The sequence below is a fragment of the Triticum aestivum genome, chromosome 4D (genome assembly GCF_018294505.1).
Source record: "Triticum aestivum cultivar Chinese Spring chromosome 4D, IWGSC CS RefSeq v2.1, whole genome shotgun sequence".
NCBI classification, from domain to species: domain Eukaryota; kingdom Viridiplantae; phylum Streptophyta; class Magnoliopsida; order Poales; family Poaceae; genus Triticum; species Triticum aestivum.
In genome coordinates this window covers 450,394,114-450,465,816 of record NC_057805.1, presented here as the reverse complement: position 1 = coordinate 450,465,816, position 71,703 = coordinate 450,394,114, and the positions used below count along the sequence as shown (strand labels likewise).

Sequence of the window (71,703 nt, the reverse complement as noted above, 5' to 3'; positions counted from 1 at the left end):
GAGGGAAAGAACTTCGCACGCACCCCAGAGTTCGAACCTTAAGGGTTTTGCCGGAACCCCAGATCCGACATCTTCCCTTATTAATTATTTCATGAGTTGCATCATTGACTAATGCTATGTTTGTCAAACTCTAATAAAATTTTCTACTTATACTTTTCCTTATGTGGTGTCTTCACCTACCATAGGATTAGTATACGATCTTTTTCATTATTTCTTTCCTTTCAATTATTTCCTTTCTCTTTTTCTTTCTTCTTTCTTTTCTTTTTATTTGCAACATGAAAGTAAAGAAAGAAAAAACTCAAACTAAACTTTATTATATAACTTGCACATGATAACAAGGATAGATCACTAAGCAGACTCTCAAAGAAGAAAGGATCAAACTAAAATTTTATTCATCTAAAGCAAAAGATCGAACTAAAATAAGTAAAGGCAAAACGATAGTGGGATGATACGATACCAGGGCACCTCCCCCAAGCTTGGCAGAAGCCAAGGGGAGTGCCCATACCTGATACTCAATTCTCCTTTGGTGATGAAGAAGATGATGGTGGTGATGAAGTGATCCTGTCCTTAAGGATCGAGATATTCTCCAATCTATGGATGACGCTCCGGAGATGGATGATATGCTCTTGATGCAGAATATTTTCACGACTAAGATACTTATTTTCTATGCGAACTATTTCAATGATGCGAAAGGCTTCAATCTCAGCAGGGGTAAGATGAGCAAGGTAAGGCTTAAGGATATCTTCTTCTTCCTCCTCGGCCGGCAGTGCTTGTTCTGCTACCGAGGGTGGATCTACGGTAGCCTCCTTGCCCTTGTCTCCCTTGACGGCGTCCATAGGCTCCTCCCTTTTCACCTCGATCTTCATCAACCAAGCATCTTCTTCCATGTTGTTGGAGGAGGAGGAAGACATGATGCCTGGCTTGATAAATCTGACCGAAAACAGAAAGAAAAGAGAACAGAGGATTCCTCCGTGATACGGTGATCAACAGGTTTGGGGAGTATATATAGATTTTTTTATCTTGGGGGACAAGCAAACTATAGAAAATGGAGTCCAGAAGGTGTCCCAGGTGGGCACAACCCACCTGGCGCGCCCTGGTGTCTTGTGCCCACCATGGTACGCTTCCTGGAAGTTTCTTATTTTCCTATTTTTCTAAATATTCCAAAACTGATAAAAAATATTTTTGCGGATTTTTCGGAGTCCGTTTACTTACCGTATCACATACCTCCTTATTTTCACGATTCTGGAGTGTTCCAAAAGGACTCTTTTATGTGTTCTTCCGGTGTCAAAGTTTGGATAATATTACTTTCAACATTAATGGGCATACCTGAGATATAATGTTTTATTCATTGCCCATTGACAACCTTCGGGTTAGTACCTTCGGCATTATTTATTTTGATGGCTCCAAACCGATAAACCTCCTCGATAACATTGGGGCCTTCCCATTTTGAGAGGAGTTTTCTTGCAAAGAATCTGAAACGAGAGTTGTACAAAAGAACATATTCTCCGACTTTAAACTCACGCTTTTGGATTCTTTTGTCATGCCATCTTTTAACTTTTTCTTTGAATAATTTTTCATTTTCATAAGCTTGGGTTCTCCATTCATCTAATGAGCTAGTATCAAATAACCTCTTTTCACCGGCAAGTTTGAAATCATAATTGAGTTCTTTGATTTCCCAATATGCTTTATGTTCTAACTCAAGAGGCAAATGACAAGCCTTTCCATAAACCATTTTATAAGGAGACATACCCATAGGATTTTTATATGTTGTTCTATAAGCCCAAAGTGCATCATCTAATTTCTTAGACCAATTCTTCCTGGACCTATTGACAGTCTTATTCAAAATTAATTTTATTTCTCTATTGCTAAGTTCAACTTGACCACTAGACTGAGGATGATAAGGTGATGCAATTCTATGGTTAACATCATACTTGGCAAGCATTTTATGGAAAGCACCATGAATAAAGTGTGAACCACCATCAGTCATTAAATATCTAGGGACTCCAAACCTTGGGAAAATAACTTCCTTCAGCATTTTAATAGAGGTGTTGTGATCAGCACTACTGGTTGGAATAGCTTCTACCCATTTAGTAACATAGTCAACAGCAACCAAAATATGTGTATACCCATTAGAGGAAGGAAAAGGTCCCATGTAATCAAATCCCCAAACATCAAATGGTTCAACAACAAGTGAATAGTTCATAGGCATTTCTTGACGCTTACCGATATTACCTATTCTTTGACATTCATCACAAGATAAGATGAACTTACGGGCATCCTTGAAGAGAGTAGGCCAATAAAATCCAGACTGCAATACCTTGTGAGCAGTTCTATCTCCAGCATGATGCCCTCCATAAGCTTCGGAGTGACATTTCTGTAGGATTTGTCCCTGTTCATGCTCAGGTAAACAATCTCTAATAATACCATCTACTCCTTCTTTATAAAGATGTGGGTCATCCCAAAAGTAATGTCTTAAATCATAGAAGACTTTTTTTCTTCTGTTGGTATGTAAAGCTAGGTGGTAAACATTTAGCAACAATGTAATTAGCATAGTCAGCATACCAAGGAGTACTATGAACAACATTTATTGCGGCTAACTGCTCATCAGGAAAACTATCATCAATAGGTAGTGAGTCATCAGGCAAATTTTCAAGCCTAGATAAATTATCAGCTACTGGGTTCTCAGCTCCTTTTCTATCAATGATATGTAAATCAAATTCTTGTAACAAGAGAACCCATCGAATAAGTCTAGGTTTAGCATCTTTCTTTTCCATAAGATATTTAATAGCAGCATGATCGGTGTGAACAATTACTTTGGAATCAACAATATAAGGTCTAAATTTATCACAAGCAAACACCACTGCTAAGAATTCTTTTTCAGTAGTAGCATAATTTCGTTGAGCACTGTCTAGAGTTTTAATAGCATAATGAATAACATTTAGTTTCTTATCAAATCTTTGTCCTAGAACAGCACCAACAACATAATCACTAGCATCACACATAATTTCAAAAGGCAAGTTCCAATCAGGTGGTTGAACAATAGGTGCGGAAATTAAGGCTTTCTTGAGTGTTTCAAAGGCTTCTAAAAATCATCATCAAAAACAAAAGGAATATCCTTCTACAAAAGACTCGTAAGAGGCCTAGAAATTTTAGAAAAGTCTTTGATAAATCTCCTATAGAAACCAGCATGACCTAAGAAACTACGAATACCTCTTATATCTTTAGGACATGGCATTTTCTCAATTGCATCAACCTTAGGTTTATCCACTTCAATACCTCTTTCAAAAATTTTATGACCCAAGACAATGCCTTCATTAACCATAAAGTGGCACTTCTCCCAATTCAAGACAAGAATTGTTTGTTCACATCTCTGCAAAACTCGATCAAGATTGCTTAAACAATCATCAAAAGACTTCCCATAAACAGACAAATCGTCCATGAAAACCTCAACAATCTTTTCACAAAAGTCAGAGAATATAGCAGTCATACATTTTTGAAAGGTAGCAGGTGCATTACATAAACCAAAAGGCATACGTCTATAAGCATAAGTTCCAAAAGGACAAGTAAAAGTGATCTTTTCTTGATCAGGTTGAGAAACATGTATTTGTGAAAAAACAGAATATCCATTAAGGAAGCAAAAATGTGTGTGCTTAGATAAACTTTCAAGCATTTGATCAATAAAAGGCAGAGGGTAATGATCTTTTCTAGTTGCTTTGTTTAATTTTCTAAAATCAATTACCATTCTATAGCCTGTAACAATTCTTTATGGAATAAGTTATTATTACGGGGAACCCGCATGGCCCAACGATCTTTTATATATTTTTCCACCAGTTATACCTCCTTTCTTAGGGACACAATGAAAAGGCCTCACCCATCTACTATCAGCTATAGGACAGATTATACTTGCTTCCAGAAGTTTTAATATTTCCGTTCTTACCACTTCTTTCATCTTCGGATTTAACCGACGTTGGTGATCAACAACGGGTTTAGCATCAGGTTCCATATTAATTTTGTGCTGACATAGAGTGGGACTAATGCCCTTTAAATCATCAAGAGTATATCCAATAGCAGATCGGTGCTTCCTTAGAACTTTCAATAATCTTTCCTCTTCATGTTCTGAAAGGTTACCACTAATAATAATAGGATATATCTTCTTTTCATCAAGATAAGCATATTTCAAAGTGTCTGGCAATTGTTTTAATTCAAACACAGGATCACCTTTAGGTGGAGGAGGACCTCCCCGAGTTTCAATAGGCAAATTGTGTTTAAGTAGAGGACGTTGTTCAAAGAAAATCTTATCTATTTCATTTCTTTCATGCATATGTAAATCATTTTCATGGTCTAGCAAATATTGTTCTAATGGATCGGTAGGTGGCATAGCAATAGAAGCAAGACCAATTAATTCATCTTTACTAGGCAATTCTTTTTCATGAAGCTTTTTACTAAACTTGGAAAAATTAAACTCATGAGACTCATCACCAAAACTAACACGGACAGTTTGCTTCTCACAATCTATTCTAGCATTAACGGTTTTCAAGAAAGGTCTACCAAAGATAATGGGACAAAAGTCATCTTGTGGGGAACCAAGAACAAGAAAATCAGTAGGGTATTTTATTTTCCCACACAAGACTTGAACATCTCTAACAATCCCAATTGGTGATATAGTGTCTCTATTAGCAAGTTTAATAGTAACACCTATGTCTTCTATCTGTGCGGGTGCTATGTCATTCATAATTTCTTGATATAAGGTGTAAGGAATAGCACTCGCACTAGCACCTATGTCACATAAACCATGATAACAGTGATCTCCTATTTTAACTGAGATGACGGGCATGCCAACAACAGGTCTATGTTTATCTTTTTATCAGGTTTGGCAATTCTAGCAGCTTCTTCACAGAAGTAAATAACATGCCCATCTATATCTTCTTCCAAAAGATCTTTAACCATAGCAATACTAGGTTCTACTTTGATTTGTTCATCAGGTTTAGGTGTTCTAATATAGCTTTTGTTAACCACAGTTGAAACTTTAGCATGTTCCTTTATCCTAACAGGGAAAGGTGGTTTCTCAATATAAGCAGAAGGAACAACTGGATCGACATTATAAAGTATAGTTTCTTCTTTAACTGGTACCGGTTCTTAGTTTCTTTTTTAATAGGTGGGTGATATTTAAACCACTTCTCTTTAGGGAGATCAACATGAGTAGCAAATGATTCACAAAAGGAGGCTACTATCTCAGAGTCAAGTCCATATTTAGTGCTAAACTTTTGAAAAGCATCGGTATTCATAAAAGATTTAACACAATCATACTTAAGCTTAATACCTGACTCTTTACCTTTGTCGAGTTCCCAATCTTCAGAGTTGCGTTTAATTCTTTCCAAAAGATCCCACCAGAATTCAATAGTCTTCTTCATAAAAGAACCAACACAAGAAGTATCGAGCATGGTTTGATCATTACGAGAAAGCCGAGCATAAAAGTTTTGGATAATCATTTCTCTTGAGAGCTCATGATTGGGGCATGAGTATAACATTGACTTAACCTCCCCCAAGCTAGAGTGATACTTTCTCCTTCACGAGGCCAAAATATATATATATATAATTCCGATCACGATGAACTAGATGCATAGGATTTTTTTGTGGAACTCCAATATTAAACGATTCCAATTCCAAGATCCAATATCCAATATCATCGCATAGCCTATACCGTGCCAATGCTTTTCCCTTCAAAAGTAAAGGGAAAACCTTTTTCATAACTTCATCCCTGGGTAAGCCTGCAAGCTTAAACAATCCACAAATTTGTTCTACATATATCAAATGCATATCAGGATGTTCAGTTCCATCTCCTGCATAAGGATCAGCTAGCAGTTGTTCTATCATACCCGAAGGAATTTCATATTCAATATTTTAAGTAGGTGCAGTAGATTGAGGGGTATCTAATTGTGGTTCTGGTCAAGGTGAAGATACCCCGAACAAACCCCTCAAAGGATTGTTTTCCATAGTAACAAGTGACAGTAAATTTCAGCACACTATATAAATGTTTCCTTGCCAAAGGCGCTTCACTCCCCGGCAACGGCGCCAGAAAATAGCCTTGATGACCCACAAGTATAGGGGATCAATTGTAGCCCTTTTCGATAAGTAAGAGTGTCGAACTGAACGAGGAGCAGAAGGAAATGACAAGTGGTTTTCAACAAGGTAATGTCTGCAAGTGCTGAAATTGTAAGTAGCGGAGTAGTTTGATAGCAAGATAATTTGTAACGAGCTAGTAACGATAGTAGTAAGAAAAGTGCAGCAAGGTAGCCCAATCCTTTTGAGGCAAAGGACAGGCCAAAATGGTCTCTTATGATAAGCAAAGCGTTCTTGAGGGTACACGGGATTTTCATCTAGTCACTTTCATCATGTTGGTTTAATTCGTGTTTGGTACTTTGATAATTTGATATGTGGGCGGACCAGTGCTTAGGTGTTGTTCTTACTCGAATAAACCTCCTACTTATGATTAACCCCCCCCCCCCCCCCGGCAATCATCCGCAACTACGAGAAAAGTATTAAGAATAAATTCTAACCATAGCATTAAACTTTTGGATCCAATCGGTCCCTTACGGAATAGCGCATAAACTGGGGTTTAAGCTTCTGTCACTCTCGCAATCCATCATCTAATTGCTACACCACAATGCATTCCCTTAGGCCCAAATATGGTGAAGTGTCATGTAGTTGACGTCGTTCACATGACACCACTAAGGGAATCACGACATACATACTATCAAAATATCGAACACATATAAAGTTCACATGATTACTTGCAACATGATTTCTCCCGTGACCTCAAGAACAAAAGTAACTACTCATAAATAATAATCATGCTCAAGATCAGAGGGGTATTAAATAGCATATTGGATCTGAACATATAATCTTCCACCAAATAAACCATACAGTAATCAACTACAAGATGTAATCAACACTACTAGTCACCCACAACCACCAATCTATAGTTCCAGTAACAGTTGAACACAAGAGATGAACTAGGGTTTGAGATGAGATGGTGCTGTTGAAGATGTTGATGGAGATTGCCCTCCCCAAGATGGGATAGTTGTTGGTCATGATGATGACGATGATTTCCCCCTCCAGGAGGGAAGTTCCCCCGGCGGAATCGCTCCGCCGGAGGGCAAAAGTGCTCCTGCCCAAGTTCCACCTCGAGACGGCGGCGCTCCATCCCGAAAGTCCTCCCCTTATTTTTTCAAGGTCAAAATGACCTATATACCAGAATATGGGCACCGGAGGTGGGCCTGGGTGAGCACAACCCACCAGGGCGCGCCTGGGCTCCCTGGCGCGCCCACGTGGGTTGTGCCCACCTGGTGGGGCCCCTATAGTAGTTATTTGCTCCAATATTCCTCAAATATTCCATAAAAAATCTCTGTGAAGTTTCAGCTTGTTTGGAGTTGTGCAGAATAGGTAGCCTGACGTAGCTTTTCCAGGTCCAGATTTCCAGCTGCCGGAATTCTCCCTCTTTGTGTGTACCTTGCATATTATGAGAGAAAAGGCATTAGAATTACTCCAAAAAGCATTATTATGGATAAAAACATCAAAATTATTGTAAGAAAACATGATGCAAAATGGACGTATCAACTCCCCTAAACTTAGACCTCGCTTGTCCTCAAGCGAAAACCGAAATCGAAAAACATGTCCACATGCTTTGAGAGAGAGGCGTCGATAAAAACAAAATACGGACATAGAAGCATCATGTTCATTATTATAACAGCAACAAACTTAAACATAAGACTTTTATCATAGAACTTTTATCATGGACTTCTCATGAATAAGTGACAATTCATCACACTATTGAAGTATAAAGCAAAAACTCTATTAAAAACCAACAAACTATGTTCTCAGTGAACTTTGCAACTATAATTCATCATCTTTTCAGGAAGGGTCACGTATCAGAGCCTTTAGGCAAGTCCACATACTCAACCATCATATAGTCTTCTATGATTGCTAACACTCACCGCGTACACATGAGCAAAACGTTTCAACCGGACACATAGAAAGATAGGGGCTTATAGTTTCACCTCCCAACATATTCACCTCAAGGGTGATGTCAACAATAATAACTCATGCTATCTATATTCAACTGGACATATGTGCCTAGATCTTTCCTCACCACATGATGCTTGCCAAAGGAGAAAAATAAAAAGGAATAGAAGGAAAACTTTGACTCTTTGCGTAAAAGTAAATACATAAAAGTAAAATATAGGCCCTTCGCAGAGGGAAGCAGAGGTTGTCATGTGCTTATTTGTTTGTATGCTCAACCCCTTAGTGCAAAAGAACGTCACGTTGCATTGCCCCTTGTGATAGCGACCTTTATTATGTAGTCTATCGCTTTTATTCTTCACCATCACAAGTTCGTGCAACGCTCAATTTTCTCTTACACTAAATGATCTCACACATTTAGGGGCAATTTTTATCGCCTTATTGCACCAATGACAACTTACTTAAGGATCTTGCTCAATCCCTAGGTAGGTATGGTGGACACTTGAAAATAAGATTTGGGTTTAAGGGTTTTTGGATGCACAAGTAGTATCTCTACTTGGTGCAGAGTTTTTGGCTAGCAAAGATGGGGGGCAAGCACCACATGTTGAAGGATCTATGACAATATAACTTCTATGTGAATATGAACAAACATAAATCATTACGTTGTCTTCCTTGTCCAACGTCAACTATTTTGGCATATAATATTTTGATGGGGGCTCACAATCACAAAAGATTTCTAGGATAGTGTATTTGCATGTGAAAGTTCTCTTCCTTATACTAATTATTCGTGAATTGCTTGTATGACCAATATTGTGATTGTCAAGCCTCAAAAGATTTCACTTTCTAAACCCAATGTGAACCTACCACTAGGCATGATATAATTTCAACTTCATGATATTCAATTCATTCAACAATTTACTCATAGGATATAAGTGAAGGACAAGAGTAAATGACAAGCTACTCCAAAAAGATATAAGTGAAGATCATGAGCATACTATTTCTTTCTCTCAGATTACTTTAAGTGAAGCAAGAGAGAATTTATTCAAAAAATACTAAAGCACACCGTGCTCAAAAAGGTATAAGTGAAGCACTTGAGCAATTCCATAGAAAAGAGCTTCGTTCACGGGATGTGTGTGCCGCTTACCTAGCCTCCCTAGCAACTATTTGAGGACTCTATTTTATTTAAAAACTTTCAGATCTAAGTACTTTATTAAAACAATAAGCAAAAACAAAACAAAATGCAATTCCAAGAATAGCACACATCATGTGAAGAAGCAAAAACTTAGGCTCAACCGATACTAACTGATAATTGTTGAAGAAGAAAGGTGGGATGCCTACCGGGGCATCCCCAAGCTTAGATGCTTGAGACTTCTTGAAATATTATTTTGGGGTGCCTTGGGCATCCCCAAGCTTGAGCTTTTGTGTCTCCTTAATTCTTCTCATATCACGGTTTTCCTAAATCTCCAAAGCTTCACCCACACAAAACTCAACAAGAACTCGTGAGAGTTAGTATAAACCAATGCAAAAACCTTATCATTCTCTACTGTAGCAAATCACTAAAATTATTATTCAACATTGCATACTAAATGTCTCTGCATATTTAATACACCCATCCTCAAATAGAATCATTAAACTAGCAAACTACAGCAAACAATGCAAACATAACAGCAATCTGCCAAAACAGTACATTCTGCAAAGAATGCAAGAGTATCAATATGCGGTGTACAAAAGTAGGGGCTCTCCTTTTGACCCCTTTACTTGTGCACGGGTAGTCAGAGCTGCGCGCCACGGCCACACATAGCAGGGCAAAGGAGGGAAGCCGGAGGGAAACCGAAGCATAGGACAACCAAGGCAATGCCAAGACCGGAGACACAAAGAGCAAGGGGCGAGATGGACTCCCCCGGCAGGACCCTTGCCGGGGCGGCCTCCGCGGCCCCGGCAAGAGCCTTGTCGGGGCGACTTGCCCGACGCCAGCGGAGCAAGCCGCCCTTGAGCCCAGGGGTTCCAACACCACCAACTATCCACATTGGAAACCAAGGCTTGGGATGCGCCTCTGTGGTGGCATGCAGATCTTCGTCAAGATCATAAACACGTGAGATCAGATGAGGACCAGGAGACGGCGACCCTCGGCGGGATCCTAGCTGAGGAAATCCACAAGACCCCCGGCGAGACCCTTGCCGGGGACGACTGCAGCGCCACGACAAGACCCTTGCCGGGTCCCCGGCAAGACCCTTTCCGAGGGCATCAGCTGGGCCACTGCCAGGCCCGCGTAAGCCAAGACTCCACCACCGTCCCCAAGCAGCTGCTAGCTCAACCAGCTGGGCAGGCACATGCGTGGCGACGGGCGGCCTCTACACCAACTCAGCAAGCACCTGCGTGGTGGCATGCGACCCTTCATGACGGCTCCACCGCCGCGCCTGCCCAGCAGCCTGCCTGCCTACAAGGCGCTGCACGCATCGCTGGCCTGGGCGCATGTTGAAGCGAGGCAGAGCGGCGACGGACGGGACGGGCCTCGTTCCCGCCCCCGATAAGGCTAATGGACACCTAAGTAGCGCATTCAATGCGCTTTGTCCCATAACGCCGGGCAAAAAGCTCGCGCGCTGTACGCCTTTCCACCTCCTGTGTGCCACTGTGGCGACCCCTTTTACCCATAAAAAGAGGCCCGAGGCGACCAGTGAAAGGATTCGGATCTTTTGGGCAGATTACACCCCGTAGCTAGCTCAAGAACACAAGAACACTCAATACATCCACCAAAGCAGGACTAGGGTATTACGCATCCTCGCGGCCCGAACCTGGGTAAACGATCCGTGTGCTTCCTGTTAGACCTGCTCTTCTCACAACCCCGCGCCCGCCAACCGTAGAAGGGATTCCTGTGATCCCATAGGTGTTGATTTCCCCCGACATCTTTGGCGTGCCAGGTAGGGGCGCAGTTGTGATAATCTGGTTTAGCAGTCAGCTTAGCAGTTCCTGGTGGCCATGGCTTCTAAAGAAGAAGACAGCCAAGAGAACGGCGCCGCCGGCAAGCACGAAGGGCGCCAGTGCGGCGGCAGGAAAGCTAAGTCATGCCGAATTTTAAACAATATTTCCTTTTTATATAAGGTTATTCCCCTCAGAGATCTCGTTCTTTGTATGGAAAACCTGCACGCAATGGGGTCGTTCCGCTATTGGCAATGCCCTTACTCTGTTTCGAGTCCGCTCAACAGCTTAAGCGGCCGCGCCGAGAACGGCACAGTAGCCTTCCGCAATTGGCAACGCTCTCGATTCTGACTCGAGTCAAGCTCGACAGTTCGAGCGGCCGCGTTGAGGGCGGTAAGGTGGTTCGCCTGGCAGCAAGCATACCCGGCAGGCTACTGGGGATCCGTCCTCAAGGCACCGTGGCCTGGGTTACGTGCCGGCAAGCCTACTCGATCCACGTAGGATGGACATACAAAGGGGGATCAAATAGGGAAAGTAACATGCATAATGTCAAAAGTACTGCAGAGTTATATTACATCAATTGTTGCCGCGGTTCTAACTAAAGATAGAAATTGTCTTGGTCATGAACCTGCAGCGACGATGAGAAAACGGGGTGCCTAATCCCGGCGATGGCCCTCCACCCTCTCGATTCCGTCGGCGCAGCTGATGATGGGCTTGATACGCTCCTTGAGCGCCGCGAGGTCAGCACCCTCCGGCAAGCTCTCCAGCGCAGCGTCGAAGTCGAGGTTGGGGTTCCAGTACGCCACCTTGGTGAGGACCTTGGTCATGGCACCCCGGCAAAGCTTCCGGGACTCGTCGGCCGGAGAAGCTGCCCAGTTGGAGTGAAGATGCTCCAGGGCTCCGAGAACACCCTCGAAGTACAGGGTCAGCTTGGCGTTGGGGCTCACATTGCGCTCCGGGGTGTACCTCACATTGGGCATCCCCATGGTAGCCAGCTGCATGGTGATCTTGCCGGCGACGTCCTCGAGGCGGCCGATCCAGCGGTTCGCGCCCTCCATAAAGTCCTTGTGGTTGGCGGTCTCATTCTTCCGCATCTGCTTCTCCTCCTCCAGATTCTTGGTCAGGGTCTCCTCCCGGGCCCTGGCCTCCGAAAGTGTCCCCTCGAGGGCCTCCAGCTTCCGCTTAAGGTCTTTGATGGAGTCGTTGGCCTTGGAGAGCTGCTCAGCCTTGCCAAGGACTGCGCCCTGCGCCTCCACCAGGGCACCGTTGAGCGTGTCCTTCTCCTTGGACAACTTCAGGACCTGGTCCTTCAGCTCGTCCCGCTCCACCTCCAGCTCCTTCACCTTGCCGGCGTGAACCAAAGCCTGGGCATCGAGTGCCTCCTTGTGCCTCTGCTCCAGCTCTTGGGTCCGCTGCACGACGAGTTTCTCCACCTCTTCATCCTTGTCGCGGAGCGTTGCGGCGAGCTTCTCCTCGCGCATGGCAAGGTCCCCCTCCTGGGAGTTCAGCGCAGCCTGCTGCTGGTGCCGAGCGGCCTCCTGCTTCGCCAGTTCCCAGGCCTTCTCGATGTCGGCCTGCTTCATGACGAGCGCCAGGTCGCACTCGGCCAGCGCGTCCTGGGCGGCCCTCAGGTCCTTGTGGGCCTGGCGGAACCAAGCCTGCGCCTCGGCGATGCGCCCCTCGAGGTCCGCCTCCGCCTTGTCCACCATCGCCATCCTGGACTTGGCCTTGTCCAGGCGAGCGCGGTGAAGCGCCTGGAGCTTCCGGAAGTTGGCGCCCATGGCCTGGAGGAGCCGCTCTTCCTGGGAACCGCCGTCACCAGCGCTCGGCTAATCGACGACCTCCAGCTCGGCGGCGGCGAGCACCTCGTCATCGAACACCTCCCCCTCGACGGGCGCCCCGGTGCTCGCCGTCCCTGGGAGGTGGACGAACAGGTCTTCGCCCACCTTCAGGTACCTGCCTGAGCCAGAGGCAGCGGAGGAGGAAGGTTGGTCGTCAACCACCTCCTCCTCGACAGCGGCCTTGCCGACCTCCTCGGCAGGCCCCTTGCCGGCCTCCCCGGCAGGCCCCTTGCCGGCGTCCTCAGCGGCACCCTTGGCGGCCTCTTCGATGGCGATCTTCTCGGCATCCGCCGCGGCATCCCTAGTGACATCCTCGATAACGGTGTCTATATCCTCCGGATCCACCGAGGAAGGATCTGGATACCGAGAAGGGGATGAGGCGAAGCCAAGACCGAGATCCAGAAAGAAGAAAAAAGAGAACAGGGACAGAGGGCGAGTGACTTACCCGTGCCGGGCTGGGAAGCAGAGGTCCCCTCCCCGCCAACATTTGGCGCCGAGGCAAAGCCACCAGCGCCCGAGTTCGCCTCCTCCTTGTCCGAGTGCATGGGATCGGTGCTTGGCGCCCTTGCCGGGGACGCCCCTCGGGGCGGCGTGGTCGATGGGGGCGGCGTGTTGGGGGTAGCCCCCGGCGGCTCCTCCTGCTGCTGTTCTCCTCCTACAACCAAGGCAAGGTCAGCATCAAGAGATCGTTCCCCCAACACACGTTGACAAGGGGTGAGTGATGAACTTACGCTGGGGGCTGTGTCGGGGGCTGCTGTCCGGGCTGCTCAACACCACCAACGGTGTACCAGAAGGGCCTGCCGGGGGCTGGCCGCTCCCCGAAGCCCTGGCCCTCTTCACCCTCTGGGCCAGTGTCTCCGCATCCCTGCAGAGAAGAAGAACGGATCAAGATAAGCGGCACAGATTGAGGAAACGGAGATGACAAAAAGAAACAAGATACTTACTCATCCTCCACCTCCTCTTATGTTGCCTTCCTCTTCCTCCTCGGGCTGAGGGACCCAAAGTCGAAGACGACCTCCGTGTCGACATCTGCCGGAGGAGGGGAAGCTGATGGAGTCCGAGGGCGCTTGGACAAAGAAAAGGCAGTTGCTTTCTTCTTCGCCACCGCGGCCTTCACCAACTTCTTCGCCGCCGCAGCCCTTGTCTGGCGCGCGGACCCCTCCTGGGCTTGCCGCGGTTGCATGGCCCTGTCGGGCCGGACCGGCTCGCCGGAGGTGTCCCGCCGCAGGACTCGCCCTCTCCCCGGGGCTGGGGGATCGACAGCCTCGCCCTCCTCCCCCGACGGCTCGTCGACCACATCCTCGATGAGAGGAGCCCCGGTGCCAGCGAGGCTGGCCTCCCCAGCAGACTCCGCCCACTTGGCAAGCTCCTTTTCCTCCGCAGCCACCACGGTCTTGTCTTCCACGCCGCCGGTGCTGCCGGCCTCCTTGGCGAGCTTTGCCTCCACCGCCCTAGCGGCGATGTAGTCCAGCTCCACCTGGGTGGTGTCCTGGACAAGCCGCGGCTCATCACGGACGTACTTCTCCTCCAGGGTGTCAAAAAACTCCTGCACCCGATCCTCCGGCGGCTTGGCCCAACTTGGGACGAGGCCGTGCGTGTTGAACTCTGGCATCATGGCGATGATGTCGGTTCGGCGCGAGTTGTTGCTCAGTGGGACCACCCCCGCCGGCAACTTAAACAAGGGCCCCTTGGCGACCTTGGCGGCCTTCGCGGCGGCCTTGCCGGACCGCTCGACCTCCCCGTCGCGGTTCACGTCGAGCTGGAAGAGCCGCTGGCAGAAGTGGGCGTGCCCCATCACCGTGAGGTTGTGGTCCAAGCCGGGGCGGAGCCTCATGATGTCGGCGGCATTCCTGAAGAGCCAGGCCGGCCTCCCCTTGTTGTGCAGTGGAGCAATTCGGCGGCGGATGAAATCCGCCCCAATCAACTCAAGGGTGAGCCCGGCCTCGGTGAGGCGAAGAATCCTGGTGGTGGAGACCGTGAGCTTCTTGTCGTTGACATCGACGTCACTCCATTCGTTTCTGCAGACCGGCGGCGCCTGACGAACCTCGCAGAACGCTGGTGGATCCTCCTCCTCGATCCAGCACCACCGGCCCCGCCACTCCTCCCACCTCTCCTTCTGGGTGCCGTCCAGGTATGTCCTTTTCTCCTGGGTCCTTGGGATCCAGGCGACACAACCGGAAATGGCGCCCCCCTTTTGGATGTGAGGGAAGAAATAGTGGCGGAAGAGCGCCATGTTGGGATGCACTCCGGCGAAGCCCTCGCAGAGATGCGCAAAAAGAGCCATGCACGCCACGGCATTTGGGGTAAAATCCAGAAGGTGGAAGCCGTAGGTGTGCATGATGTCGCTGAAGAAATCAGAGAAGGGGGCAGAGACCGCAAGAAAAGTAGTCGACGAAGAACGGGTACCGATTCGGGCCGGCTTCGGCGAAGGCGGCGGGGATGACGCGCGTGGCCGGATGCCCCGCGTCTCGCTTCCCGTCTTGCACCCCCACAGGTGCTTGAAGTAGTCCCGGAGTTCGACCGCGTCGACCGTCGACGGAAAGTAGGCGTGATGCGTCCGCCGCACCACCAACTCGCTCTCCGGCGGCTCCTTCTCCCCGGCGTCCTTGGCCACCCCCTTGCCTCTGCTGTTTTGGGGCACCATGGCGGTCAGGAAAGACAAAGGCGCGGCGGCGGAGAGCGGGAGCAGGATCTTGAGAGAAAGGAAGAAGGGGGCAGCGGTTCCAAGATTGGAGAAGGCGCAGGGGGTGAATGAGCAGCGTGCCCCGCGGTTATTCCTTTTTACAGGGAAGGCGCGGGCCGCCTCTTTTCCCATTTACTGCGACGTTACGCATGCGTGCGGAGACCGCCCCATGCATGACCCCCACGTCACGCACGATCCTCCACATCGCGCGTTCAACGCAGGTCGTGGGGAAGCACAGCGGACGAACAGTTACCGCAGTAAAATCCGCCCCACCTGCCCGCGCACCGTTTTGGGCCTGGCCCAACAACGTGTCGCGCTTATGTGTGGCCCAAGCCCGGGGGCTCCTGTCGGCGTACAAAAGTAGGGGCTCTCCTTTTGACCCCTTTACTTGTGCACGGGCAGTCAGAGCCGCGCGCCACGGCCACACATAGCAAGGCAGAGGAGGGAAGCCGGAGGGTAACCGAAGCACATGACAACCAAGGCAATGCCAAGACCGAAGACACAAAGAGCAAGAGGGCGAGGTGGACTCCCATGGCAGGACCCTTGCCGGGGCGGCCTCCGCGGCCCCGGCAAGAGCCTTGCCAGGGCGACTTGCCCGACGCCAGCGGAGCAATCCGCCCTTGAGCCCACGGGTTCCAACACCACCAACTATCCACATTGGAAACCAAGGCTCGGGATGCGCCTCTGTGGTGGCATGTAGATCTTTGTCAAGATCATAAACATGTGAGATCAGATGCGGACCAGGAGACGGCGACCCTCGGCGGGATCCTAGCCGAGGAAATCCACAAGACCCCCGGCGAGACCCTTGCCGGGACAACTGCAGCGCCATGGCAAGACCCTTGCCGGGTCCCCGGCAAGACCCTTGCGGAGGGCATCAGCCGGGCCACTGCCAGGCCCGCGCCAGCCAAGACTGCACCGCCATCCCCAAGCAGCTGCTAGCTCAACCAGCTGGGTAGGCACCTGCGTGGCGACGGGCGGCCTCTACACCAACTCAGCAAGCACGTACGTGGTGGCACGCGACCCTTCATGAAGGCTCCACCGCCGCGCCAGCCCAGCAGCCTGCCTGCCTACATGGCATTGCACGCATCGCTGGCCTGGGCGCGTGTCGAAGCGAGGCAGAGCGGCGACGGACGGGACGGGCCTCGTTCCCGCCCCCGATAAGGCTAATGGACACCTAAGTAGCGCATTCAATGCGCTTTGTCCTATAACGCCGGGCGATAAGCTCGCGCGCTGTACGCCTTTCCTCCTCCTGTGTGCCACTGTGGCGACCCCTTTTGCCTATAAAAGGAGGCCCGAGGCGACCAGGGGAAGGATTCGGATCTTTTGGGCAGATTACACCCCATAGCTAGCTCAAGAACACAAGAACTCTCAATACATCCACCAAAGCAGGACTAGGGTATTACGCATCCTTGCGGCCCGAACCTGGGTAAACGGTCTGTGTGCTTCCTGTTAGACCTACTCTTCTCACAACCCCGCACCCGCCAACCATAGAAGGGATTCCAGTGATCCCATAGGTGTCGATTTCCCCCGACACAATACTTATTCAACTCCAAACATTATGTAATTTTACCACACTGTAGAAAATTTATCAGAGTTGCAAAAAGTTTCAACATTTTATCACATTTTGACTTTTCTAGGGAATTTTTGCAACATCGATAAACTTTCTGTTTTGAAACAGCAACATGTAGACTTGCTAAATAAGCATGACAAAGGCTATCAATGCCACTTTTATTGAAATAAAAGATGAAAAAAATTATTATAAATAACAGCAAGCAAATCCTAACAAAATAAATTGATGCTCCAAGCAAAACACATATTATGTGACGAATGAAAACATAGCTTCGAGTGAGGTTACCGATAATGTTGGAGACAAAAGAGGGGATGCCTTCCGAGTCATCCCCAATCTTAGTTGCTTGGATCTTCCTTGAATATTACCATGGGGTGCCCTGGGCATCCCCAAACTTAGGGTCTTGTCACTCCTTATTCTCCTCATATCGACATCTCACCCAAAACTTGAAAACTTCAATCACAAAAAACTTAACGGAACTTTGTGAGATAGGTTAGTATGATAAAGAGCAAACCATTTCACTTTTGGTACTGTCAAAGACAAGATTCATAATTGTTCTCACACAATGCCTACTGTAGCATATCATTTCCACAATTTATATTGAGCAATATAAGCCATAGAAACTAGAAAACAAGCAAACAATGCATTGAAAAAAGAATCTGTCAAAAACAGAACAGTCTGTAATGATATGGATAACTACCATACTTCTGCTACTCCAAAAATTATGAAAAAATTAGGACCACGTGAGCAATTTTTATATTATCTTCTGCGAAAAGAATCAACTCAAAAGCACTATTCTGTTAAAAATGAGAATTATTTTCGTGAGCACAAAAGTTTCTGTTTTTCAGCAAGATCAAATCAACTATCACCCAACATGATCCCAAAGGCTTTACTTGGCACTTTATTGAAACAAAAGCAATAAAACATGATCAATACAGTAGCATAATCATGTTAACACACAAAAACAGTATGTAAAAGTGTTGGCTTGTCTCCCAACAAGCGCTTTTCTTTAATGCCTTTTAGCTAGGCATGATGATTTCAATGATGCTCGCATAAAAGTTAGGGATTGAAACATAACAAGAGCATCATGAAGCACATGGCAAGCACATTTAAGTCTAACCCACTTCCTATGCATAGGGATTTTGTGAGAAAACAATTTATGGGAGCAAGAATCAACTAGCATAGGAAGGCAAAACATGCATAACTTCAAGATTTTCAACACATAGAGGGGAAACTTGATATTTTTGCAATATGTAAAAGCATATGTTCCTCTCTCATAATAATTTTCATTAGCATCATGAATGAATTCAACAATATAGCTATCACATAAATAATTCTTTTCATGATTCACAAGCACAAAAAATTTATTACTCTCCACATAAGCAAATTTATTCTCATGAATAGTAGTGGGAGCAAACTCAACAAAATAACTATCATGGGATTGAAAATTAAAATGATGATGACAAGTTTCATGGTTATCATTATTCTTTATAGCATACATGTCATCACCATAATCATCATAGATAGGAACTTTGTTGTCATAATCAATTGTGACTTCTTCCAACATAGTGGAATCATCATTAAATAAAGTCATGACCTCTCCAAATCCACTTTCATCAATATAATCATCATAAATAGGAGGCATGCTTTCATCATAATAAATTTTCTCATCAAAACTTGGGGGACTAAAAACATCATCTTCATCAAACATAGCATCCCCAAGCTTGTAACTTTGCATATCATTAGCATCATGGATATTCAAAGAATTCATACTAACAACATTGCAATCATGCTCATCATTCAAATATTTTGTGCCAAACATTTTATTGACTTCTTCTTCTAACAATTGAGCACAATTTTCCGAACCATCATTTTCAAGAAAGATATTATAAAGATGATCAATAATATGATGCAACCTCAATTCCATTTTTATGTAGTTTCCTTTTATAAACCAAACTAGTGATAAAACAAGAAACTAAAAGGTTCAATTGCAAGATCTAAAGATATACCTTCATGCACTCACCTCCCCGGCAACGGCGCCAGAAAAGAGCTTGATGTCTACTATGCAACTTTATTCTTGCAGACTCGTGTTGGTCCTCCAAGCGCAGAGTTTTGTAGGACAGTAGCAATTTTCCGTCAAGTGGATGGCCTAAGGTTTATCAATCCGTGGGAGGCGTAGGATGAAGATGTTCTCTCTCAAACAACCCTGCAACCAAATACAAGCAATCTCTTGTGTCCCCAACACACCTAATGCAATGACAAATTGTATAGGTGCACTAGTTCGGCGAAGAGATGGTGATAAAAGTGTAATATGGATGGTAGAAATATACTTTTATAATCTGAATAAATAAAAACAGCAAGGTAGTAAATAGTAAACGGGCACAAAAAGGTATTGCAATGCTTGAAAACAAGGCCTAGGGTCCGTACTTTCGCTAGTGCAATCTTCCAACAATGCTAATATAATCGGATCATATAACCATCCCTCAACGTGCAATGAAGAATCACTCCAAAGTTTCTATCTAGCGGAGAACATAAGAATAAATTGTTTGTAGGGAACGAAACCACCTCAAAGCTATTCTTTCCGTTCGATCTATTCAAGAGTCTGTACTAAAATAACACAAAGCTATTCTTTCCGTTTGATCTATCCTAGAGTTCGTACTAAAATAACACCAAAGCAAATTCATATTCATAATACTCAATCCAACACAATGAACTTCAAAGAGTGCCCCAAGATTTCTACCGGAGAAACAAAGACAAGAACGTGCATTAACCCCTATGCATATATTACCCCAATGTCACCTCGGGAATTCGCGAGTTGAGTGCCAAAACATATATCAAGTGAATCAATACGATACCCCATTGTCACCATGAGTATTCAATTGCAAGACATATATCAAGTGTTCTCAAATCCATAAAAGTATTCAATCCGATAACAACGAAATCTCAAAGGGAAAAACTCAACTCATCACAACAAGATAGAGAGGGGAAAACACCATATGATTCGATTACATTAACAAAGCCCGCGATACATCAAGATCGTGACATCTCAAGAACACGAGAGAGAGAGAGAGAGATTAAACACATAACTACTGGTAGAAAACCTCAGCCCCGAGGGTGTACTACTCCCTCCTCATCGTGGTGGCCGCCGGGATGATGAAGATGGCCACCGGAGATGATTCCCCCCTCCGGCAGGGTGCCAGAACGGGGTCTAGATTGGTTTTCGGTGGCTACAAAGCCTTGCGGCGGCGGAACTTCTGATCTAGGTTCACCCCGAGGGTTTCTAGAATTTTTGGGAATTTATAGGGTAAAGAGGGGGTGCGGGAGGCCGCCGAGGTGGGCACAACCCGCTTGGGCCCCCAGGGACGCCCTGGTGGGTTGTGGCCCCCTCGGGGCACCCCCAGGTGCTTCTTTGGCCCATCCTAGGTGTTCTGGTCCATAAAAAATCTCCAAAAGGTTTCACGGTGTTTGGACTCCGTTTGATATTGATTTCCTGCGATGTAAAAAACAAGCAAAAAACAGCAACTGACACTGGGCACTGGGTCAATAGGTTAGTCCCAAAAAATGATATAAAGTTGTTATAAAATGATTGTAAAACATCCAAGAATGATAATAAAATAGCATGAATACTTCATAAATTATAGATACGTTGGAGACTTATCAGAATTAAGCTTGGGGATGCTGATACGTCTCCATCGTATCTATAATTTTTTATTGTTCATGCCAATATTCTACAACTTTTACATACTTTTGGCAACATTTTATATAATTTTCTTGGACTAACATATTGATCCAGTGCCCAGTGCCAGTTCCTGTTTGTTGCATGTTTTTTGTTCCGCAAAAAACGGAGTCCAAACGGGATAAAAACTTACGGAGATTTTTTTTGGAATATATGTGAATTTTGGGGAGTGGAATCAATGTGAGACGATGCCCGAGGGGCCCACAAGGGTGAGGGGCGCACCCCAGGGGGTAGGGCGCGCCCTCGGCCCTTGTGGCCACTCCGTAAGGTGGTTGGTGCCCTTCTTCCGCCGCAAGAAACCTAATATACGGATAAAAATCGTGTTAAAATTTCAGTCGAATCGGAGTTACGGATCTCCGGGAATTTAAGAAACGGTGAAAGGGCAGAATCTAGGAGCGCAGAAACAGAAGGAAACAGAGAGAGAGAGAGAGAGATCCAATCTCGGAGGGGCTCCCGCCCCTCCGCTGCCATGGAATCCAAGGACCAGAGGGGAAACCCTTCTCCCATCTAGGGGGAAGGTCAAGGAAGAAGAAGAAGAAGAAGAAGAAGAATAAGGGGGCTCTCTCCCCCTCTTTCCCGGTGGTGCTGGAATGCCGCCGAGGCCATCACCGCAACGACAATCTACACCAACAACTTCGCTGCTGTCATCACCAACTCTCTACCCCTCTATGCAGCGGTGTAACACCCTTTCTCCCCGCTGTAATCTCTACTTAAACATGGTGCTCAACGCTCTATATTATTTTGTCGGTGTACAAAAAGAGGGGTGCGTTTTTGTACCCCTATACCTTTGCACGGGCAGTCGAAGCCGCGCCTACGGTCACGACAAGCAAAACAGGGGAGGTGAACCAAGGTAAAACTAAAACCCGAGGCAATCAGAGCAACGCCAAGGCCAAGACCACACACAGCAGAGGGACGAAGCAGGCTCCCCCGGCAAGACCCTTGCCGGGGAAGCCTCAGCAGCCCCGGCAAGACCCTTGCCGGGGCAGCTCGCCCCACACCAACAGAGCGAGCCACCCTTGAGCTCGCGGTCCCCAACACCATCATCCACATGGGGCCAGGGCTCGGGAAGGCACCTCTGTGGTGGCATGCAGATCTTTGTGAAGACATATTCAAGATCAGATGAGGATTAGAAGACGACGATCCTCGGCAAGATCCTTGCCGAGGAAGGCCACCAGACCCCCGGCAAGGCCCTTGCCGGGGACGACAGCACGCCACGGCAAGACCCTTGCCGGGGCGCCCGGTGAGGCCCTCACCAAGGACGCCAGCAGGGCCACTGCCAAGCCCACGCCGACCAAGCTTCCACCGTCGTTCACATGCAGCTGCCAGCCCAACCAGCTGGGCGGGCACCTGCGTGGCAACATGCAGCCCCCAGGCCAACTCATCAAGCGCATGCGTGGCGGCATGCAGATCTTCGTGAAGGCTCCACCACCGCGCCACCTCAGCTGCCTGCCCGCCTACATGGCGCCGCACGCATCGATGGCCAAGGCGCGTGTCGAAGCGAGGAGGAGCGGCGACGGACAAGACGGGCCTCGCCCCCGTCCCCAATAAAGCAAGGGGACACCTAAGTTGTGCATTATATGCGTCTTGTCCTGTAATACGAGCGATAAGCTCAGGGCACTGTACGCCTTTCCACCTCCTGTGTGCCACTGTGGCAGCCCCTTTCGACTATAAAAGGAGGCCCATGGCATACTAGAGAAGGATTCGGCTCTTTCGAACCACGCACTCACCACAGCTTGTTCGAGAGCTCAAGAACTCTCTGAAATACACCCACCAAAGCAGGACTAGGGTTTTACGCATCCTCACGGCCCGAACATGGGTAAACGACCCTTGTGCTGTCTACTAGCCCTGCTCTCCTCGCAACCCCGCGCCCCGGCAACCGTAGTAGGGATTCTTTTGATCCCATAGGTGTCGTTCCACACCGACATCTTTGGCGCGCCAGGTAGGGGCCGCAATTGTGAGAATTTGGTCTAGTAGTTAGCCTAGCAGTTCTTCGTCGCCATGGCTCCCAAGAAGAAGACGGCCACGGCGATCGGCTCGTTGGGAGCCGAACGGCCCGTGCCGGTGCGAACGAGCAGTGGACCGGTCGCGGACAGGACCCGGGCCGCGGCCCGTGAGCACCGGCATCGCCCTGGCAGCCAGAGCCTGGCGAGCAGCGTCGTTCGCGCCCCAGACGATCGGCCGCACGTCGCCAGATCCAAAGACGGAGTTGGCCCCCCCGCAGGCGGTGCGGGGCCCTCCAGGAGTGTCGTCGTGCCACCTCCGGGCGGCGCAGTGGCCTCCAAGACGCCCACGCCGGCGACCATTGCGCGCTCTTCCCATGGTGTGCGCGCCGAACAGCGTCACCACACTGGTGACCCTGGGCACCTCCGTGGGAAGAGCCATGTGCGTCATCCGCGAGATGAAGGGGTTCAGCATGCCCGCCAAAGTGCTGGCAAAAATGGCGCGCAGCCGCTGGGTCGTGACGGAGCTCCTTCTAATGTAGTTAGAAGTCGAAGCGCGCCGCGATCCACGCAGCTGTCGCCGCCGCCCACGCCAGCAGAGGCTTTGGCGCGCGCCCAGTTGCTCTTCGACTTCCCTGCTGCTGCGGAGAAGCTCGACGAGTGGAGGGCCACCATCCGGAGCCTCGTCGCCATCGCCAACAAGGACGATCCGCGGCCGGCAGGGCCCTCAGGTCGGCGCTCCACCGAGCCACCACGTACTGGCGTTGGGAGGACCGGGGGAGCTGCGGCCACGGTGCACTCTCCTCCTCCTCGCCAGCCGCCGCGGGCGTCTGCCCGTCGCGACGACGCTTGTGATAACATCTCTATAGCGTCCTCCGACCCGCGGACCCACCGCGACCAGCGCCAAGTTCTTCGAGAACGAGCTCACGAAGATGCTCGGACCACCATCGCGCGCCAGCGCGATACACGCCACCAGTCGGACAAGCGGGCGGGACCCACTATGGACCACCCAGCGCCGGGGGGCTCCGGCGGCCTACCTTACGAGGTGGGCTGCCTGGCCTTCACCCGTGAGCTGCGGCAGTTCCAGTGGCCGTCCCACCGCACGTTCAAGCCCGACGTCGGCGAGAAGTACACTGGCAAGACCCATCCGTCCGAGTTCCTCAGCATCTACACCATCGCGATGCAGGCTGCTGGAGCTCGTGACGACAAGGTGCTTGCCAACTATTTCCCGCTGGCACTGAAGCCCAATGTTATGTCCTGGTTGATGCACTTGCCGGCAAATTCCATTTCTTCTTGGTCGGATCTGTGCCATGAGTTCATTGGCGCCTTCACAGGAGGCCACCAAGCTCATGGCCAGGCCAGTGATCTGCATATCATTCCCCAAAAGCAAGGGGAAACCCTGCGCAAGTACATCCAGAGATTCAGCCGGGTGCAGTACAACATCCCCGATGTTCATCCTGCCGCTGTGATCAGCGCGTTCCATCAGAACATGCGCAACCGCAAGATGCGCGAAGAGCTGGCGATGACCAAAGTTAAGGATGTGGCCGAGCTCTACGTTCTGGCCGATAGGTGCGCCCGGGCTGAAGAGCTAAGGAAGTACCCCGACGAAGACGCCGGTGCGGAAACCGACTCTACGGCGAAGACGCCGCCATCCCGACGAAGAAGGGCCGGCGTCGCAATAGGAAACGCAAAGGCAAGGCCGTGCTTGCCGTTGAAGGATCTGACGACACCGGCGCTGCCAAGAAGGTCAAGGCAGACGCCCCCAACAAGGAGATTGCCGGGTGCGCCGCCTGCCGGGCCTTGGCGGCTACCGACAAGCCAGGAAGCTCCGGCAAGCAATATTGCAAGATCCACCGCACCAAGGGCCACGACCTCCAGAACTGCCGACAAGTCGAGCTGCTTGCTGAGAAGCAAAAGGCTGAGTACGAGAAGCGGGATAAGGAGAAGGACCAGGACCGTGCTGAGGGATCCGGCAAGAAGCGTGGCGGCCAAGGAGGCCGCCCCGGCAAGGATAACCAGCAAGAGAGGCCCGCCCGGGGCCGCGACAAGAAACAAGAGGATGATGATCACGACGAGGACGACGAGTCTAGTGAGCAAGGGTTCCAGAAGGCTACGGAGGCCATGTGCGTCGATGGCGGCGCCTCGCTGCATACCTCTCACCGCCAGCTCAAGCAGTGGGCGCGTGAGATTACGGCAGCAGAGCCGTCGCTCGACGCTCAGAAGCCGCTGAAGCGGTCCAGCACGCCCCTCATCTTTGCCGCCGAGGACCACCCTGACCGCACTGCCGCGGTCGGGTGTTTGCCATTGTTGGTCTCACCAACGATACGCAACCTCAGGGTGAACAAGATGTTGGTTGACGGCGGGGCCGGCCTGAACCTGATCTCGCCTGTCATGATCAAAAGGTTGCAAATCCCTGATGGAGACCTCGAGGAGACGGGCACGTTTCAAGGGGTTAATCCGGGGAGGAGCCAGCCAAAGAGAAAGGTCACACTGCCCGTGACATTTGGAGGAGAGTTGAACTACAGGAGGGAGAGGGTCGTCTTCGACGTGGCCGAGATCCCCTTGCCCTACAACGGGATCCTTAACCGCCCAGCACTAGCCAAGTTCATGGCGGCGTCACACTACGCCTACAACATGCTAAAGATGCCCGGGCCGTTGACCATCATCTCCGTCCCCTCCGACAAGAAGGACGCACTGATCTGCGCCGACCGACTCTACCGGGAAGCAGTTGCAGCAGCTGCCATCAAGGCACCTGCTCCTGCCGCTGAAGGCCCGGGAGGGAAGAAGAAGCCCGGCAAGACCTCTCGCACCCACTCCGGCAAGCGCACCTCCTCGGAGTGTTGTGCTACCGTCGAGGACGTGCCAGAGAGCTCTACCGACAAGAGAAAGAAATCCAGAGCTGAGCCACCACCGACCAAGAAGGTGTCCGCCAGGGAGGATGGCACGGGAGGGGCCTTCACCATAGGCTCCACCCTCGAAAGCAAATAGGAAGGCGCGCTCGTCACCTTCCTGCGGGCGAATGTCGACGTGTTTGCGTGGCAAGCATCCGACATCCCCGGTGTTCCCAGGGAGGTGATTGAGCACCACCTAGCTGACTGCCCTCATGTGCGGCCCGTCAAGCAGAAGGTCAGGAAGCAGGCTCTGGAGAGGTAGGAGTTCATCACAGAGGAGATCAGGAAGTTGGAAGCGGCAGGTTTGGTGAGAGGAGTGCTCCACCCGACGTGGTTAGCCAATCCGGTGGTGGTGCGCAAAGTGAATGGGAAGTGGAGGCTGTGTATTGATTACACAGATATCAATAAGGCTTGTCCTAAGGACCCCTTCCCGTTGCCGCGCATCGACCAGATTGTTGACTCCACGGCCGGGTGTGATCTGTTATCATTCCTCGACGCCTACTTGGGCTACCACCAAATCTTCATGACAAGAGAGGATGAAGAAAAGATAGCATTCATCACCCCATGTGGTACGTATTGCTTTTTACGGATGCCTTTCGGGTTTAAGAGTGCTGGCTCAACGTTCGCAAGAGCAGTCCAAATTGGCTTTGAACCTCAGCTCCATAGAAATATGGAGGCATACATGGATGACATAGTGGTCAAAACCAAGGACGAGCCAACTCTTGTGCAAGATCTGGAAGAGACATTTGCCAACCTGCGCAAGATCAACCTCAAGCTGAACCCTGAGAAGTGTGTCTTCGGCATTCCACCGGCAAGCTTCTCGGGTTCTTTGTGTCGTAGCGCGGGATCGAGGCAAACCCAGACAAGATCAAGCCTATTGAGCAGATTGAGGCGCCCAAGCGGATCAAAGATGTGCGTCGGCTCGCCGGCTGCGTTGCCGCCATGAGCCGATTCATCTCCAAGTCCGCCGAGCGCGCCCTTCCCTTCTTAAAAATCTTGAAGAAAGCGGGCCCAATGTAGTGGACCCCAGGAGCCGAGGCAGCATTGTAGGATCTGAAGAAATACCTTTCCTCCACGCCAATACTGGTTGCGCCTAAACCACAAGAGCCGTTGCTGCTATATCTCGCGGCGACGAATCAAGTGGTCAGCGCCGCACTAGTGGCACAGAGGGAGGTCGACAAGGAGGCAGTAACGGCGGCAGAACCAGCGGATGTCGAGCCAAAGATTCCCTCGGCAGGGCCTGGTGCCGGCGAGGCGCGGCCCCCGGCAGAGTCTGATGCCACCAAGGCAGTGCCCGCGCAGTCGAGCGAGGTGGTGCAAAAGAAGAAGATGATGCAGCACCCGGTTTACTTTGTCAGCTCCCTCTTGCAGGGAGCTAGGTCGAGGTATTCCGGTGTGCAAAATTGCTCTTCGGCCTCCTTATGGCCTCGAGGAAGTTGCGTCATTACTTCCAAGCCCACGAGATCACTGTCGTCACCCGCCTCCCGTTGCAACGGATACTGCATAACCCAGATGCAGCCGGAAGGATTGTGGAATGGGCCTTGGAGCTATCAAGTTTTGGTTTGAAGTTTGAAAGTACCTCAACAATCCAGAGCAGAGTGTTGGTGGAGTTCATTGCAGAATGGACCTCAACGCCTGACGAAGAAATCCAGGAGACCACTCTCCCCGGCAAGGAAGCAGACCGCGACTGGATCATGTACTTTGATGGGGCTTTCTCGCTGCAAGGCGCCGGTGCCGGTGTGCTGCTCGTCGCGCCCACCGGAGAGCACCTCAAGTACGTGATCCAGATGCACTTCCCCAGGGAGGTGTCCACCAACAACACTGCTAAATACGAGGGACTGCTCACCGGTCTCAGGATCGCGGCAGACCTCGGGGTTAAGAAGCTCATCGTCAGGGGTGACTCGCAGCTTGTTGTTAGGCAGGTTAACAAGGATTACCAGAGCCCATTGATGGAGGCCTACGTAGATGAGGTGAGGAAGCTGGAGGAACGCTTTGACGGTATCCAAGCAGAGCACGTCCCCCGAATGGAGAACGACATCACCGATTACCTGTCAAAGCGTGCTGCATTCAAGCTACCTGTGGAACCAGGTACCTTTTTGCTCCGGTTAACTCAACCATCCGTCGGACCATCAGCGGGGCAGAACAAGCAGAGGAAGTCAGGTCCCGGCAAGTACTTTCCTACCGAGCCCCCTGGGGCTGCCGGCAAGGGTGCTATTGCGGACGCTGAGCCTGCCCAAGAGCAACTGGCTCCGGCAGGGCGTCCAGCCCTGGCCGTAGAGACAGCCCTCCCATGGCGGAAGAAATGCCTTTGGTCCTTGCCGTCGAGCCCCAGGCTCCGGCATGGGCGCAGCGTACCGTCCAATTCCTCCAAACAAGGGAGCTTCCTGAGGAGCAGGAAGAAGCGGAAAAAGTAGCATGTTGGTCCGCCCTGTACCAGTTCGTCGATGACGTCCTGTACAGGAGAAGACCAAACGGTGTGAAATTGAAGTGCATCCCCTGGGAGGAAGGACTGGAGCTGTTGGCGGAGATACACGGAGGCATATGTGCCTCCCACATAGGGTCGAGGGCCCTTGCCGGGAAGGCGTTCCGGCAAGGTTTCTTCTGGCCCACCGCCCTCTAGGATGCAACGGCACTAGTAACCAAGTGTGAAGCGTGTCAGTTCCATCCAAAGAAGCTTCATCAACCAGCTCAAGCCCTTCAAACAATCCCTCTCTCCTGGCCAATCTCGGTCTGGGGGCTCGATATACTGGGCCCTTTCCCCCGCGCTGTCGGGGGCTTTGAGTACTTGTACGTTGCAATCGACAAGTTCACAAAGTGGCCGGAAGTGGAGGCAGTGAGAAAGGTGACTGCTCAGTCAGCCGTCAAGTTCTTCAAGGGACTGGTCTGCCGTTTTGGTGTGCCAAACAAAGTCATCACCGACAACGGCACGCAGTTCACAAGCCACACCTTCATCCAATACATTCAAGATCTCGGTAGCAAGGTCTGTTTTGCTTCCGTGGCACATCCACGGAGCAACGGCCAAGTGGAGAGGGCAAATGCTGAAGTATTGCGAGGCCTGAGAATGAAGACCTTTGACAAGCTGCACAAGAGTGGAAGGCGCTGGATTGATGAATTGCCGGCGGTTCTTTGGTCGATCAGGACGACGCCAAATCGAGCCACCAGCCAGACACCTTTTGCCCTGGTATACAGGGAAGAAGCATTTCTCCCCACGGAACTCATATACGGGTCACCTCGAGTGCTCGCTTATGATGAGCTTGAGCAAGAGCAGTTGCGCCAAGATGACACGACGCTCCTTGAGGAAGATCATCTTCGGGCGGCTGTGAGAGCAGCACGCTACCAGCAAGCCTTGCGCCGCTACCATAGCCGCAAGGTTCATGCCCGAAGCTTTGAGGAAGGCGACCTTGTTCTTCGGCGCATTCAGTCGGCCAAGAATTCCAACAAGTTGACGCCAAAGTGGGAAGGCCCTTATCGGGTAACGCGAGTCACCAGGCCCGGCGCGGTCCGCCTGGAGACCGAAGATGCTGTCCCAGTGAGCAGCTCCTGGAACATCGAGCATCTTCGCAAGTTTTACCCATAAGGCGCGGCTTGTCGGGCCTCCCGGCAAGCCACCTTTTGTACAAGCTTTGCCGGCAAGGCATGTGACCCTTTGTACAAAGCCAGGCGCAGACCCTGAGCATAAATAAATGAAGCGCTGGCACCCTAAGTTATAGCATGCATGCTAGGTCGAGTCTCTTCCTTGGTTAGGGTTGATAGTGCTTAGCGGCGACTAACCCCTAGCCTAGAGGTCGAGTGCGCGTCTATCTGTTCCTTTTCTATCCTCCTTTGGTTCGCAGGGCACATGAGCACTTCTGCTGAGCTACTTGGAAAGAAGGAAACAGACCGACGTCCCGACCCCGGCAAACCAGAGTTGCCGGGGGCTGCGAGCACAAGGATCCAACCGCGGCAAGACAAGGTTGCCGGGGGCTGCAGATCCAGATAAGTCTTTCATCCCCTATCATGCATTTCGGAACAGGACTGGGGCATGTGAAACCTCATTTTTATCTCTAGGCTGCCGTGCTCCCCTTTTTCCTATACCTAAGGATTATTTCCTGGGTCCGGATTTGGTTGTAGCCGCGGAGCAAGGAGGTAGAACGAGGAGCCTAAAGCCCACTTCATCCCTGCCTCCGCCAAGAGCGCGAGAACGGTCGAGTGGAGTGGGGGAACGGCAAGGCCTGTTGCCGGGCGAAAAACGTTTATCTTAAACAATAACAAGGATTCGCTCCTTGTCGCGGGATTTACCCGCGGACGAATAACCCGGCAAGCATCCCTTTTTCATTAAAAACATCCCATACAGGTACAGTTCGTACGAAATGAAAAACATGAGCAAGGGGATTACAAGTTCTAAATTTAACAAAGGCCCGAAGGCTTACAAACTAAAAAAGAGATAAGATGCCCGTAATCCCTTTCTTGTCCCTCTCCTCAGGAGGCAGGTCAAGGAGGCGAGAGGGCAAAAGGGGCGCCTAGGCGAGCTACGAGCGGCAGAAAGAACCAAGAGAACACCTCGGTGGCCGCCCACGGGTGGGCCGGTGATGACGGTGCCAGGAAAGGAGCTGGAAGACGAGGCGGCAGGACCGGCAATACGCGATGAAGGCGTCGGTGCCCGCGTACTCCGAGTTGACGGCCTTGCCGCCCGCCCTCTTCCTCTTCTGCAGCCTCCCGACGCCAGCCGCCCAAGGAGACGGCCCCGAGAAGTTCAAGGAGCTGGCCCCTCCCCCGGCAAACCTCTGCCGGAGGAGTGGCCAGGTGCAGATGCTGCTGCTGCCGCACCCGCCCAGGCGCGGGGCGTCCGACGCCTAGTCGGACTCGTCCCCTTCATCTGCCCCGCTGTCCTCCTCATCACTTTCGCTCGAGGAAGAGCTTCCATCGTCGGAATCTCCGTCGGAGGAGCTCTCCACGCAGCACTTCAGGCGAGTTCCGAACTCTCCGAAGACCTTGACGGAGAGCAGGCCGTCCTCCATTAATTTGAAGTAGAGGACGAGCCCCACCATCAGGCTGTGCATGCGAGCGAACGTCTTCCACCCACGACGGAGGTACATGACCCGAGGAGCCGGGAAGTCGACGTCGACCCGCGTGCCCCCATTCCCACAACCCCTCATATGCAATCTGAGGGATTGGGGCCGGTCACGCTCCATCTCCCGAGCAAACGGGGCGGGAAGACGGAAACGGCGACGCGGGGGCCGGCGCAGCCTGATGAAGAACTCGCGGGGCTGGTCTCCGACATGACCCTCCATCGGGAAAGGCACCATTGGCAGGGGCGAAGCCGCCGCGCCGCCCCGTCCTCCTCTTCCCCGAGCACTACGACCTCTGCCCCGGCCTCGCCCACGGCCTCGCCCCTCCCCCTTCCCCTCGCGGCCGGTTCCACCACCACGGGCTCAGGAGGAGGAGGGACACGCTGATGAGCGGCGACCCTCGCCGCCACCGTCGAAGGACCCGGATTCCCTTTCTCCATGGCGAGTGAAAGGAAGAAGCAGAAGCAAGAGGAGATAGATGACAGAAGAATGCGGGACACCATCCCCCCTTCCCCCTCTTTATAAAGGGGTGGGGTCGGGGCTCGGCCGCCCCGCTCGGCCAATCCAGCCACCGGAGGCGCAGGGAATCAGGACCGACCCGCCGCCCCAACCAGCGACGGCCCGGTTTCCCGCCTCCACCGCTTACCATCCCAGACGCATGAAGGACGTGTGGCGGACGTGCAGAACTGAGGGGACGGGTGAAGCGACACCTCCCCACCCCGTGATCGTGGGGAGTGGACGCCTTGAAGACCGTGGCCCAGCCCTGTTCAGTAAATGAGCCGCGCCTACACGCCTCCCTCTTTTTACGGGGAAGGCGCGAGCCGCCTCTTTACTCTGATATGATGCATGCGTGCGGAAATCGCCCCACGCATGCCGCCCACGTCACGCACGCCCCTCCACGCCACGCCACGCGCACGAGTCATGGGAAGCACCGCGCGCAAAGAGTCTTACCGCGGTAAAAACCGCCCCGCCTGCCCGCGCACCGTTCTGGGCCTGGCCCAACAACGTGTCGCGCTTATGTGTGGCCCAGGTCCGGGGACTCCTGTCGGTGTACAAAAAGAGGGGTGCGTTTTTGTACCCCTATACCTTTGCACGGGCAGTCAGAGCCGCGCCTACGGTCACGACAAGCAGAACAGGGGAGGTGAACCAAGGTAAAACCAAAACCCGAGGCAACCAGAGCAACGCCAAGGCCAAGACCACAAAGAGCAGAGGGACGAAGCAGGCTCCCCCGGCAAGACCCTTGCCGGGGCAGCTCGCCCCACACCAACAGAGCGAGCCACCCTTGAGCCCACGGTCCCCAACACCATCATCGACATGGGGCCAGGGCTCGGGAAGGCACCTGTGTGGTGGCATGCAGATCTTTGTGAAGACATATTCAAGATCAGATGAGGATTAGAAGACGACGATCCTCGGCAAGATCCTTGCCGAGGAAGGCCACCAGAACCCCGGCAAGGCCCTTGCCGGGGACGACAGCACGCCATGGCAAGACCCTTGCCGGGGCGCCCGGCGAGGCCCTCACCAAGGACGCCAGCAGGGCCACCGCCAAGCCCACGCCGACCAAGCTTCCACTGCCGTTCACATGCAGCTGCCAGCCCAACCAGCTGGGCGGGCACCTGCGTGGCAACATGCAGCCCCCAGGCCAACTCATCAAGCGCCTGCGTGGCGGCATGCAGATCTTCGTGAAGGCTCCACCACCGCGCCATCTCAGCTGCCTGCCCGCTTACATGGCGCCGCACCCATCACTGGCCAAGGCGCGTGTCGAAGCGAGGAGGAGCGGCGACGGACGGGACGGGTCTCGCCCCCGTCCCCAATAAAGCAAGGGGACACCTAAGCTGCGCATTAAATGCATCTTGTCCTGAAATACGAGCGATAAGCTCAGGGCACTGTACGCCTTTCCACCTCCTGTGTGCCACTGTGGCAGCCCCTTTCGACTATAAAAGGAGGCCCATGGCATACTGGAGAAGGATTCGGCTCTTTCGAACCACGCACTCACCACAGCTAGTTCGAGAGCTCAAGAACTCTCTGAAATACACCCACCAAAGCAGGACTAGGGTTTTACGCATCCTCGCGGCCCGAACCTGGGTAAAAGACCCTTGTGCTGTCTATTAGCCCTGCTCTCCTCGCAACCCCGCGCCCCGGCAACCGTAGTAGGGATTCTTCTGATCCCATAGGTGTCGTTCCACACCGACATATTTGTTGGGGAACGCAGTATTTCAAAAAATTTACCTACGATCACGCAAGATCTATCTATGAGATGCATAGCAACGAGTGGGAGAGTGTGTCCACGTACCCTCGTAGGCCGAAAGCGGAAGAGTCAAGTAACGCAGTTGATGTAGTCGAACGTCTTCGTGCCGAACGCACGGCACCTCCGCGATCTGCACATGTTCAGCTCGGTGACGTCCCTCGAACTCTTGATCCAGCTGAGGCTGAGGGAGAGTTTCGTCAGCACGACGGCGTGATGACGGTGATGATGACGTTACCGACGCAGGGCTTTGCCTAAGCACTACAACGATATGGCCGAGGTGGAAATATGTGGAGGGGGCACCGCACACGGCTAAGAATTAACTTGTGTGTCTATGGGTTGCCCCCTGCCCCCGTATATAAAGGACCAAGGGGGAGGCCAGCCGGCCCTCATAGGGTGCGCCCAAGGGGGGCAATCCTACTCCAAGTAGGAGTTGGATCCCCCCTTTCCTAGTCCTACTAGGAGAAGAAGGAAGGAGAGGGGAAACAGAAGGAAGGAGGGGGCGCCGCCCCTTCCCCTAGTCCAATTCGGACTAGGCCCATGGGGGCGTGCGCGGCCAGCCCTTGGCTGCCCCTCTCTCTCCCCTAGGACCAATAAGGCCCATTACTTCTCCGGTGGTTCTGATAACCCTTCCGGCACTCCGATATTTATCCAGTGACCCCCGAAACTCATCCGGTGTCCGAATAACATCGTCCAATATATCATTCTTTATGTATCGACCATTTCGAGACTCCTCGTCATGTACCTGATCACATCCGGGACTCCAAACAATCTTCGGTACATCAAAACACATAAACTCATAATACCGATCGTCATCGAACGTTAAGCGTGCGGACCCTACGGGTTCGAGAACTATGTAGACATGACCGAGACTCATCTCCGATCAATAACCAATAGCGGAACCTGGATGCTCATATTGGCTCCTACATATTCTACGAAGATCTTTATCGGTCAAACCGTTTAACAACATACGTTTTTCCCTTTGTCGTCAGTATGTTACTTGCCCGAGATTCGATCGTCGGTATCTCAATACCTAGTTCAATCTCGTTACTGGCAAGTCTCCTTACTCATTCCATAATGCATCATCCCATAACTAACTCATTAGTCACATTGCTTGCAATTATAGTGATGTGCATTACCGAGAGGGCCCAGAGATACCTCTCCGACAATCGGAGTGACAAATCCTAATCTCGATCTATGCGAACTCAACAAACACCATCAGAGACACCTGTAGAGCATGTTTATAATCACCCAATTATGTTGTGACCTTTGGTAGCACACTAAGTGTTCCTCCGGTATTCGGGAGTTGCATAATCTCATAGTCATAGGAACATGTATAAGTCATGAAGAAAGCAATAGCAACAAACTAAATGATCATCGTGCTAAGCTAACGGATGGGTCTTGTCAATCACATCATTCTCTAATGATCTGATCTCGTTAATCAAATGACAACTCATGTCTATGGTTAGGAAACTTAACCATCTTTGATTAACGAGCTAGTCAAGTAGAGGCATACTAGTGACACTCTGTTTGTCTATGTATTCACACATGTACTAAGTTTCCGGTTAATACAATTCTAGCATGAATAATAAACATTTATCATGATATAAGGAAATATAAACAACAACTTTATTATTGCCTCTAGGGCATATTTCCTTCAGTCTCCCACTTGCACTAGAGTCAATAATCTAGATTACACAGTAATGATTCTAACACCCATGGAGTCTTGATGCTAATCATGTTTTGCTCGTGAGAGAGGCTTAGTCAATGGGTCTGCAACATTTAGATTCGTATGTATCTTGCAAATCTCTATGTCTCCCTCCTTGACTTGATTGCGGATGGAATTGAAGCGTCTCTTGATGTGCTTGGTTCTCTTGTGAAATCTGAATTCCTTTGCCAAGGCAATTGCACCAGTATTATCACAAAAGATTTTCATTGGACCCGATGCACTAGGTATGACACCTAGATCGGATATGAACTCCTTCATTTGCTGCTTCCGAAGCAGCTATGTACTCCGCTTCACACGTAGATCCCGCCATGACGCTTTACTTAGAACTGCACCAACTAACAGCTCCACCGTTCAATATAAATACGTATCCGGTTTGTGACTTAGAGTCATCCGGATCAGTGTCAAAGCTTGCATCGACGTAACCATTTCTGACGAGCTCTTTGTCACCTCCATAAACGAGAAACATATCCTTAGTCCTTTTCAGGTATTTCAGGATGTTCTTGACCGTTGTCCAGTGATCCACTCTTGGATTACTTTGGTACCTCCCTGCTAAACTAATAGCAAGGCACACATCAGGTCTGGTACACAGCATTGCATACATGATAGAACCTATGGCTGAAGCATAGGGAATGACTTTCATTTTCTCTCTATCTTCTGCAGTGCTCGGGCATTGAGTCTGACTCAATTTCACACCTTGTAACACAGGCAAGAACCCTTTCTTTGCTTGATCCATTTTGAACTTCTTCAAAACTTTATCAAGGTATGTGCTTTGTGAAAATCCAATTAAGCGTCTTGATCTATCTCTATATATTTTGATGCCCAATATATAAGCAGCTTCACCGAGGTCTTTCATTGAAAAACTCGTGTTCAAGTATCCTTTTATGCTATCCAGAAATTCTATATCATTTCCAATCAACAATATGTCATCCACATATAAGATTAGAAATGCTACAGAGCTCCCACTCACTTTCTTGTAAATACAGGCTTCTCCAAAAGTCTGTATAAAACCATATGCTTTGATCACACTATCAAAATGTTTATTCCAACTCCGAGATACTTGCACCAGTCCATAAATGGATCGCTGGAGCTTGCACACTTTGTTAGCATCCTTTGGATTGATAAAACCTTCTAGTTGCATCATATACCACTCTTCTTCCAGAAATCCATTCAGGAATGCAGTTTTTACATCCATTTGCCAAATTTCATAATCATAAAATGCGGCAATTGCTAACATGATTCGGACGGACTTAAGCATCGCTACGGGTGAGAAGGTCTCATCGTAGTCAACTCCTTGAACTTGTCGAAAACCTTTCGCAACAAGTCGAGGTTTGTAGATAGTAACATTACCATCAGCGTCAGTCTTCTTCTTGAAGATCCATTTATTTTCTATGGCTTGCCGATCATCAGGCAAGTCAACCAAAGTCCACACTTTGTTCTCATACATGGATCCCGTCTCAGATTTCATGGCCTCAAGCCATTTCGCTGAATCTGGGCTCATCATCGCTTCCTCATAGTTCGTAGGTTCGTCATGGTCAAGTAACATGACCTCCAGAACAGGATTACCGTACCACTCTGGTGCGGATCTTACTCTGGTTGACCTATGAGGTTCGGTAGTAACTTGATCTGAAGTTAGATGATCATCATCATTAGCTTCCTCACTAATTGGTGTAGGAGTCACAAGAACTAATTTCCGTGATGAACTACTTTCCAATAAGGGAGCAGGTACAGTTACCTCATCAAGTTCTACTTTCCTCCCACTCACTTCTTTCGAGAGAAACTCCTTCTCTAGAAAGGATCCATTCTTACACATCTTGCCTTCGGATCTATGATAGAAGGTGTACCCAACAGTATCCTTTGGGTATCCTATGAAGACATATTTCTCCGATTTGGGTTTGAGCTTATCACGTTGAAGCTTTTTCACATAAGCATCGCAGCCCCAAACTTTAAGAAATGACAACTTGGGTTTCTTGCCAAACCACAGTTCATAAGGTGTCGTCTCAACGGATTTAGATGGTGCCCTATTTAACGTGAATGCAGCCGTCTCTAAAGAATAACCCCAAAATAATAGCGGTAAATCAGTAAGAGACATCATAGATCGCACCATATCTAATAAAGTGCGATTACGACGTTCAGACACACCATTACGCTGTGGTGTTCCGGGTGGCGTGAGTTGCGAAACTATTCCGCATTGTTCTAAATGAAGACCAAACTCGTAACTCAAATATTCTCCTCCACGGTCAAATCACAAAAACTTTATTTTCTTGTTACGATGATTTTCCACTTCACTCTAAAATTCTTTGAACTTCTCAAATGTTTCAGACTTATCTTTCATCAAGTAGATATACCCATATCTGCTCAAATCATCTGTGAAGGTCAGAAAATAACGATACCCGCCGTGAGCCTCAATATTCATCGGACCGCATACATTAGTATGTATTATTTCCAATAAATCTGTTGCTCGCTCCATTGTTCTGAAGAACGGAGTTTTAGTCATCTTGCCCATGAGGCATGGTTCACAAGTACCAAGTGTTTCATAATCAAGTGATTCCAAAAGTCCATCAATATGGAGTTTCCTCATGTGCTTTACACCAATATGACCCAAACGGCAGTGCCAAATAAGTTGCACTATCATTATCAACTCTGCATCTTTTGGCTTCAATATTATGAATATGTGTATCACTACTATCAAGATTCAACAAAAATAGACCACTCTTCAAGGGTGCATGACCATAAAAGATATTACTCATATAAATAGAACAACCATTATTCTCAGATTTAAATGAATAACTGTCTCGCATCAAACAAGATCCAGATATAATGTTCATGCTTAACACTGGCACCAAATAACAATTATTCAGGTCTAAAACTAATCCCGAAGGTAGATGTAGAGGTAGCGTGCCGACGGCGATCACATCGACTTTGGAACCATTTCCCACACGCATCGTCACCTCGTCCTTAGCCAATCTTCGCTTAATCCGTAGTCCCTGTTTCGAGTTGCAAATATTAGCAACAGAACCAGTATCAAATACCCAGGCACTACTACGAGCATTAGTAAGGTACACATCAATAACATGTATATCACATATACCTTTGTTCACTTTGCCATCCTTCTTATCCGCCAAATACTTGGGGCAGTTCCGCTTCCAATGACCAGTCCCTTTGCAGTAGAAGCACTCAGTCTCAGGCTTAGGTCCAGACTTGGCTTCTTCACTTGAGAAGCAACTTGCTAGCCATTCTTCTTGAAGTTCCCCTTCTTCCCTTTACCCATTTTCTTGAAACTAGTGGTCTTGTTGACCATCAACACTTGATGCTCCTTCTTGATTTCTACCTCCGCAGCCTTTAGCATTGCAAAGAGCTCAGGAATTGTCTTATCCATCCCTTGCATATTATAGTTAATCATGAAGCTTTTGTAGCTTGGTGGCAGTGATTGAAGAACTCTGTCAATGACACTATCAACCGGAAGATTAACTCCCAGCTGAGTCAAGTGATTATGATACCCAGACATTTTGAGTATATGTTCACTGACAGAACTATTCTCCTCCATTTTACAGTTGTAGAACTTATTGGAGACTTCATATCTCTCAATCCGGGCATTTGCTTGAAATATTAACTTCAACTCCTGGAACATCTCATATGCTCCATGACGTTCAAAACGTCGTTGAAGTCCCGGTTCTAAGCCGTAACGCATGGCACATTGAACTATCGAGTAGTCATCAGCTTTGCTCTGTCAGGCGTTCACAACGTCCGGCGTTGCTCCTGCAGTGGGTCTTGCACCTAGCGGTGCTTCCAGGACGTAATTCTTCTGTGCAGCAATGAGGATAATCCTCAAGTTACGGACCCAGTCCGTGTAGTTGCTACCATCATCTTTCAACTTAGCTTTCTCTAGGAACGCATTAAAATTCAAAGGAACAGTAGCACGGGCCATTGATCTACAACAACATAGACATGCAAACTACTATCAGGTACTAAGTTCATGATAAATTAAAGTTCAATTAATCATATTACTTAAGAACTCCCACTTAGATAGACATCCCTCTAATCATCTAAGTGATCACGTGATCCATATCAACTAAACCATGCCCGATCATCACGTGAGATGGAGTAGTTTTGAATGGTGAACATCACTATGTTGATCATATCTACTATATGATTCATGCTCGACCTTTTGGTCTCGGTGTTCCGAGGCCATATCTGCATATGCTAGGCTCGTCAAGTTTAACCCGAGTATTCTGCATGTGCAAAACTGGCTTGCATCCGTTGTATGTGAACGTAGAGCTTATCACACCCGATCATCACGTGGTGTCTCGGCACGACGAACTTTCGCAATGGTGCATACTCAGGGAGAACACTTGTACCTTGAAATTTACTAAGAGATCATCTTATGATGCTACCGCCGAACTAAGCAAAATAAGATGCATAAAGATAAACATCACATGCAATCAATATAAGTGATATGATATGGCCATCATCATCTTGTGCCTTTGATCTCCATCTCCAAAGAACCGTCATGATCACCATCGTCACCGGCTTGACACCTTGATCTCCATCGAAGCATCGTTGTCGTCTTGCCAACTATTGCTATCACGACTATCGCTACCGCTTAGTGATAAAGTAAAGCAATTACATGGTGATTGCATTTCATACAATAAAGCGACAACTATAAGGCTCCTGCCAGTTGACGATAAATGTTACAAACATGACCATCTCATACAACAATTTATATATCATCACGTCTTGACCATATCACATCACAACATACCCTGCAAAAACAAGTTAGACGTCCTCTACTTGTTGTTGCAAATTTTACATGACTGCTACGGGCTTAGCAAGAACCGTTCTTACCTACGCATCAAAAACCAAAATGATTTTTTGTCAAGTGTATTGTTTTAACCTTCAACAAGGACCGGGTGTAGTCACACTCGATTCAACTAAAGTTGGAGAAATAGACACCCACTAGCCACCTGTGTGCGAAGCACGGCGGTAGAACCAGTCTCATGAATGCAGTCATGTAATGTCGGTCTGGGCCGCTTCATCCAACAATACCGCCGAATCAAAGTATGACATGCTGGTAAGCAGTATGACTATTACCGCCCACAACTCTTTGTGTTCTACTCGTGCATATAACATCTACGCATAGACCTGGCTCGGATGCCACTGTTGGGGAACGCAGTATTTCAAAAAATTTACCTACGATCACGCAAGATCTATCTATGAGATGCATAGCAACGAGCTGGAGAGTGTGTCCACGTACCCTCGTAGACCGAAAGCCGAAGCGTTAAGTAACGCAGTTGATGTAGTCAAACGCCTTCGCGATCCAACCAATCAAGTATCGAACGCACGGCACCTCCGCGATCTGCACGCGTTCAGCTCGGTGACGTCCCTCGAACTCTTGATCCAGTTGAGGCCGAGGGAGAGTTTCGTCAGCACAACGACATGATGACGGTGATGATGAAGTTACCGACGCAGGGCTTCGCCTAAGCACTACAACGATATGACAGAGGTGGAAATATGTGGAGGGGGACACCGCACACGGCTAAGAATCAACTTGTGTGTCTATGGGGTGCCCCCTGCCCCCGTATATAAAGGAGCAAGGGGGAGGCCGGCCGGCCCTCATAGGGTGCGCCCAAGGGGGGCAATCCTACTCCAAGTAGGAGTTGGATCCCCCTTTCCAAGTCCTACTAGGAGAAGAAGGAAGGAGAGGGGAAAGAGAAGGAATGAGGGGGCACTGCCCCTCCCCCTAGTCCAATTTGGACTAGGCCCATGGGGGGCGCGCGGCCAGCCCTTGGCTGCCCCTCTCTCTCTCTCCCCTAGGCCCAATAAGGCCCATTACTTCTCCGGTGGTTCCGATAACCCTTCCGGCACTCCGATATTTATCCGGTGACCCCCGAAACTCATCCGGTGTCCGAATAACATCGTCCAATATATCATTCTTCATGTCTCGACCATTTCGAGACTCCTCGTCATGTCCGTGATCACATCCCGGACTCCGAACAACCTTCGGTACATCAAAACACATAAACTCATAATACCGATCGTCATCGAACGCTAAGCGTGCGGACCCTACGGGTTCGAGAACTATGTAGACATGACCGAGACTCATCTCCGGTCAATAACCAATAGCGGAACCTGGATGCTCATATTGGCTCCTACATATTCTACGAAGATCTTTATCGGTCAAACCGCATAACAACATACGTTGTTCCCTTTGTCATCGGTATGTTACTTGCCCGAGATTCGATCGTCGGTATCTCAATACCTAGTTCAATCTCGTTACCGGCAGGTCTCTTTACTCATTCCGTAATGCATCATCCTGTAACTAACTCATTAGTCACATTGCTTGCAAGGCTTATAGTGATGTGCATTACCAAGAGGGCCCAGAGATACCTCTCCGACAATCGGAGTGACAAATCCTAATCTCGATCTATGCCAACTCAACAAACACCATCAGAGACACCTGTAGAGCATCTTTATAATCACCCAGTTACGTTGTGACGTTTGATAGCACACTAAGTGTTCCTCCGGTATTTGGGAGTTGCATAATCTCATAGTCATAGGAACATGTATAAGTCATGAAGAAAGCAATAGCAACAAACTAAACGATCATCGTGCTAAGCTAACGGATGGGTCTTGTCAATCACATCATTCTCTAATGATGTGATCCCGTTAATCAAATGACAACTCATGTCTATGGTTAGGAAACTTAACCATCTTTGATTAACGAGCTAGTCAAGTAGAGGCATACTAGTGACACTCTGTTTGTCTATGTATTCACACATGTACTAAGTTTTCGGTTAATACAATTCTAGCATGAATAATAAACATTTATCATGATATAAGGAAATATAAATAAAAACTTTATTATTGCCTCTAGGGCATATTTCCTTAATTATTTCCCAATGATGTATGGCTATCCTATGATGTTTGAGTAGATCCATTTTGTCCTATGAGTTGATTGATGATCGTGATTGGTTTGAGTTGCATGTTTTATTTTTGGTGTTGTCCTATGGTGCTCTCTGTGGCGCAACTGTGAGGGATCCCCACTGTAGGGTTTGCAATATGTTCATTATTTGCTTATGGTGGGTGGCGTGAGTGACAGAAGCACATACCCGAGTAAGTAGGTTGTTTGCGTATGGGAATAAAGAGGACTTGATACTTTAATGCCATGGTTGGGTTTTACCTTGATGATCTTTAGTAGTTGCGGATGCTTGCTAGAGTTCCAATCATAAGTGCATATGATCCAAGAAGAGAAAGTATGTTAGCTTATGCATCCCCATCATATAAAATTGCAATAATGATTACCGGTCTAGTTATCGATTTCCTAGGGACAAATAACTTTATCGTGACAAAAAGCTCTCTACTAAAACTAACTTAGTTGTGTCTTTATCTAAACAGCCCCCTAGATTTTATTTACGTGCTCTTTATTATCTTGCAAACCTATCCTATCACACCTACAAAGTACTTCTAGTTTCATACTTGTTCTAGGTAAAGCGAACGTCAAGTGTGCGTAGAGTTGTATCGGTGGTCGATAGAACTTGAGGGAATATTTGTTATACCTTTAGCTCCTTGTTGGGTCGACACTCTTATTTATCGAGTACAACTGATCCCCTATACTTGTGGGTTATCATCTCTCTACCAAACATAATCTGGTTTTGAGTGATTTCGCTACTACCCTCTCCTTTGAGTATAGAACCAAAACATGTTTTGATCTCAATTTCCCCCCCATCATCAGCAGCCAATCGCCGTTGTTTTTTCAAATTTAATTTGCCCAATTTCCTCATAGAATCAGATTCAATGAGGTATTTGTTCAGAATGGGATTCGTACCATGCAGATCCAACGAGGGCCCAACCTCCTCGTCGGAGTCCTCACCGGTGAGCAGCCAGAAGCGACTGCCCGCCGGCGAGGTTCCTACCCCCGTCCCTAGGAACGAGCAACGCTGAGCAGGCGCAGCGAACGGTGAGGGAAGCGCGGCGATCTCCTCAGCACCAGCGGCATCTTTGTCTTCTTCTTCTTCGCACTAGGCTTCACTCCCTCCTCGGCCTTGCCGCTCTCTAGATCCGCCCGTACCTCCCTCTTCTCCACATGAGCTGGCGCAGGGAGGCCCATCACCGCACCAACCACGAACTCCGACGGGCCCGTTGGAGTGCGGCGACGTGAGCGGAACGCCCTCCACTTCATGGCCTGCCTGGGGTCGTCCGATGCCCACCGGCTCGCCCGACGGGGTGAGGCGCCAGTCCTTCGCCTCCATGAGCTTCATGTAGGCCGCCCCCGCCGCCTCCTTCAGATCTCTCTCTTCCGCGAACCAGGAGATGATCTCCATCAGCTTCTCCATCTTCTCTTCGTCTCCGTCGGCTATCACCCTTGCTCGTGCCTCGAGTCGCGGCTTCCAGGACGCCATGGATCTTCAGAGGTGCAGCGCTTGCTTGCGGGAGGAGAGGGGAGTGGATTTCATCGAGTGGAGAGGGAATGGCCGCTCCACTCCGCGCCGCGGCTTTAATTCTTCACCATTCCCGACGCTCCCCCTCCTCCTTGTCCTTGATTTGCGCATCGCACCGCGTCTCCGCACCAGCCCCCAGCGCCCTGTCCACCAGAGCAACGTGACAAGGAAAAATAACCCGTGTCCCCTCCTGTATCACCTCATCATCGTGCACCCGCCTCGTGTCGACCCGGATCCCTCGGTCGTCGAGCAACATCAACCACCGCGAGCTGCCTCGCCGGAGAAGCACACCCCACCGGTACAGCAGAAGCGCCGGCGCGGTCAGATCGGAGACGAGGTGGACCGCCCACCACCGATCAGGCAGATCCGCCCCTCCCGTATCGCCATGTGAGCGAGGACTAGTCACCATCTCCCGTATCGCTCGGCCTAGGTAGTTAGCTTGCCGCGGCCTAGCATGAACTGCCTGTCCACCATTTTGAACTCATGTAGTATAAGCCTTTGTCAGCTTTCATCCTTGCAAACATCGTGACAGAACATACAGGAACATTCATTTTCCTTCTAAAGATAACACAGTCAGGAATCAAAAGGTCAGCGAAATTGAAACATCTCAATACACATAAGCAGAGGTCCTACTAGTTTTGTCAAAACAATCCAAGGAACAACAAATGGAAAATAAATAAAGCAGTGACAGGAACCAATTTTGACAACTTTGATGCCATCCGAGCACTGCAATCATCAAAGTTTTTTTATGCGGGAATCATCAAATTCGACATACATGACTTTGGATAGTTTTGCTGTCTAGTGGAATATGCAGACGGAGAGCTTACAACAGATGGTTACACTATCTGCAACAAGTATATACACATACAACTGGTGGTACTAGCTTTTGAGCTCCTAGCAGTGCAGGTACAACCAAACGAGGAGCATAGCTTTTGCAATCAATTAAGCCACACTAACAACAAAAGGCCCTGTTCAGGAAATGCATAAAGGTTCACATGTTTTATATCAGAAGTTTATGATCTGGATGAAAATATAGGCGCTACAGGTGCACTCTGTGCAAAACAGTGTGGATCAAACAAATTGACCAGGTTAGGGATAAAAAGTTCAGCACACCTTGTTGCTTGCTTCACATACCATCGACGTGGGTGACCTACATACACTGACATAGCAACACCCTCCTACACCGTGACGACACTAATTAAGCTGAAACCGGAAAGCATAAACATGGCAAGAATACTATAGCTAACATCGTTGAGAAGCAGTTTGAGATAAATTATACTTTTATTTCACCATTCGATCAAGTCATCTTTACACATTTTGTCATGAAAAAGAAATTGCTTGGGCATTGAGGAGCTATATTAATTCTTGTTTCACTTGCAGTATGGCATCTCCATCCAAGTGCTGCTGCTGCTGCTGTTGTTGATGCTGAATGTTCATCATTTGTTCTTGCTTCGGAATCATCATCATCTGCTGCTGCTGCATCTGGATATATTGTTGGCGCTGTTGTTGCTTCTGAATCATCATCTGCTTCTGCTGTTGCTGCATCTGAATACGGTGTTGCTGCTGTTGCTGCATCGGAATCTGCTGCTGCTGCTGAATATGGAGCTGTTGTTGTTGATGTTCTTGTTGCTGCTGCATCTGAATCTGCTGCTGTTGCTGCTGCTGAATCATCATCGCGTGCCGCAGCTGCAGCTGCTGCTGGTACCTGCCTCGCCACGACGGGCACAGGGCCATGTTCCTGTACATCTCCACGAACCTGTCCATGAGCACGTCGCCGCCTTCCCGGAGGGCCTTCTGCCCAATCTCGCTCGCCCGATCAATGAAGAACTCCAAAACAACTTCCCAGAACAGCTCCGCGTCGACACAGTTGGCGATCTGCGGCTCGTCACCCTCGTCCCCCGCCTCTATGCTTAGCGCGACCTTGTACCCGGCCTTGAGGTACTTGGCGTAGGGCTCCTCGTACCCGCCCTTCTCGACGGCGTCGCAGACGTCGCCCTCCCACCGGTGCAGGAACGCGGCCTCGACGCGGTAGAAGGCCGGCATGAAGTTGAGGCGCGCCTGGCCGCCGCCGCGGCCGGCGCACGCTATGGCCACGCGGTCGTGCGCGAGCGCGGCCTGGTGATCCTCGTCGAAGGGGCCGATGTCGCGGCCGCCTCGCTTCGGGTCCATGACGCGTGCCATCCACCCCTTGGCTGGGTCGTGGCGCACCCCGAAGTACCTAAACCTCGGTGCCGCTGCCGGTGCCGGTTGCGGCGTGGCGTTCCCGGGCGCGCCCTGCGCGTGCCGGGGCGGCGTGGGAGCAGGGGCGGCGACCGCGAGAGCTGCGGGGTTCGTTGGCAGTGGCGTGCCACCGCTAGGCGCTCCCTTCGTCGGAGCGTGACGCTTGGCTGGCGGAATGGCCGTCCCCGTCGTCGTTGGTGGTCGTTTGCGTGGGGAAGGCGCGGCGGGGTTCGCCACCGCCAGCGCTGGCTGCGTGGGCGGCATTGACATTGGCACTGGCATTCGAGACTTCGCCGATGGGACGGCAGTGCCGACTGGACGAGTGTTCGCCGGAACGCCCGGTCTGGCTGCCTGCATACGTGGCATCGGTGAGGGGGCTGCTGGCATGGGGACACCGCCGAGGTTACCGCGGCTCATCGGACGTGGCAGCACGGCAGCGCCCGGCGCTCCCTGCGTGTGTGGCAGTGGCATGGGAGACCCCGCGGTCGGGACGGCGGCACCGACAGCACGAGGGCGCGCCTGAATGCCGAGCGCTCCTGCCGCCGCCGCGGCCTGCATTTTCATCTGCGGTGTCGGGGCTGCTCTCACGGCAGTGCCGAGGTTAACATAGGTGCTCATCACCGGCCGCGGCACGCCGGCCCCCTGCACGCGTGGAGTTGCAGCGGGAGGCCTCGGCGTCGGGGTGCCGGCGCCGGGGTTAGAGCACGGTGTCATGCTTGTCGAAGCGTGGGTGTGCGCAGCGCAGTGGTCGAAGGCGGGAGCGAGCTGCTGTGAAGATCTGGGTCGGTGCTCGGACGAGTTGGCCAGCTGCTGCTTAAAAAGAAGCCGCAGGCCAAGCGAGAGGCCGGGTCGGTTTCGCCACGGCTGCTCCTACACAGCACGCGTCGTGGAGTCGGGGCCGGAGTCGGATTCTCGGAGCAGCATGACGCGTCAGCCCGTGGAGTTTAATCACCCGGCCGGAGTCGGATTCCAGTGTGGAGTCGGATTCTCGGTCTCGGGACAGCACGGCGCGTCAGACCGTGGAGTTTTTAATTACCCGGCCGGAAAAAACGCGTCTAAAACCGAAGGCGTATTTTTCACGAGCAAAGAAAATGGATAGAAAGCGGGCCCAACGAGTTTACGTAATGCTTGACAGAAGGTGGGTTTGTTAGTTTTGCAATTCCAGCTTGAAGGCGGCAGCGAACTCCAAGCCTCCAACACACACGAATCCACCACCGTTCGCCGTCGGTAATGGCGATTCGGCGCCGCCTGCCCTGCCTCCCCGCCGTCGCCGTGTCCACCAGACGCTCGACCGCGAGCCTCGCCGTCTCCCATGGTGGGACCGGCGCGAGGCCCTCGACGGCCGTCCTGGCCGCCGCCGCGACGGCAGCCGCGGCGGCGGGCCGCGCCTCCGAGTGCCAGTCGCTCCTCCTCCGCATGTCGCGCCGCCGCGGGGCCTCCCGCCTCGACATCGTGTCCTCCCTCCTCGCCTCCTCCCCCACCCCGCAGCCGCAGGTGTTCGACCTCCTCATCCGCACCTACACCCAGTCCCGCAAGCCCCGGGAGGCATTCGAGGCCTTCCGCCTCCTCCTCGACCGCCGCATCCCCATCCCCGCCGCCGCATCAAACGCGCTCCTAGCCGCGCTCTCCCGCGCCGGCTGGCCCCACCTCACAGCGGACGCCTACCGCCTCGTCCTGTCCTCCGACTCCGAGGTAAACACCTACACGCTTAACATCATGGTCCACAGCTACTGTAAAGCCCTACAGTTCGATAAGGTTGATGCCGTAATCTCCGAGATGGAGAAGAGATGCGTGTTTCCGGATGTGGTAACCCATAATGTGATGATTGATGCTAGATTTCGTGCTGGGGATGTTGAGGCGGCGATGGCAGTGGTCGATTCGATGGTTAGTCAGGGGATAAAGCCAGGAATCTTGACGTATAATGCAGTGTTGAAGGGGTTGTGTAGGAATGGAAAGTGGGATAAAGCAAGGGAGGTGTTCAGGGCAATGAACGAGTGTGGGGTGGCGCCCGATGTTCGGAGCTTCAACATGTTGATTGGGGGATTCTGTAGAGTTAAGGAGCCTGATGAGGCGATGAAATTTTACAAGGAGATGCGACGGCGTGGAGTCACGCCAGATATTGTGAGCTTTAGTTGCCTGATTGGGTTGTTTGCAAGGAGGGGGAAGATGGACCGTACGGCGGCGTACTTGAGGGAGATGAGAGAGTTCGGATTGATGCCTGATGGTGTGATTTACACAATGGTCATTGGTGGTTATTGCAGGGCTGGGTCAATGTTGGAGGCGCTGAGAGTTAGGGATGAGATGGTTGGCCGTGGATGTTTGCCAGATGTGGTAACTTACAATACCTTGCTGAATGGGCTTTGTAAAGAGCGTAGGTTGTCTGATGCAGAGGAGCTTTTGACTGAGATGAGGGAGAGAGGGGTTCCACCAGATTTATGCACCTTCACAACTTTAATTCATGGGTATTGTAGGGAGGGTAACATAGAGAAGGCATTGCAACTATTTGAAACAATGCTGCATGAGCGTTTAATGCCAGACATTGTGACATACAACACTTTGATTGATGGAATGTGCAGACAAGGTGATCTGGGCAAAGCTAATGAGCTATGGGATGATATGCATTCTCGAGAAATCTTCCCCAACCACATTACCTACAGCATCCTGATAGACAGCCACTGTGAGAAGGGACAAGTGGATGATGCATTTGGGTTTTTGGATGAAATGATAAACAAGGGGATTGTGCCAAACATCATGACCTATAATTCCATCATTAAGGGTTACTGCCGGTCTGGAAATGTATTGAAGGGGCAACAATTTTTGCAGAAGATGAGGGATGCCAAGGTGTTGCCTGATTTAATTACTTACAACACCCTAATCCATGGTTATGTTAAAGAAGAGAAGATGCATGAAACTTTTAATTTGCTTAACATGATGGAGAATGAAAAGGTTCAACCCGACACTGTGACGTATAATATGATTATAAATGGATTTTCTGTACATGGTAATATGCAAGAAGCTGATTGGGTTTACAAGAAAATGGGTGCTAGAGGAATTGAACCAGACAGATATACATACATGTCCATGATAAATGGTCATGTTGCAGCTGGGAACTCGAAGGAGTCATTTCAACTTCATGATGAAATGCTTCAGAAAGGGTTTGCTCCTGATGACAAATTCTGAGGGTATTATTTTCCTCCATATTGGAATCTTATTGATGCTATGGTTAATTCAACAATGAGAAATGAAGGCCTATTGCAGTTTGTTTAGATTGCCAGGATTTTTGCTCCAACAAGTATTTATAGACATGAAGGTGAGCATGAGAAATTTTGGAGTTCAGCATTAAAATATCGGCTAGCTTGTGCGCACTGGCCTTCTACATTACCGTAGTGGAATCAGCAATGATATATGTTACCTACTTTACTAATTGAGTATGACTTCGTAAGATGCAATATTGTTCTGTACAAGTATCCGTTCTTCGGAATTCTGATAGTAGAATGCTGCTTGACTGACATTCTTTTGGTACTTATGCATTCTATCGCTCTAGGTGGTTTGCGATTTGGTACCATCACACTCACCGTTGTAATTTTCTGTAGGCATCTGATTAAATTTTGGAGTAAATTCCGTGGAAGTTTTCATTGTAGCAAAAATTTCCACACAAGTGACCTCTCCAGATGTGCTTTCTTCACCAACATGCAGAAATATTCTGTTAGGGCTCAGGAGGTGTGCTTTTGTTTTCTGGTCATCGGAGAAATCTAGCATGGTCTAAATTTCTCAGGTACTTTATTTCTTAACCAGAATTCCTTTTTTAGAGGAAATATTAGTGTAACACACTAATGCCTGATATACAACTACATTTTGCAAATCCGTAATGCAGTAACATATTGCCAGGTTATTCCCTGTTTCCTGTTGCTTAGTTGACCCTATCACCTCTAATAGCCCTGCTTGAGCAGTTCAACCTACCAATCTACTCCCTCCGTATCAAAATATAAGACGTGTTTTGACACTATCACAACAACATTGCAAAATTTAACATATGCTCCTAAAAATATCATGAGTTAAGATCAAATCCTCTTGATCAGATGCTGCTGAACTGAGTAAGACTGCAAACTACTTTTTCTTCCCTTTTTTCAGGGTGAATGCAAATCACTTTTAGCATGAACTATTAACATCACGTGAAACTGATCAAAAGGGAAAAACCGAGTGTAGATAAAAAGGTATCACTATCTTTTATCTGACGCATGTAGAATAGTTCTCAAGAGAATGATGTATACATGAGAAACTTACACTCTCGCTTTTTACTGCAGGGCAATCGAAATTGGTGTACAAAGGAGGAAATAAAACTGACTGGAGAGTGTTAAATGTGCCCCTTCAAGCCTTACCTCCAAAAGAGCAAGGAAAAGAACGAAAGGAAAACAGAGGTTATGAGCACAAGGTTGTCAGGCTTTGATGAAGTTATGAGAAGTGTGTTTCTCTGTCGTGGCCGTGGTTATGAAGTTATGAAGTTATGAAGTTATGAGAAGATTACCCATCAACATTTTGCACTTTGGACACAAATCATTTGTCTCCACCATCTCAAAAAACTTGGAAAGCCCCCTCCTCCCGGCCCCCGCGTCGCTCCGTAGGGGCGACTCGGGCGGCGCCCTAATCTCGCGACCGGCAGCTCTCCCTTCCGATCCATTCTCCTCGCCGTCGCCAGAGGGGACCAGCAGCGAAGCCTTCTCGGCCCTCAAGGACGGCGGCGGCGGGGCGTGCCTCCTTAGCCTCCTCCTCTCCCGCTCCTCCCCTCGTCCCGGGCTCCGTCGTCGTCCGCCATCTCCAGCCGCTTCCTGCGGATCTCGCGGGCGGCGCGCCAGATCCGGGCGCCCCAGCGCCTGGCGGCTGTTGGCTTGGGTCTGGGTCACCTCCGGTTGCACACTTCTGCCCTCCCGGTGAAGATTCGGTCTGCTGCTCCGGCGTCCTTCCTGCCGGCGGTGGTCGTCGCGGGGCTGGCTGCGACCGTCCTGGCCCTCCCCCTTTGTGTGACCCTTCGGCTATGGCGCGCTCCTCCATCCCCCAAAGATCTTGTCCGGGTGTGGCGCGGGGAGGATCCCTTGGGCGCCCCGTAGTGTTTGTTGTCACTGCTCCGGCTACTGCAAGGCTGCGGCGATGAGCTCGCCTTATGGCATGTGCGATGCAGGCCGCCGTTGTGATCCTCTGTTGGTGGTGGTGGTCTAGATTTGATTGGCCAGATGGTGGTGACTGTAGATCGTTCTGCAACGATTTTCTATGGATCCACGACATCGGGGTCATCAAAGTGAATTCGGGAGTTTTTATCTCTTGATCCGGTGAATGACTTTCGGTGGTGAGGTACAAATTATGGACAATGACTTGACGCAAAGGAATGTTGTTGGAGTGGCGGCGGTTAAATTGCAGTTGCTTGGATTGTGGAAAAGCGGCGGCGACAACACATGTGTGACTTTGATGGTGGTGCTGCGAGCACCTGGTCTCGAGCTCCGGGGCGAAAGCCTAGGTCAGACCCGAGTGGTCATCCCTGGCAATGGCGATGTTTTTTTTACATCGTGACCTTGTTGGAGGCATTGCTCGGATACGTTCGGACTGTTTCTTCAGGGTGAAAACTTTGATTCTAGCCTTTTTGGTTGGATCCGGCGACGGCAGCGCTTGAGTGTCGCTTCCTTCTTGAAGGCGTTGTTGTTGAAGATCCTCGTCGTCAATGTGGTGTCAATGGTTGGTGCGGATATGGTCGCAGTTCTAGTTTGTCGTTCGCTGATCTGATCGCTTTGGGGCTTTTTTATTTCTTTTTTCCTTTTCACACCTATTCATTGCTTTTGGTCTTATGACTTTGCTAGTCGTTGGTGTGTTTTAGCGTTTGAGTTGGGTTGGCTGTGTGCATTCTAGTTATGCAGAGGCCGGGTGTATGCTCATTATATTGTATCCTCTTGATGCTTCTTTTGAGCCAATAAAATTCACCCTTTGTCGAAAAATCTCAAAAGAGAAACAGAGGTGTGAAGAGGATACAGACGGACGAATTGAAACAAGCTTCTTGCCTGCTGGGCGCGGCAGATTACAGTTGAACAAAATTTGTCTTAGGCAGAGGGTTTTTTTGCGGGGTGTCTTAGGCAGAGTTTACAAAGGTCCTTGCATGATGTATTTGCCAAGTTTGTATTTGTAAGATGAAACAGTTTTTTCTTTTTTGGTATGTCCAGTTGTCCAAAGCAGCAGCAGACTTCGTGCTTTTACCAAGGTTCGGTGAATGGATGTCAAAGATCTCCTGTACTTTTATTTTTGCGGAATAATCTCCTGTACTTGTTGCAAATGCATCATGAGAAGCGTTAGCAAAATTCTCCTCTGGAATGTATGCCTTTAAAACAAGCACTCATGTTTTCTTAAGGCGGAGAAAACAAATCCTTAAATTAGAGAGAACACTTCTGGCAATAAATAAAGAAATAGGGAGAACGCTGTTTTTATAGAGCAGCAAAATCTCAGGTTGATTGCAACTCAATCGAAACAAACCCCGCAAAAAAATAAATTCAATCAAACAAATAAATTCGGATTCATCTATCTAAAAAATAAATAATTTTGGATTCATTTATGCACTACACACGAAATCACTAATTGAGGAGTATTTCTTTCAAAAATCACTCCCACCTTCCTAGGTTGTGACAAATTGTGTGCTGCATGTGCGCCACTTGTCGCAACCTAGGAGTTTTCCCTTTTCTCTAGATTCATTTATTCAAAATGTTATATTTCTTAAACCGTGTGTCCTAATCTCGAACTGTTTTCACCATTGGATTCCACGCGTTGAGACTTTAAAACTAGATCCCATGTTGATAGGTTTTGACGAACTTTTTTTCACGAAAAAACCGAACCGGAAGCGTGTTTTTTTCCTTTCCGGAAGCCGTTTCCGAGAGGCACGGTTGTGCCTCTCATGAAAGCAAATCCATGCCTCTCGTGAAAGCAAAATCATTCCTCTCGCGGAAGCAAAACCGTGCCTCTCGCGAACAAAAAAAACATGTTTTTTTTCATTTCCGAGAGGCACGGGCGTGCCTCTCGTGGGAGCAAAACCGTGCCTCTCGCGGAAGCAAAACAGTGTCTCTCACGAAAGAAAAAAAAGTGAAAACGCGTTTTTTCCGTTTCCGAGAGGCACGGCCGTGCCTATTGCGGAAGCAAAACCATGCCTCTCGTGGAAACAAAACTGTGCCTTTTAAGGAAGCAAAAAAACATGTTTTTTCGCTCAATTTTGTTTTTTGAATTTTTTTTGTCAAAAAGCTGAGAAAGACCAGTGAAAAACCGAAAAGTTAAAAAAACCCATCTAAAAAGGTGAAAACGCATGCGGAATTTAAAAAAAAACGTAGGGAGTGCCCAAGACGCGACACGTGGTGGCGCTCTCTCAGCCCACCGCAAGTGATCGTTGCGAGACTCCCGAAGGAGCGCTAGTCAACTAGTCTTTTTTTTAGGGTTTCGCTAGTCAACTAGTTGCTCTGGCAAATTACTCCTTGCCTAAATGAAAACCCATACCGATATTCCAATCGGCCCTGAAACTTTACAGCCCAGCCCGCTTAGAAAAACGCCCAACGCTGCTAGTAATTTCCGGATATTCCTATTTGACGCTCGTTGGCGTCAGAACGTTGAGCCTTAGCTGAGGGGAGCGTCTGGTTGGGCCGGCCCACGTACGGGATTCGTGTTTTGTTCGTCCGCTGTTCCTTTTTCCTGTGCTGTTTCCTCTGTTTTATTTTTCTTGTGTGGTGTTTTGCTTTCGATTTTCTCAATGTTTTGTCCGGTTTTCAGTGGTTTTGTTGTGGTTTCTTCTTTTGCATTTTTTTTTGTTTTTCCTTTCTGGTTCTTTCATGTTCTTTTCTCTTTTTTTCGTTCTGGTTTTATCTTTCTCTTTCTTTTCTTTTTTCTTTTCCTTTTTCGTCCATTAATACTTTAAGAAAAAAAGTTATCTTGTTTTTTTGCATTAATACTTCAATATGATAAAAAAAAATTGTGTTTCTTCTGTTTATTTTTACATTTTATTTTTTTGTGTATTATATAAGAGTTCATCTTGTATTACAAAAATGTTCATCGTATATTTAACAAACGATTCACTGTACAATAAGAAAATGTTCATTGCGTATTTAAAAATTGTTCAATGCGTGTTTTCAAATTGTTCTGTGTATATCACATAAACGTTCAATGTGTAGTTTCAAATTGTTCAGCGTATATCACAAAAAGGTTCAATGTGTATTTTCAAATTGTTCAGCGTATATCACAAGATGGTTCAATGTGTATTTAAAAAATGTTCATTGTATATTACAAAAATGTTCAATGTATAATAAAAAATGTTCAATGGTTGGAATTTTTTCTCGATCTGTCACTACATTTAGTTCTTTTACATTCACGCAGAATACTAATCATTGTGACGCAGTAGCTGAAGTGGTGAGGATTCCTAACAATCTCTACTCCTAATGAAGCAGTTGGTAGCATAGTACGGTTTATTTTCGTCCCACCTCCCACCTTAGCTGGGTTTTTTCGTCCTCCTCCCACCTCGTATGGTTTTTTTTGTCTCCCCCTTCCCCACACGAAAATAAATCTCTACTTCTAATGGAGCAGTTGGTAGTCTAGTACGGTTTATTTTCGTCCCACCTCCCACCTTAGCTGTTTTTTTTTCGTCCTCCTCCCACCTCGTATGGTTTTTTTTGTCTCCCCCTTCCCCACACGAAAATAAACAGAGGAAAACTGTAGCGATGCCCCTCGCACGAAAAAACAGAAGAAAACGGACGAACCGGAGTGAGGCCCCTCGCACGAAAAAAAAAATGACGAAGTAGGCTGCCCTCGATCTATTCCTACGGCGACGGGAACCACGCCCCAGCCGCCATCGATCCCTTCTGTCGTCGATCCCAGCGAGGCCGCATCGGATCTCATGGAGGCCGCCTCAGATCATGCACATACGTGACAGTGCTAGGTCTCGCCGTCGCCACACAATCCCACTGACGCCTCCGCCGCCGCCGATCCGTGGGAGGCTGCCGCACAACCCCACGCACGCATCCGCCTCCGCCGATCAGGTTCGCCTAAACCCTAAACCCTTCGTCCATTCAACAGGGCCCAACCCACATACGTACAGAACTCTGATGGAGCAGTACCTTCCTGTACGTATGATGATTTTTTATGCTTCCGCCGGCAGCACATTCAATAAGACACTTGAAGGTTTTCGGACTTGTGAATCATACAATTTATACATATGCAACTTCTCTGAATTTTAGGCAAAGCTAAATTACACCTTTTCTTTAGCAATGTTCCCAGCTCGACCAGGTTCAAGCTTTTCCTGTAAGCAGTTGGTAGCTTTGTCCTCCTGTAAGTTTACTTTGAAATGGACCTCTACTCTAGCTTCTCATGTTGGCCTACATTTGTGATAGGTCACTCATCAGAACAAAAGGTAAGTATGGGAAATTCAAATAGCAAGGCACCGGAACAGAGAAAGGCATCGGATGTACCTCTACCCCCTCTTGTTGATCTACATCCCCAAGGAAGTCCAGGTTTACCTCTACCCCGTCTTGTTGACCTTCATTCTGGTGTAAACACAACATTGCATAATCCACCAACCCTGAACTCATAGGCACATAAATAAATTATGTGTAACAATCACACCATATAATCTTCCTATTTACTAATTAATCTTAGGGAAATGAAAGAGGAGTTATAGTTCAAAAGATTTCTGATATAAACGCAAATTCTTTAACTCCAAGGTTAAAAAACCCACAGATGAAACCTGTAATTTGTAAAGGTAACCTTTGTTACTGACAAGTTGTCCATACCAAGTGCGTGCAGCCAAAATTGTGTGGTAGAACCATTCAATATCAGTGTCAGAAACACGATGCCACCAGTGAAGAACACAAACTGCAAAAACATGGATAAAATAAGCCTTGCTCAAATTAAATTTTCTGATTTTGTATTTTCTCAGGAAAAACTAACCTACCATTGTTCTTCACTGTTCTATAAAGCACATAATCCCAGTGTATTCCCACAAGAGTATGGCTAAAAAATATGGACGATCAATTAAAGTATTCTGACGTGAGAGCGAAATGGATAGTGGAGGGTGAGAGATAGGGAGAGAGAAATGAAAGAGAGCACAGGAGGGAGAGAGGGGTGTCGCAATCAAAACAAAAGTATTCTGACGTGAGAGGGAAATGGATAATGGAGGGTGTGAGAGAGAGGGAAGTGATCTAAAGAGTACAGACTTAGGGCTAGACTAACAGGGACAATATGCTAGAAGGAGGTTTACATGGTAATATAAAAAGGAGAGGGAGGAAGAACTGCAAAGTGCTGAACCAAATAAAGATCCATCTTAAAAAAACATCCAATGGACAATGTCGCAATGGGACGCACCTTCCCTTCTTGTGCTTATGGGTGTTCATATTCATCTGTGAGCCTAACCACTAGCTTTTGTTCTGTTCCTCTAGGTCCAAAATCTCCACATAACGATGTCTGCCTAAATGCCCATGGTCATGATGGTTTAGATTTTGCGCCAGCGTCTACCCCAAGTGATTCCCAGACAACATCTCTACTCCTGAATGTCGCCAAGCTATCTACCAGAAAGCATGATAAAGAATGCAGTAATAACTTGACAGAAGAACAAAGGGAGAGGAGAAACACGCGAAGGCGAGAAAATTATCGGAAGAAAAAGGAAGAGAATACGATCAAGCTCCAAAGTGAAAAGCAGAATGTTTCTCGACCCCCTCTTGGCGATATCACCAATGTTCATCAGCCTTCCCATGAGATACCAGGTACGGATCTAAATTTATACTTGGTATAATTGTAGCGTAAATTTGGTAATGGTAGTTATGGGGCAACGTGATAAAGAAAGCAACAATGACTGCACAGGCGATAAAAAGAAGCAGAACAACACGCGGAGGCGAGCAGCTTATCTGAAGAAAAAAGATGAGACTGTGACCAACCTCCAAGATGAAACTCAGTGTGTTTCCCGACCCCCTCTTGATGATATAACAAGTGTTGATCAACCTTCCCATAGAATATCAGGTACATGTGTTTAATTTTTCATTTCATAAATTAAGTAATCGTTGGATAGAATGACCTCATTCTGCAGCTTCGTGCTTGCTGAACATGGATGATATGGTTATGTTTCAATTTTATTGTTCAACCAGCCAACCCAACTAGCTCCAGCTATACATCCTTGTCACATGCTGATGCAACGTTGCCTGCTTCGAGTACTCCCATTGTTGGGTACATTGATGACAATGTACTAGCTGGGTGGCAACGTGAGAAAGAAGAACAAAGGGAGCAGAGAAACGCACGGAGACGAGAATCTTATCAGAAGAAAAAGGAAGAGGGTACGATCAACCTCCAAAAAAATAATCAAGTGCAGCGTGAGCGACGAAAGGAACAACGAAACAACAGGACCCCTGATGAGCAGGGGGAGTCAAGTGCGAAGAGAAAGGCAGACTATGCTAGAAGGAAAAACACCCTTTGTGCTGAATCGATCGCAATGCCACGTCCAGATCTAACTAGCGCATTGTCCAACTCTCACGCTTTCAACCCTCACGCACATTGTCCGACTCTCACACTTCCAACCATCACGCAACAATCCGACAGTGAACAGATAGATCGTGCTACAACCGTCAAGTCGGCCCCCACATACATTCGCAACACCGAAACCGATGGTAGATATCCCATCAACGATCATCTTTCATCTTGTAATCATTCATTGGTTATTTATAATGATTCGATAATATTGTAGGTGCATACCTAAGCAGAATCCTAGGTGATGATGATGTAGATGGCAACCTCATAAAAATCAATGAGCACCTACCAAGTGCCAACCAGCAAACCAGTGATCCGGTAACAAAAGCGGATTATGGCGCTGGCAAGCAGAGTCATGAGTCCAGAGCTCAGCGTAGGACGAGAGAGCGAGCTTGCAAGGGAAGTATGGCGGCGAATAAGCGTCAGGAGAAAATTGGCAAGCGAAAATCATGTTCGCAGGTGCCATGTGGTGAGAGGAAGGCTCTGCTAGATCATCGTAATGCAAGCTTTGCAGGTAGGTCGAATACCCCAGCCGTCAAGTCCATCTCCACATCAGCAATGCGGGAGCCGGGCGAGGTAGCGCTTGCTGAGACGGTCGATGGAGATGCCGAGGTCGCCGGGCGCGGGGGGCGTTTCGGTTTCTTGGCCTGCTGAAGCAGCCAGAGGCGGGCCACGACGGCGCGTGCTTCGAGCTGGACTAGCGTGAGGTCGTGTGGCCGGTCGGCGGCAGCGATGGGGACGTGGACGGGTGGTCGGCCACGCCGGTGGCTGAGGCGGCGGTGTCCCCGCGGCGCGTCGCTCAGCGCACGCCGTGCCGCAGAGCTTCGAGCTGTCGTCGCTCCTTGCGGAGGGCGGCGGCGTCGGGGAGCTGTTGTCACCCTGGTCGTGCCTGTGAGGCCGGGTCACGGCGCCGCGGCACATCAGGGGCGACAACGACGGGGCCAACGGAGAGGCAACAACGGCCCGAGAGGGAGAGGCGCCGGTGATGCGGGTGAGGGAGAGGTGCCGGCGAGGCGTGCGAGGGAGAGGCGGCGGCGGCGGTGGGAGACGAGGCCGCCGGTTGTGCGGCTGTGGGGGCGAGAGCGGAGGGAGTGTGGGTGACTCCGCCGTGATCTGGATTGTGTGCGTGAGTGGAAAGGGAGTGGAGAGAGTGAGGAGAAGGAGTTGGTGGGTGCTGGTTGGCCCATGATGCGAGTGGGCTTGGGCTTCTTGGGGCCTTCGATCAGCAACCTTTGTTGTAAGAAAACAAATGCCTAAAAAAATGATGTACGAAAAAAGATAGTATATATTAAAGTAAAAAAGGATATAGATATATTAATTAAACATGGATCATCCAAATAAATTTTTTTATACGTATTCCATATATTCAGAATATCACACAAAAAACACAATTTTGAGTGAAGAAACAAAGTATACTTGGTTTATGTTGGAGAAGGGCGACGCTGAAAAGGGCCGAAAATTCGCCGAGTTTTTCACAACATAATGATGTGGAGGCGGTGATATCTCATAAAAAACCAAAAAAGTATGCCAATTTAAATGTTATCGCACAAGGTATTCTTTTCAATGTTATTATCGATCTTTCTTTCATCATATTGCCTTTTGTATTCAACCAATTTTGTCTCATTTTAATACAAATTTGGCTCATTTTTGTATCATGACGATAGACTATGTTTGTATCCCTAGAGATATTACAGTCATCGAATCAATCATGTCTGCCCCAAGAAAACCAAGTTCGTGGACATTGAAGATGCCTTGTTATCAAACGACGATTTGGAATGCTTTATGAGGGGTGGTATGTTCTTACAGGATGGTGTAAGACCAATTGCATGAACTTTGTAATTAATAATATAAACAATATATAATATCGTAAAACATATATATTATGGTCATTGTGGAATTACAGCTGGCTCATGATCATCTATGAGATAGGGCGGGTGAAAAGATACATATTATTAGCACGTTTGTTTCTGCCAGATGAAAGAAGACGGAGAAAGAGACATAGAAGCATCAAAATTTGTTAAGTGCATCAAGTATATCTCAGTAATTTTTAATAGATTTTTAGTTGGATCATCCCTTATATGTATACATTGTTAATGTGCTATTTTGTTATCACTTTACATTACAAAGTTAAGTGGACTTAAAATATTATGTAATTGGGACCGTGTTATAGTGTCTCTATCTTTGACGATTTCAGAAGCCCGTGGCAACGCACGGGCATTCTACTAATCTATCGTATGGCTGTGACTTCGAATCCCTCATATGGCGTAGTTTTTTGGGATTTTTTGTACTGCCTCGTTGTGACGTCAGGGAATGGGCCGGCCCGTTCAGATCGCGCTCTGCGCGGAAGCTCGTGTTTTTGACGCCCACGAGCGTCAGCTAGGGGCTCCCGTAATTCGAAATTGCTGTGCGTATGATTAATACTGTGTACGACTTTGTACGACGGGATCTCACTCGTCCATCCAGTTGATCGAACGGCTGCTGAGGGCTGTTATACACAACATCATACAAACTCGTCGTACGTGTAGCAGTTCTCCCCGTAATTTCCCCCCTCGAGCGGTGGATCCCCTCCGAACCAAAAATTTCAAAGAGGGCCGAAACCTCCCGCCCTTTCCCCGTTCCCCCCACCATCGAGCGGCGGAGCCCCTCCCCCTCCTCCCCGCGATGCCTCCCGGCGGCGGCGCGATCCGCGTGCTGAACGTGGCGGAGAAGCCGTCGGTGGCTTTCCCCCGGTCTTTCTTAGCTTTTCAGTTTTTTTCGACGTTTTGGTTTTCCCCCGGTCTTTCTTAGCTTTTCGATAAAAAAAACTTCGAATTTTTTTTTGCGCGAAAAACGCGTTTTTTTTCCTTTCGCGAAAGTCACGGTTTTTCTTGCGCGAGAGGCACGGTTGTGTTTTAGCGAGAGTCACGGCCGTGCCTTTCGGAAACGAAAAAAAATGTGTTTTCTGTTTTTTTTTCTTTCGCGAGAGTCACGGTTTTGCTTCCGTGAGAGGCACGGTTATGCTTTCGCGAGAGTCACGGCCGTGCCTCTCGGAAAGGGAAAAACAAAACGCGTTTTCTGTTTTTCTTTCTTTCATGAGAGTCACGGTTTTGCTTCCGCGCGAGACACGGTTGTGCTTTCGCGAAAGTCACAGCCGTGCCTCTAGGAAAGGGAAAAAATACGCGTTTTCTGTTTTTTTTTCTTTTGCGAGAGTCACGGTTTTGTTTTCGCGAGAGGCACGGTTGTGCTTTCGCGAGAGTCACGGCCGTGTCTCTCGGAAACGGAATGCATTTTTTTCCTTCCACGAGAGTCACGGTTTTGCTTTCACAAGAGGCACGTATGTGATTTCGCGAGAGGCACGGGCGTGCCTCTTTCGAAAAGGGAAAAAAACCGTGCTCCCGGTTCGGTTATTCGCCTGGTTTTTTTCGTGAAAAAAAAGTTTGTCAAAACCTATCAACATGGGATCTAGTTTTGAAGATCTCGACGCAAGAAATCCAATGATGAAAACGGTTCGACATTTGGACACACGATTTAAAAGATAAAACATTTTAAATAAACGGATCTACGAAAAAAGAGAAAACTCTCAGGTTGCGACAAGTGGCATGCATATGCGCCACTTATCGCGATCTGGGAAAGTGAAGTTGTTTGCAACGAGTACTGATTTCGTCCACCTTCCCTCTCGAGCGGTGGATCCCCTTCGAACCAAAATTTTCGAAGAGGGCCGAAACCTCCCGCCCTTTCCCCGTTCCCCCCACCCCCGAGCGGCGGAGCCCCTCCCTCCCCCCTCCCACGATGCCTCCCGGCGGCAGCGCGATCCGCGTGCTGAACGTGGCGGAGAAGCCGTCGGTGGCCAAGTCCGTGGCGGAGATCCTGTCGCGCGGGGGAATGCAGTCGCGGGCGGGCCGGTCCCGCTACAACCGCGTCTTCGAGTTCAACTACGCCATCGGCGCCCAGGCCTGCCACATGCTCGTCACCTCCGTCACGGGCCACCTCATGGAGCTCGACTTCGACGACCGCTACCGCCGCTGGTACTCCTGCGACCCCGCCGAGCTCTTCCACGCCCCCGTCCGCAAGGCCGTCCCCCAGGTACCCCTCCCCCGCTCGCGCATTCCGCCGAACAGTTGGGGCGCGCGGCACCGCGGCCTGTGAACGGTGGCATATCGTGTTGCCTTTGACTGGTTCAGGCATTCGGTTGGGGTGCTTCGTGGTATACATGTGCCCGCGTCTGTGGGGTTGGTTGCGTTCAGCACATAGGAAATATATGCCTTTACGGGAATTTCGCCGAGCAATGAATGTGCGGAGTGTTGTGGTGTACTCTACCTTGACTCCCTTAAGGATTTTCTGGGCATGCTGCTACTGAGGGTGCCCTGAGTGATAGTATCAACTGATGCCGATGCTGTTTTTGTTCATGCCACATTGCTACTCTTTGCAAGTAAATTTGTTAAATCCCACATCAGGAGCAATTTTTTCAGAGTTGAATGGATGTGGCTTGGTATCGATCACCTTTTTTCATTTGCTCAACCGCAAACTGTTTATGGTCACACACATGTATGCGATGCACCATAGGGCTGTGGTACTAGGAGGGGAACACTGCAGGCTAAACTTGTGAATTGTTATTGCGGACATATTCGTGTACTTGTACTGTTGTTACTGGAAACCGCGATCAACCCCCTTTGGCAGAAATAGTGCTCATAGGAAACAGGTTATAATGGAATAAAAGTTTACCTACAGCTTCATTTAATTTCTAGCCCTTATAGGCTTTGGAGCAATATTTTCATACATTAAAATGTAAAAAAACTGCAACTCTGAAGCTCATGCAGCAAAATGCGGAAGCCAAGCAAAGTACCGAAAGACCTAAGAAGAAACATGAGTACCAATGGTTTACACCAGTCATGTGGGTGTCCTCTCCTCCAGGCTCCAGCTTGATCTTTATTCTCCCATTCCAGCACCAGACAAATTTATACTGCCTCCTAGTTGCTTGAAACAGTCATAACAATGCTTAAGCTTGCTGGCTGATATTGTTTGACATTGCTTCATGTCCAAAAAGGGAAAGCACGTTATGTCTAATGAAAGCTGGATGCTGAGGACCTGAGAGCATGTATTGTTTGGTGCTCTCCGTTCATCAGCTGCATTATTTGTTTTACTTTTGGTTCACTCTTGCGTTTTTTCGAGACGCAAGGCTATTGCGTTTTCTTCAAAAAACTTTTGGTTTGCTCTTGGTACATCCTTCTCACTTCTGAGTTAATCGAGGAATACACAACCATGGTCAGGCTTCACTGTCAATATTCAGTTATCTATATTCGCTCAACACGTTGTGAACACACTGAGATTACCTTGTATTTTTGTTCAAAGCTATGATGGGTGTGACATGATCATGACGTTAGTATAAGCTAAGTTTTTCTGAACTCGAGATCTATTGATGAATTTTGTTTTTTGAAGTGCAGGATAAACAGGACATAAAGAGAACATTGGAAGAGGAAGCTAGGACCTGTCAATGGCTTGTGTTATGGCTTGATTGTGATAGAGAGGGTGAGAATATCGCATATGAAGTGGTTGACATTTGTGCGGGCGCCAACCGTAATCTAAACATTTGGAGAGCTCGTTTCTCAGCTTTGATTCCCAGGTATTGATTGCTCCAGATTAATGGACCGTTTCCGTTTGTTTTTCTGTTATGGAAAGATGGCATATCCATTTCAGTTCAATTGTCTTACAAATTGAACTGCAGGGAAATACATGAAGCTGTGCAACATCTCGCCAGACCCAACAAGCTATTTGCTGATGCTGTGGATGCAAGACAGGTTACTTCAGTTTTGCATCTGATTGTCAAATTGTCATTGATGCTTAATATTCTTGTGTGCCAACTATCAACTCAAAACAAATACTACTCCCTCCGTTCGGAATTACTTGCGCGGAAATGGATGTATCTAGACGTATTTTAGTTCTAGATACATCCATTTCCGAGACAAGTAATTCCGAACGGAGGGAGTACTACGATGCCAGCAAACAGAGAGCCATGAGAATATTCTGACGCTGTGCCTTTGTACTAATTTTGTACAAATAAACCTAAAAAACACTTAAAGATGCTAGTACAAACTATCCTGCTAATATTCTTCGTTTTTCTCCAAAAGAATAGCATTAGCACTCCTCTTCTCATCAAACGAATAAACATTTGTTTGCGCCTTATTGCTGTCTTCAAAAGCACAGATAATAATAAGAATTTTTGTACAGGAAATTGACCTTCGCATAGGTGCCTCCTTCACTAGGTTTCAAACAATGCTGCTAAAAGATGCATTTGTCCTTGATGTCAGTGGGGAAGAAAGGAATATGGTTCTGAGCTATGGTCCTTGCCAGGTACCTCACTATATAATATTAACTGAACATATTGAATGCATATGCATTATTATTCCCTGTCTAAGATTTTCATTTCATTCCAGTTTCCAACTCTAGGATTTATAGTTGAGCGTTTCTGGGAGATACAAGCTCACGAACCTGAAGAGTTCTGGACAATAAATTGTTCTCACACTTCAGATGAAGGCACCGCGTCGTTTATTTGGATGTAAGATTTGCTTCAGCCGTCCTGAACTTCAATTAGAAAAGTTTTGTGACATATTCTTGTTTGGCAGACGTGGCCATTTGTTTGATTACTCATCCGCTGTTGTGATCTATGAAATGTGTGTCCATGAACCAATGGCAACAGTGAGTCCTCACATCTTCTGTTTCACCACTGGTTACAATATTAACAATGATGGACAACTTTAATGACAGATCAGAGGTATCTATTTTTAGTTGTTTTATTTTATTTCTACAGGTACAGAATGTCAGGAATCAGGAGAAACTAAAATACCCTCCATACCCACTAAGTACCGTGGAGCTTCAGAAACGTGCTTCTAGGTGCTGCAGAATGAGTTCAGAGCACACAATGAAGGTATATTAGAAAAACTAAATCCTTTTGGTGTCTTCGTTTTTCTTAACAGTTTTGCTAGTAAAAAATGCATAGCTCTATTTCCTAATTGATTCGTTTGCTGAACTCTTGTGCTATTCATACCAGGTGGCTGAAGAACTTTACCAAGCTGGATTCATTAGTTATCCCAGGACAGAGACTGATAGTTTCTCTCCAAACACTGATCTGCATGTCAGTTATGAATGCTAGCGTGCCTTGTCCATGTTTTTATTCATTGTCCTGATTCTGCTTACACATTCTTTCTAGATTTATATCTACAGTGTTGCACTTTTAACATATTTTACATGATATTATTTTGTTCCATGAAGGAAACCAAATTCTAAAGAACATGTAATCCTAAAAAAAGGAACATATTATAAAACAATTTTCTCTAGTGAATGTTAGTTTGGAAAAAAAGTAGCCATGGTCTCATAGGCATAGTTCTCCTGTTTTCTTTCCGTTTGACCTGACGTAGATATATGTTACCACCTGATGATCTTCATTGCTGAATAACCGTAAGAAAAATATAAAAGGCATCTCCGCTGTCCAACTCATACTTGCGATGAATAAACATTTATTTACTCTTAAGTTGTTATTAATTTTCATTTGCTCATCCTGGCATGATTGCCCTGACATGGGTTGCTCCCTTTTACTTAGGCAATTGTACGTGAACAAGTGGATCATCCTGATTGGGGAACGTATGCCCAACGTCTTCTGAATCCTGAAGAAAGGCTCTGGAGAAATCCCAGCAATGGTGGTCATGATGACAAGGCACATCCTCCTATTCATCCAACAAAGTTTTCGACTGGTGAAAACAACTGGTCTCCAGATCACAAGGTACATAGCACTACCAAATAGAAGAGAAATATCTATCAGTCTCACATCAGATTATAGTAATTTTTCAAATCTGTTGTTTTTATGCTCCGCAAATCTAATAATGTTTTCCATGTCTGTTTCTGCTGTCCAGAAAGTGTATGAGCTAGTTGTTCGCCATTTCCTTGCTTGTTGCTCCCAACCTGCAGTTGGAGCCGAGACAACTGTGGAAGTTGACATTGCTGGTGAACAGTTCAATGCATCAGGGCGTGTCGTACTTGCTGTGAGCATCCTCAAATGTTTCTATCATCTTCTATTGTTGCTTACGTCTAATAATCTACTACCCATTTTTCAACAAACATGAAACTTGTCATGTCTCCTTATTCTCTGGCATGGAAGAAATGTTATGATATCAGTAATAAAGTAACTTTACCCAATGTACAGAGACAATGTAGCTGTAATACCAGTTTTACCGATATAGCTGAGAAACAAGCATAGAATAATGTATGTTATCTGCAATTACCTAATATTCAGAGGTGATGTCGCTTTAGCTGATTCCCTTATTTACTTAATGTTGACGTGGTGATATGTTTTGGTTGTTTCTAACATATGAGCGTAGAGCTGGGAAAGCTCATAGAAAATAACTTCTTGCAATTTTGTTTATGATATAATATTTTCTGAAAAAGGGACACAAAGGGGAATTATATTTCTCAAAAATGAATCCGATAACCAACATGCAGTTTAACAATAAATGTGTGACAAATAATTGCTTCTCCTTGACGCTGATTGGTACTTAGGTGGCTTATTAGTAAACAGGGCCTTATGCTAGTACAGAGAAATGCTCTGCCCAGCGAACCCATGCAAGAAAAGTTATTTATCTTATTATTACTAGATTTATTAAACTGTCACCAAGGTTTTTTGGTCCAGTAAGAGTCATCCATTCTCTTATACATCTGGGATGTGTAAAAGTTCCTTTTTAATAAAAAACATTTATACTTTCTCCGTAGAAAAATTACTTGGACGTTTATCGTTATGACTCATGGGGTGGTTCATTACTTCCAACATACACCATCGGACAGCAGGTTTGCTACATTCTACCCTACTTCTATTCTACTCCCTCTGTTCCAAAATAAGTGTCGTGGTTTTAGTTCAAATTTGAACTAAAACCACGACACTTACTTTGGAACGGAGGGAGTATTTGTTAAAACATTTCCTGTTAGTTTCTTCGTGCCTCCTATGCAAGTTGAGATAAAAAAGAAGTCCCAGTATGGGAAGATCTTCCAGAGGTCATATTTTGAGTTGAAATCTTGATACTTGTATGCTGTTGTAAATATTGGTGACGCATAGGAAGGTTGCAATATATATTGTAGCATATCAGTCAGTATAATGGGTATGGATTAATTGCCTGATATCTGGCAACTCTAATATGTAGGGATCAATTGCTTATCAATTCCTTCAAAAATGATTATGACCTTGAATATCTTTTTCCTTTTAATTTCAATGCAACAATACTTTTTAACGCCAATACAAAACCTTGCAGTTTGTTCCGACGTCTTTAACACTTGATTCAGGAGTAACTCGACCACCACCTCTTCTTGCTGAAGCTGACCTCCTTAGCTGCATGGATAAAGTACATGAATTCTTCTTGTCTTCTATGTTTACTCTTTATTACTCTAAAATGCTAAGTTGTGCAAATGTCTGACTCCCTTTGGTGCTATTTCCAGGCAGGAATCGGCACCGATGCAACGATGCATGAACACATAAAAAAGCTACTTGACCGTTGTTATGCAACCAAAGATGCAAATTCACGTTTCTCCCCGACAAATCTTGTGCGTTTCATGCCATACGAAAGCTCCACTATACCATTGCATGTAGCATATATGCTGTTTAAATGATTTTTATGGCTATAATTGTGTTTGTTAATAGTGTGTTCACAATATAGCACCTCGTGGACCTTAGCTTGTTTAGCAACCCAGAAGTGTGCTTAAGAAGTCTTTGCCCGCACTTTGTGAAGTGCCTCCTTAGCCACACTACTAAGTGCAACCTTTTCTTGAATGATATATTCAAAACACAGGAGAGAAAATACACATAATTCTCATCTTGAATACTCCCTCCGTTCCATATTAGTTGTCGGCTTGTCGCTGATTTAGTACAACTTTGTACTAAATCAATGACAACTAATATGGAATGAAGGGAGTACTTTGCTGTGGAAACTCCATCGCTTCCGTACGGAAGCCACTCTTATCATCAGTAATCTATGTAATACTTTTGATATCTGAAAGTAAGGTGCTTTTACATTTTGCTTATGTAAAACATGCTTAATTTCTGAGTAAATAGCAGAATCCAATTCATATTAATGCAAATGTGACGCCTTCTGTTAGATTTCCTTCCCAATTAGTACTCATCATGTTTTTTACAGTCAAATTTTTTATTTAGATTTTTTAATTGGGAATGGATAGCATTTCTCCAGTGTGCAGAAAGTAACAGTTCTTCCATTGACATGTTTTCATTGTTTTTTGTGTGTGTAAATGTAGGGGGAGGCGTTGGTAATGGGTTATGATGAAATGGGGTAAGCTAATTCTCATATCTATACCTTTTCAAAAAAAAAGATACACCTCTACCTTTCAACTTATATTGGATGAAATGTACCTAGTTCCTCAAAGAAACTCAAAATTTTAGGTATGAGCTTTGGAAACCTTATTTAAGAGCAATGATGGAAGCTGACATGAAATCAGTTAGTGTCGGTACAAAGAGTAAAGCGCAAGTACTTGAGGGTTGTTTGCAGCAGATGAAGGCTTGTTTTCTGGATGTAAGTTGTAGTTTACTGAGCATTCCATGGTTGTCACCAATTGAATTAGTACAGTCCCACCCAGTTGCTCTAAATTTATGTTTTGTAAGTTGACCACTTGGTGATCATGTAGGCAAGGGCAAACAAAGTGAAGCTCCTTGATGCAATGGGAACATTCTTTGCTAGGTTTGGTGGATCCCTTTGATTTCCTTCTTTTCTTGCTGCACGCTTATAGCTGCACTTTGACTATTTTTCTTTTCTAGGTCAAATAGACCTATCAACGAGACACAAAATACCATTGAAGTTGTAAGGCCCTGTGGTGCATGCAACGACTCTGAAATGTTGCTGAAGCGAAGGCCGGTAAATTGTCTTCCAGTGCTTCTTTTCATTTCTTCAGGGAATTGGGACGTGTCATGCTTGAGCTTTGCTTTTCTTGTCCCAGAATGGTGGTTTTATGGTTGGCTGTCGGGGCTTTCCTCAGTGTAGAAATGTAGTATGGCTGCCCGGGTCCCTTGCAGAAGCTGCTGTGACGCAACAAATTTGTCCTACCTGCGTTCCAGGTGATCATTAGTTCCCCATTTTTTGCTACTGTGCTACCAGTCTGGCTTATGTTTGCATGGCCTGAATATTCTGTTGTTTCTCTCAGTGAAATGATAATCCACCGCATTTACAGGTCCTGTTTATAAGATCCAATTTAAGTTCAACCGAAGGGATATCCCACCAAGTTTCGATGTTGATCACCTAGGTATGTTATCTTAACTTAAACTGCAGTTTTATACCCGTTTTAGTTAACGTGGTATGACTTACCAGTGCTTAAGGTCATATCATGACATATCTATCCTTTACTCTGATAGGTTGCATTGGTGGATGTGACGATGTACTCAAAGAGCTTACAGAGATGAGTAGATTTCAACATCATAACCAGACTACGACGCCAGGTATGGATGTTTGTCCTCATTGTCTGTTTCATACATGGGCCGCCTGTTGTGCTTGTCCGTTTACAGTTCTACTAAATAAAGGTACAGTGTGTGGCAGTGTGGAGCTGAAATGAACACAGTTTTATGCTTACTTTCTTAATAGGAGCTTCCAGTTTTCTCTCATAAAGATAAAATGCTAAGCATGCTTGTTTTCTGTTCTTGCTTCTGTTGTATCCATGTCTTACTTCTCTGGACGCATGACTATAATGGCCACTCATAAAAGCTTATTTTGTGACAAATTATATTACTTCACAGCAAGAAGCCAAAGCCAGACTCAGACTACATCCACGAGTGGTGTAAGGCAGGGGGCTCCAAGGCAGGATTTACCTACTGGTTCTCGTTCAACGGGGCAATTTGCTAACCAGCACACACCTGCTGTGAACCCCCAAGGTTTCTGTTCACCCCCCAAGTGTCTCCATGGTTTGTTTTTCCAAATACATGACAAACATTCATTTCATTGACGCTTATTTTATCATCACATGACTTTGCAGGGAGAGGTCAAAGCCAGACTCCAAGTGCTGTCGGAGTAAGGCAGGGGACTCCAAGGCAGGATTTGCATACTGTTTTTCGTACGGCCAGCCAGTTTGCTAATGAGCAGCAGACACCTGGGGTGAATCCACAAGGCTTTCGTTCGACCCACACGGGCCTTACCCAAAACTCAAGAAATGCATCATCATCAGGTATGTAAAGTGCTACGTACTTCTCTATTCTTATCCAGAGCTGGTGCCTTAATCTTCAGTGGTTTTCAGGTGCAGGTCAAGTACTCTGCACTACATGTGGAGAGGCCTGCATAAATCGAACGGCTAATACAGAGGCGAACAGAGGGAGGAAGTTCTATAAATGTCAAAATCCTGGATGCGGCTTCTTTGTGTATGCTGTCTTAACTCCTTATTGTGCAATATTTTGTCTGTGGCATGCATAAGTACCTGATACAAATTAATAGTCACAAACTCACAATCAAATCACTTGATCTTACTACCTGAAACCGTGGATGCATGTAGCACTACACTGCATATGCAAATGCAACTAGCTCAATTAGGGCAATCACTACTTATGTAGAGTTTCTTTGCATATATGATTGCTGAAGGCTTGCATCAAGTTAAAAGTTGGCGGCCATCAACTTTTGTTAATAGTTATGCTCGCTCGCTTGCTTTGGTAGCGGAAGGCTTGCACCAAGTTTAATAGCCCAGGAGTTCTCTTGCCTGACGCTCTGTACTCTACATACAATGCAGATGGGAAGACGAGCTGGATAACGTGGCGCCCAGGGGCCGTGGGCGCGGCAGCCGCGGTGGCGGCAGGCAAGCATCTGCATCGGCAGGTCGTAGAGGCGGCGGCCGAGGCAGGAGGGGCCGGGGCAACACCGACGCCGACGGCATGACGTTCATCTCAGCGACCGGCGACACCGTGCACGGCTGCTGCTTCACCTGCGGCGACCCTTCCCACTTCGCCAACGCATGCCCGAACAGGGGGCGATAGCACAGATCGGCGGCGTTAGCACGTACATTTATTATCGCTACTAGTGCATCCATCATAGCCATGTTAGTGATGTGACGGTGCTGCTGCTCGTAAGCTGTCAAGCGAAGACGGATGCGTGAGCCCGTGTCAACTCACACACCGAGACCTGCAAACACGCACGTGCCGGGGGGAAGACCATCATAACGCGAGAGGAAAAAGGCACACTTGCTCAAACTTAACGCTTACAAATGTCACAGAGAAACCAACGCTTCTTCCATGGCATGAAGATCGGAATGATGGAGATGCACCCGTGCGCGGTGAGCTGCGGTGCACGTATGGTATGCAATCCATCCAGGTAAGAGCATCTCCACCCGTGCCCCCACGACGCCCCCCAGGAGCCTTTTTTAGCACCGGCGACATAAAAATGCCCCAGCCATACCCCCACGGCCTCACTTTTCGCCGGATTAAGCGAAAAATACAGCCGGCGCGCGCAGGGCAAACCCAGGAAGCCGGGGGGCAGCTGAGGCGCCGGCGCTTAACTTTAGTTGCAAAAGGCCCACTGCCAGCCTCTCTAGTCTCTCTCTCTTGGCCAAGCCCACCACGTGCCTCCCCCGCTGTTGCCCGCCCTCGCCCGTCCGCTCCGTGGCGTGTCTCCCCTGCTGGCCCTTGCCGGTCCGCCGTGCGCCGCCGTCTGCTCGCATGGCTCTCCTCTCCGTCGCCGGAGGGCCGCCCACGCCAAGCCGCCCGACCGCCTCAGTCGCGCCGCCGGCACGACAGGCGCTCCGCCCTCCCTGGCCATGGCTCGCGCGCATGGCGCCTTCTTGCTGCAGCTACTGGACTTGCGCACCACCGAGGTCGCCGCCGAGCTCAGGTACCAGGAGGTGGGCACGGAGGCCATCGACGCGCTCGTAGAGCCGGTCGGGCATCCCCAGCCCCTCGTCGGCGGCCACGAAGGGCATGCCGTCGTACTCCACCACCGCGCCCACCCGCTCGAAGCAGTGCCGCCACACGTTGCCGTTCTTGACGCGACCGCGGCCAGGGCGCGCGCCGGTGCGGGCAGGGCGCGGGGCACTCGGTGCAGCGGCAGCAACCAGGCAGAGCAGCAGAGCTGCAGCGACAACGATAGGGAAGCAGGGGAGGAGTTCGGCAGCGGCGTACTTGGCCTCCGCCGCAGGGCTTCGGCGAGGCAGCCGCGTACTTGGCCTCCGCCGCCAGGAATGGACGCGCTTGAGCTCGTCTTCGATGCCGCCAGGTCCCGCGCCTCTTCTGCATCAGGTGCATGACCCCTCTCAATCTCAGACGAGCTTAGCTCGGCCAGCGGCGCGCCCTGGTCCCCCTCGCAGAGCGCGGCCACCACCTCCACCTCCCGCGCGGCGAGCGACTCGAGCCGCCGCGCCAGCTCCGGGCGCGCTTGAGCTCCTCTTCGACGCCGTCGTATCGTTCTTGCCGTGTCCTGGTTGCCCAGCGAGCCAGGCGTGCAGGTCGTCTTCTGCGTGCGCCCCACTGCGAACGCTCCCTGGCGCAGCGCCGTGAGCGGTCTTCATCTCCGGATCCACGCCGTCAAGGGGCTCGGCCATGGCGTCGAGCGACCACCCGAGCTCGTCGACGGAGTACCCGAGCAGCTCGATGTAGTCGCGCACGGCCATCTCCTCGCGTGCGTGGTTGGACAGGGACGCCAGGCCGGCGACGGCCCCAACGGCGCTCACGGCCTCGCCGAGCGTGTCACGGAGCGCAACGCGGAGGATGGGCATAGCCTCGCTTGGGGAGTTGGGGGTGGAAACTGGTGGAGATTTTTTCATCCCCAGGCCAAAGTTTTCGCCGGCAGCCCCTCAAACGGCGAAAAAATGCCTCCTGAGAGGCTCAACGGCTGGAGATGCTCTAAAGCTCTTTCCGACGGTTCCAACCCTCGTTGCCCCATGAACTCCATCATCCACCCCAAAGTCTCTAGTCAAAAAGGTGAAGCGGAAAAA

The 71,703-nt window shown here is 48.5% G+C and overlaps 2 protein-coding genes across 3 annotated transcripts; both read left to right on the top strand.

Moving 5' to 3' along the window:
- The first annotated feature begins 46,430 nt into the window (after positions 1-46,430).
- LOC123098525 (pentatricopeptide repeat-containing protein At5g01110) lies at positions 46,431-51,248 on the top strand. Of its 2 annotated transcripts, XM_044520556.1 has the most exons (4): positions 46,431-48,577; positions 48,861-49,042; positions 49,399-49,481; positions 49,572-51,248. In XM_044520556.1, the coding sequence occupies exon 1, from the start codon at positions 46,498-46,500 to the stop codon at positions 48,445-48,447; it is 1,950 nt and encodes a 649-aa protein (XP_044376491.1). In that variant the 5' UTR covers positions 46,431-46,497; the 3' UTR covers positions 48,448-48,577; positions 48,861-49,042; positions 49,399-49,481; positions 49,572-51,248. The 2 variants fall into 2 exon arrangements, with proteins under 2 accessions (XP_044376491.1, XP_044376492.1); XM_044520557.1 differs by lacking the exon at positions 49,399-49,481.
- A 9,205-nt stretch (positions 51,249-60,453) lies between these two features.
- On the top strand, positions 60,454-69,948 carry LOC123098524 (DNA topoisomerase 3-alpha). Its single transcript, XM_044520555.1, has 24 exons — positions 60,454-60,846; positions 62,205-62,383; positions 62,486-62,558; positions 62,989-63,111; positions 63,195-63,316; positions 63,384-63,456; positions 63,569-63,685; positions 63,809-63,892; positions 64,358-64,537; positions 64,668-64,796; positions 65,521-65,595; positions 66,054-66,143; positions 66,238-66,342; positions 67,048-67,082; positions 67,193-67,322; positions 67,435-67,487; positions 67,565-67,661; positions 67,744-67,861; positions 67,975-68,046; positions 68,156-68,239; positions 68,534-68,668; positions 68,770-68,958; positions 69,028-69,148; positions 69,511-69,948. The coding sequence occupies exons 1-24, from the start codon at positions 60,553-60,555 to the stop codon at positions 69,752-69,754; spliced, it is 2,922 nt and encodes a 973-aa protein (XP_044376490.1). The 5' UTR covers positions 60,454-60,552; the 3' UTR covers positions 69,755-69,948.
- Positions 69,949-71,703: the final 1,755 nt, after the last annotated feature.

Coding starts and splice junctions, on each gene's coding strand:
- LOC123098524 (XM_044520555.1), top strand. CDS start 60,553: ATGCCTCCCGGCGGCAGCGCGATCCGCGTGCTGAACGTGGCGGAGAAG. Junction 63,112..63,194: donor TGAGCTATGGTCCTTGCCAG/GTACCTCACTAT, acceptor ATTTCATTCCAG/TTTCCAACTCTAGGATTTAT. Junction 68,240..68,533: donor TAACCAGACTACGACGCCAG/GTATGGATGTTT, acceptor ATTACTTCACAG/CAAGAAGCCAAAGCCAGACT.
- LOC123098525 (XM_044520557.1), top strand. CDS start 46,498: ATGGCGATTCGGCGCCGCCTGCCCTGCCTCCCCGCCGTCGCCGTGTCC.